Genomic DNA, 72,089 nt, shown 5'->3' on the forward strand with positions numbered 1-72,089 from the left:
CTTAATGACCTGAATCGTCCAACTAACGAGATGGATGACTTCACTTTCTTGTCTGTACCCTGGTCTCCCCCATTCTCGGGAAAATCATCAGAGGCTGGAACAGAGTTGGCAGACCAACATGCAGGCTGCCAGCACCATTTGCTTTCTGATTCAGGACAGGAAAAGCCAATCACAAACAAAAACAGAATTACCTGGAAAAACTCAGCAGGTCTGGCAGCATCAGCGGAGAAGAAAAGAGTTGACGTTTCGAGTCCTCATGACCCTTCAACAGAACTGAACAGAAGGTTCTGCTGAAAGGTCATGAGGACTCGAAACGTCAACTCTTGGTTCTGCTGAAGGGTCATGAGGACTCGAAATGTCAACTCTTTTCTTCTTCGCCGATGCTGCCAGACCTGCTGAGTTTTTCCAGGTAATTCTGTTTTTGTTTTGGATTTCCAGCATCTGCAGTTTTTTGTTTTTATCAGGAAAAGCCAATCCCCTGGCTCAACATCAATTCCTTTATTTACTTTTTCCTCTGTCAAGCACCCTAGAATGTTTAGTTAAGGACATGACATCAATTCATCCTGTTCTTATCACTGATTTGCGCCCCCACAAATATTTCTGTAGTGGGCTCTCCTTGCATACGCTCCAATCTATAAAGTGTCTTCCCCTCTTCCTGTTCCAGAGTTACTGGGTTACAGTTCCATTGGCGCTTTCCACCCTCTTGTGCCTCACCTATTTTTCATGGCTGAGCCAATGGGCTATTCAACTATGGAGAGCTTCACACAATGCCCACAGGCTTGCACTTTACCTACAAGGCAAGCGACTGCATTTGAAAATTCATTCGGAGAACTTTGAGGGATATTTCTGAGATATGTGAATAAGCCTACGATAAATGTCAAGTCTTATATGTATTTTAATCTTTCAGCAGACGGGTATTAGATAGTGACCAGGCTCTGGAACCCAGGTTGATTTTGTTGCTCTATCGCTAGTCCAGGGAAACTCCAGACAACTGTAAGACCCAGCCTCCCCACTCAAATATGTCTTAGTGCCAGAGCATGTAGCATGTTTACTTAGGGGCCATTTCCATTCTTTGAAGCAAATTTTTCTCAGGCAGGAGGGGTACAAGTGGGGAGGAGTAGAGAGAGAAGAAAGGACCAAATATACAGAGGGAAGATTCACCTTGAGCCAGAATTTGCAAAGGGAGAGCTCGAAACAACCAAGGGAGAGTACACACAATTCATTTTGAACGCAGGAACTCACTGTCATAAAAATATACAACTCGGGCACTTTATCTGGGAATTAAGTTGGTGTGACAACTGAAACATGATCCCTGTCAGCAAGATGCTGCTGGAAAACAAGGAAGTAGATTTAGCCTCATCCAAATCAAAGATAATATCAGGAACAGGCAGTATTGCTCAACTCACTCAGAATGATCCATGCTGCTGTCAGAGAGAGCTGGAGTCTCCATGACTAATTTAGGGTTGCCAACCCTCAGGATTGTCCTGGAGTATCCTGGATTTAAAGATTAATCTGCTAGTTGCAAATCAACCCAGGGAAAACATTGCAGAAGTCTTAAAAAATAATTGCATATTTTATTTACATTATTTGAGCACATTTGTTTATTTGTTGTAAAAATGACCGAAAATATGGCAAAAATAAATGTTTGATTGGGTGAGGCAGTTGGAGGCAAGAGTTCATGAAATGAAAGCTCCAGGAATAGGTTCAACTGGAGTTCGCAACTCTATTGAGGATATGGACTAAACATTTACAAAATAAGCAGCAGCTTAGCAGGTATATTGGAAGAGGTTGTCAGTGCTCCTGATGGCTCAGTATATAAGTGCACCACCATACTCAGCCACACAGGTCCGAAAGGTGTGAGTTACCATTACTCAGCCAGGACTCTGGGGCTGAATCATCCCAGATTTGCACTGAGTGCAGTTGCAGAAATGTAAAAAGACATTTTACCCACCGGCAACAACGTCAGGTTTTCGCACCATATCATCCACTTCCTTCCTCATTACTTAGCAGCCTCAGGAAACACGCTGTTTCGCTGGCTGGCAGCCTTTGAATCACCTGCTGATACCTCACTGTTTCCTCATTCCCAGTGCCATATCTAAACTGCAGCCGTGCACCCAGTTCTCGATGTTTGCAGCCCAGACTGCTCCAGTGAAGACATGGCCCCAAAAGTCAAGAAGAGTTCAGTGGCCCATCACTGGAATGCATTTTGGAGGCTCACTGTGATGTCCTCCACCCCCGCTCTGGCCACAGGAGGTCCAGCAATCTCACCACTTTGGCTTGGGAGGCAGTAGCAGTGGTGGTCAGTGTCAATGCTACTAGAAGAGGTTGGCCATCCAGTGCAGAAAGAGGATGAATGATCTCATCTGTGCCACCAGGGTAAGGCAACCATCTCATCACTCTAAGCTTACACACTCAGAAGGCCATCATGCTTTCACTGGCATCTCACTCACTGCCAACTCAAGGAACATCACCACTCACTCTTTCACGCACACTCTCACATCTCCATCTGGCCTCATCTCCAATGGAGACTGGCCTCCTCAGCCCTCACCATCTTGAGGCCACTTGCACAGATCAATCTGCCTCCACCACACACCCTGGGATACCCCTCTGCCGAACACAGCCTTCGCCCTGCAGCCTCTTCTCTTGCCTGAGGCCACTCCTCCCCGTTCCCCAGGCAAGCCTTAAACCTGCAGCCATTGAAAAGCCACCCCTGCCTTACGGATGGTCTGCTAGGTAGAGACCTGCCCGTGAGCCCTTCTAAAAGTGATTTGCTGCAGTCTGCAAAGCCTAGCGCTAATAACCGTGAGTGCTGCTCGAAGCAAGGTAGGCAAACAAACCTTGAAGTCCCAAGCGAAGTGCAGCCCACCATGTGTACGTCGCTTATGTACAGTTGTGAAACACGTTGGTGTGATTATGCCTCTCTGATCCAGCATGGGGTGATGATTCCGGCGAGCAGGGCTTCTAATGAAATGCTAAAGAATTGAAATTAGGTTTCCGACATGCGGCAGTGACATACACATCCCTGTGTATGGAGCGAACAATCTCAAACTGGCTTCACGACAGCGAAAAACCAACTTTTGGCTTCATCGCCATATTGTCAGCTCACGCCCAGCACGATGCCCCCCTCCAACGGGAACAGAAAATTCCGGCCTTGGTCTCAACTCTCTCGGGTTCTCATTTCTGTTCACAATCAGGAGACCCCAGCTGGAAAGTGTGCCTGTGTCAGCTTGACAATGACGGTGACAAAATTGAGCTCTGTTGAGATGCATCTCACAGTTGAATAGCCAACTCTTACATAATAGCCATTCAAATGTGGTTCCAGAAGGCATCTAGCATTTTTTTTATTCTTTTATGGGATATCAGTGTCACTGGTAAGGCCAGTATTTATTGCCCAGCCCTAATTTCAGAGGGCAGTTGAGAGTCAACCACATTGTCTGGAGTCACAGGTAGGCCAGACCAGACAAGGATGGCAGATTTCCTTCCTTAAGAATGTTTGGGGACCCGATAGTTTTTCACAACAACTAAATTCAAATTAACTGAATTCAAATTCCACTATTGAACCGATGTCCCCAGAGCATTTGCCTGGGTTTCTGGATTGTTAATTCAGCAACATTACCACTATGCCACCACTGCAGGAGAGCCTTCAAGTGAGGAATGCAGGATAATGAGGAAAAGGAAGTAGGCTGGGACTTGAGAAGGTAAGAAGAGCTGCTATCGGCAATATGTGAGTGCAAAAGATGCTGGTTGCAGCAAAGTGAAGAACGGAATCTGTGTGGAATATCAAGGTCATTGTTTATGATTGCAGCTGCATTCTGCTCCTTCTAATGTTGCTGGATTCTATAAATGGAACACTGATTGTTGAACGGGAGTGCAGGGAATATTATTTGTCACTGTGCAGAGACTCTGATCGCTGAAGGAGAGGCTATTGAAATGTCACTTTGAGACATAGCTGGTACAGTATGAAATAGCAATTGAATGACCTGTTGAATTTCCCAAAAGTGGATTGGACATCTGACGGGTCAAGTTCTTTGATTTAACAATCAGCAAACAACTGCAAATTTGATGAAGGAGGCCTTCAAACGGAGAAAGCTGACTTCCGTTTTTTGAAAGAAGCTAGTTGGTTCCCACTATAGCTTATTAAGTAAATTCACTGTCTGGGGTGTTAATGACCATAAACGAACACACACTCACAAATAAACATACACAGCATTAACACAAAAACCCAGATATGGACAAAACCCAGATATGTCTGTTTCTGTGTGTGTACATTCTCATACACACATGTACACACACAGAAACAGACACATAAGTAAACACACAAACGTGAACTCAAACACACACACAAACACACATACACATACAAACACACATTAACACACTTACATACACACAAACACTGACAAACACACATGCACGCCAGGTCCCATGCCTAATCTGTTAAATTAACTGATTTTGACCTGTGTGGTATGAGGTGAAATGAGTCTACAACTGGCCTCACTGCCCCTGGGTAAAAGGAAGGGGGAGTTTTGCTTCTGCATGCATGGAAACAGAGCATGGAAACAATCAAGCGTAGTTACAATGCCTCACGCAGTTGAGTAGCCAGCTGACATTCAGCGTCGAAGCTCACACTTGAAAAATAGTCACTAGGGTGAGACACTGAGTCAGCAGCTTAGGGAAAGAAGGCGAGGAAATCATGAATAACTCTGCATAAGATGGTGAAACTTGCCACACATCAATAGACATTCAGTGAGTCAGATGTGTCTCGTGTTATCAGGCAGCTAATGTTATCAGTGAGTATTGTGCATCCTTCTGTTACTCTGTACGTCAGCATTTGTTGCCACATATGCACAGCAGATGGCTACTGTTTCTCTGCCAAAGAACATGCCATCCTCCCATTGGCATTTACATTTGAGCAACCGCAATCCCATAAGGAGGTTTCAGCAGTGTGTTGATATGTTGTTTTCACAATAATCCCATTAACTATCAGTCAACCTTTAATCCTCTCATTCTTAACATTTTTGTTGGGGGTGCTTTTTAATACAGTCCCTCTTTATATTTTCTGCATTTTTTTATCCTGTTTCTATATTCATCTATCCCAACAGTGGAGCTGACAGAGCAGCTGCAGAAGCTGCTTCTAGGGTACAGCCTGCAATCTTAAACACACTGCATCCTCCACTTAGCTCCACTTAGCTCCTCCTTGCTCAGCATAGTTCCCATCAAAAGCTGAGCACAATCGTGTCATGTATGCCTATGCATTTGTCTCTGTGTATATGTGTGTTTCTCTGTCTGCCTTATCTATATATTTGTTTATGTCTCAGCATGAATGAGTACATGTATCTGTCTAGTGTGTACCTATCTATGTGCCCATGTTTAAATGTGTTTGTGTCTGACATGTGCATGTGCTGTGTATATGTTCAAATTGTTGTATGTGTTGTGCTCTTGCATGGTGCGTGTGTGTTTGGGCCTGCTGTTTTTTTGAGTCTGTTGTGCATCAGGCTTGTGTCTTACTCTCTGTGTACGTGTTTGTTTTGTGTGTATGTGTGTACGTGCCTGTGTGTATTTGGGTCTGCAGTGTTCTTGTTCCTGTTTTGTGTGTGCATGTGTGTCTACTATGTGTGTAAGCAAAATTTTATTCCACTGCGGGCGGTTTTGTAGGTGGGGGGCAGTGTGGGGGAAATGATAAATTCCTTGGATGGCATTCCCACTGGGCTCCCACCCACTCTGATCTCTCTGCAATTTTAAGTGGGATGGGGGAGGTCTAGGCTTTACACCAACTGAGACCCTTAAATAGCCAATTAATGACCGCTTAAGGGCCGTTTCCCACTGAGCAACATCTCTGACAAAATAGCACTTCCCTAGTACTGAAGTTTAGATTATAGGGATTATGTGTTAATGTCTTGTCAAATTACATTGTTAAGGTTAAGAGAAACAGGTGATGGGTATTCGTTGAGGGATATAATAAATAAGGGATAGCTGGGAGACTGGATAGAGTGGGAGGTGAGCTGTAAGACTGAAGAAGTCAATAAACTCTTTTAATAAAGAAAAATTCTGTGTCTTGGTTACTGCTTCACTAACTGGCTTGGATCCTATAACACTGCGGGCTCAAATTTGCACTCAGAGAAGAGAGGGTTAACAACTGAAAGCATGTTTATGAAATTTTTTTCTATATTTCTGTGGTCCAGGAATGCCTAAATGTTTTAAAACCTTTATCCAGAAATGTAGATGAGGAAAGGTCTTTTGTAATAATTATTTAATTTGCAAAACATTCTCAAAATAAAGATTTTGATTTCTAACCTGGCCTTCATCAAGTCCTCTAGTCACTACTGTATTACAAGGTCATTCATTCCGGAGGAAGATGGAGAGATGCACATCTGGGAGGAGACTCTGCCACACATGGAGAGGAACAGGGAGGAAGAGAGCCTCCTCAGGGAAGTTAGTGCCATTATGGTCTGGCCCAATTTAGACAGCATCAGTGACTCAAGGTGATTGTGTCACAGCCCATTATACCAACCCCCATAAGTGCCCTGAATGGTCCCTAGCAGTTTCCCTAAGATTTGTGATCCTGAAATATACAGAACAGGAAAGTTCCAACTTGTCCTGAGTTGGCTGATCTCAGCCAGGGGTTTATAGTACACCTTCCTTCCCCTGGTTTAGGGAGGAAAAAATTCCACTCACGATTCCTTCTTGAAAGTCCAAATGTACATGGACTTAGAAGAGAACAGGACTGGACTTGCAAGGGATACCCTGCCCCTCCACAGCTCAAAATTTGGCTGACATGCTGCCTAAGATCATGCATAAAGAATGGCCATTAGGGTGAGGTACTAGAGGCCAGTCAACACCAGACCAGCTGGTACCCCTATGGTTTAGTGTTTTCAGGAGAGAGAAGGAAACTAACAGGAAAAGCTTCTCACTTACAGACAGGGGAAAGGTGTGTGATAATTTTCCCTCTCTCCTCTCGACTGACCATAACAAGGTGTAATTTTAAAAATAAGTGTTTTCACCCCTTGAGTGCTGTGACTTTCAAGGACAGATAAAAGACAGGTTTTCTCATAGGTATAAATTAAACAAAATAATAGATATTTATTTTCTCAATACCTGAAATGTAATCACGACAGCACCCACTCACTCACCCACAAAACACATGCGTACACAAGGAAAGATGATTACAAAATGAGGTAGTATGCACTTAGATTTTCTGGAATCCAAAAAGTCATTTTTGCTCATACTTTTTGAGATGATATCTGGAAACATTGCAAGCCTGGTGATTCTCTTTTGGTTCACTGAAAACAGAGAAAGAAACAGGAGGAAGCACATAAAAGATTCACAAGAATGGTTCTAGGGATGAGGAACTTCAATTATGAAGATAGATTGGAGAAGTTAGGGCTGTTTTCCTGGGAGAAAAGAAAACTGAGAGGAGTTTTGATAGAGGTATTCAAAGTCATAAAGGGTCTGTACAGAGTAGATAGGGAGAAACTGTTCCCGCCCATGGAAGGATTGAGAAAGGAAACATATTTAAAGTAATTGGCAAAAGAAGCCAAAAGCGATACGAGAAAAAACCTTTTTCACACAGCAATTGGTGAAGATCTGGGATGCACTGCCTGAGAGTGTAGTGGAGGCAATTTCAATTAAAACATGAAAAAGGGGATTAGATTGTTATCTGAAAAGGAAGAATATGCAGAGTTATGGTGAGAAGGTGGGAGAATGGCACTAAGTGAATTGCTCATTTGGAGAGTCAGTGCAGACACAATAGGCTAAATGGCCTCCTGTGCTGTAACAATTCTGTGACTTACTCCTGGCAACAGGAATTTGTTTCTGGCTTGGCTCTGTAATTCAATTTTAAAAATGGATACCTGCATGTTCTCAGTCTGAATGGGAATGCTAGGCATGATCCTTTCTTTTTCTGGGTGAGATCTCTTCCCTCTGTGGTCTCTATCTCCCAGGCTGACAGCCCTCGTCTGACAAGGTCTCACTTAATCGGATGTTCCTTGCCATAAGCTAGTTTTTGTCAAGTGACAAAAGTGTTCCCATTATCCACACAAATGATTTGATGGATTAAGCAATTGTCACACAATGGGGAATGTTTAATATACCCATCAACATTCCAATTATGAATAGCCTCCAAATATCTTTGTTTGCATTTCCATTTCCATGAGGGTGACAAGTCTATCAGTTATTGTTACTCTGGGTCTCCTAAATTATTGAAATTAACTGAAATGGAGAGAGGCAGTCATCAACCCCTGGGAATGTATTTTGCATTTTAAGAGACTTCCTTTGACATGCCCAGAAAAGAGTTAGTCCTTGCATCTCTACAGAAAACACAAAGAAGGTCACCTGGCCCCTGGACTCCATCTTGCGTCAAGGTAAATTGTCCTTCTACATTCTGTTTTTTAAAAGTAAAGTGTCCATCTTCTTCAAAACTTCCATATGGGCATAACACTCACAACCTCCACATTATTAAAAAATATTGATCTTTTGGCAGGGATTCAAAATTGTAATTTCATCTTGAGATTCAAAAAATGATTATCAATCTTTTGGTGTTTGTTATCAAACATCAACAGCAAGTATCTATTAGACTCGGCCTTGTAATGAGTCCCAGGTATCCATTACCCATTTACTGGATTTCTAAACTGGCAGTACCTTTGTGCTGTGAATTAACTTGTCACTGCGAATTACCTGCCATACCTCACTTGCCTGAATTCAGTTGATTGCTGGAAACACCCATAGAATAATACAGCCTGGAAGAATACCATTCCACCCATTGTGCCTGTACTGGCTCTTTGATAGAGCTATCCAGTTTGTGTCACAGCCCTGTGCCTTCCCCATAGCCCTGTAAAAATATTTCCTTCAAGAATTTATCCAATTCCATTTTGACAGTTATGATTGAATCTGCTTCCACCACCCATCCAGACAATGCATTCCTGATCACATTTCATTTGGTATAATTTGAGTACACTCAGATGAGCACTGGAAATAATCATGTCACTTTAATAATGTCATTTACATATGAGCATTTCTTTCTTTCCAAATATTCAGTCCCTGAGCTCGTGCAGCATTTCCTGACAGTGCTGATTAGAGGATAGATCCTCTCAAGGGAAAAGTCTTCTGATTCAGTTTTCTTTACATAATCTTCCCTGTCAGAGTGCTCTTAGTTTTAATTGTGTGCTTCAGTTTCTTTTTCCTCACCTCTCCAGACAGGGTTGCCAACCCTCCAGGATTGGTCTTGAGTCTCCAGAAATAGAAGATCAATCTCCAGAACACTGCTGTGTGCAACCCTCAAGAAAAATCATTGGGACATGAAAACCGATTGCTTTTTTTTGTCATTTTTGAACATTTCTTTTTACCAGATATAAAATTATTGAAATAAAAACAAAAAACTGCGGATGCTGGAAATCCAAAACAAAAACAGAATTACCTGGAAAAACTCAGCAGGTCTGGCAGCATCGGCGGAGAATAAAGGAGTTGACGTTTCGAGTCCTCATGACCCTTCAACAGAACTGATCTTTCTTTACAAGGAGAGGGAAATATAAGCTGGTTTAAGGTGGGGGGGGGGAGTGGGTGGGTGGAGGAGAAGTGGGGGGGGGGGTGGTGTTAGGATAGGAGCAGATCATCAAAAGATGTCACAGACAAAAGAACAAAAGAACACAGAGATGTTGAAGTTGGTGATATTATCTAAACGAATGTGCTAATTAAGAATGGATGGTATGAATGGATGATTTTTTCAATAAAATTATTGAAAATGGGAAAAAGGCTCTTTGGCTGACAGTCAAGCATCATTCAATTGGGCAATGAGTCTTTTTGCTTTCTAATTGGTGTAGGAAGGAAGGGGCTTCATAAGGAGGGTGGTGTTGGTGGAATAATGGCTGGGGCATTGGGGCAAATCAGGTGATGAAGCCTCCAGGAAAACATTTAATCACAGTTGGCAACCCTATCTCCTGATGGGGCTAACTCCTTTCTAGGGGACAGTCCTCGGAGTGCTGGCTTCCCTACCCATGTGGCCATTCTTCATTGCTTGAGTCCAGACGACGTGTATTGGCAGGCTATTCCACTGCAAAAAGCATCACAGCTGAGCTTGGTCTCACTTTCACCTTCCCAGCAGGAGCAGTCACTAGTGAAAATAACCTTCTTAACCTGGGCCTCTGACTTCAATTCTACTATTCCTACCCCCACCTGGCCAAGAGGTTGAACCTGCATGGAGCTTCCTGGCCTGTTTCACACTGAGCATCTGAATATTGGATGCTGCAGTTACCCTCAAAACACTTGGCCTAGTGAAGGAAAATATTAGCCAAGGATCTTGGTCCCATTTGCTTTCCTTCCTGCAAAGTATGGGCAGAATCGTCTGCTCCCATTGGCGGCGTGTGTCATGGCTGGTGTGAGCAGACAATATAGCTAGAAGGGCTGGTGTGTCAGTCTCCGGAGGAGATGAGGCTAGATGGAGATGTGAGGGCATGTGTCAGAGAGTGAGCAGTGAGGTCCCTTGAGCTGGCAGTGAGTGAGATGCCAGTGAATGTGTGATGGGCTTGTCAGTGTGTGAGTTTAGAGTGATGAGATGGTTGCCTTACCCTGGCAGCACAGATGAGATCATCCAACCTTTTTCTGCATTGGATGATCAACCTCTTCAGTGCAGTGTTGGCACTGACCACCACTGCCACCACCTCCCAAACTGGAGTGGTGAGATTGCTGAACCTCCTGCAGCCAGAGTGAGGGTGGAGGACATCACGGTGGGCCTCCGAAAGACATTCCAGTGACGGGTTACTAAACTCTTCTTGGCTTTCAGGGCCATGTCTTCACTGGAGCAGTCCTGGGCTGCAAGCGTCAAGGATCGTGTGCGTGGCTGCAGTTTAGATATGACACCTGGAGTGAGGAAACGATGAGGTGATGGTGTGGCGGACGATTCAGAGGCTGCCTGCCAGTGAGACAACGTGTTTCCCGTGGCTGCATAATTAATGAGGCAGGAAGGCAACCATACGGTGCGAAAATATGCCAGTACAGCCTGCAGGTAAAACGTCTTTTTTCACGCCCACGACGACATTTAGTGCAAATCGGGGGTGATCCGCCTTGTGTGTCTGCGTGTTTGTCGATACTGGATTAAATCATGCTCAAGATCAGATGAGACATCCCTGTGGGCGAGCAGCCTTCCAATTGCTCGCTGTCAGAATTTACAAATGAAGAGTTGTCACTTGGGCAAAGTGGAGGTGGAAAAAATGTTATAAGTACATCTATACTCAGACAAAGTTGGTCTGTGACTTAAATGTAAGTTTGATGTCCTCGAATTATGATGAAATGGAAGGTCCAGCACAGAGGAGGCCATTCAGCCCCTTACTGCTGCTGCTATCCATTCCCATGTCGGCTTCAGTAAAGATCCGATTCCCTTTTAGAAATTGTCAGGCTCTCCGACTCAATACTTGCAGTAATGCATCCCTCAACTTAAACCATCCTCTGTGTGAAAGAAACCAATTTCCCAGTTAGTTCTTTTCTTGAAACCTCAATATACTATTTGTTGACAGTCCTGATGTGTATTTTCTGATTTTACTCCAGATTTTCAGGTAAAGACTTCATTAGAAAGCCACCTGGACTGGGCCAACCCCTGATCGCTTCTCTGTACAATCCCATGATGTGTTCTGGGTGTTGTGAAAAGGTGATGTGACTGGAGATTGACGTCAGTTTCCTGTCTGCCCCTGTTTCCTGCAGCTTTTTCTCAGTGAATGACCCAAAGATTTAGACAGAATTGGAGGAGGGGAGGGCAGTTCCGCCCAGCCTGGAATTTGTCAAGTTTGTGCCCATATATAGGTACGTGCTCGCCGAGCGGGTGGGGGGAAGAGAGGAACTCGCAGTGAAATTCACTTTGCTGAAACTGATCAAAGAGCGTAGCCACTTCGCCGTTGCCTGTGTTCAAAGCGACGTTAGAAAGCCTTGAGCAACATGTCTAGTAAGCAGTTTAACATCGGACCCGCTTACGGTCTATCAGCAGAGGTGAAAAATAGAGTAAGTTCAACTTTTTAATTTGGTGTTTAAGAGTCTCAGTTTGTTGCTGGTTTTGTAACCTGCTGTTCTCCGGTAACTTCAAGTGAGGACTCAGCGACCTCTCATTGATAAGATGTTTCTCTGACTTCTCTTTTTTGTAACTCTGGGCGTTGTCCCAGCTGCTGCTGCAAACTGAGATCAAAGTGTTTTTCTGTATCTTCTACAACCATGTGTCTTTCTCAATCAGCTAATTCTCTGTCCGTGCCTGGGCCAATTCATCTCCAGCTCCAGTAGGAAGAATTGGGAAACTTCTTCCTAAGATATGGTGGGCGGTGACTTTTTTTTAAAAAAGTTATAATTTCCTGCAAGTTTTGCTTTAAGCAGTGATGGCGTACCTTAATGCAAAGGGAGAGCTTTGATCTTGCCTTTAAAATCTTTCTTTGGTGTGTGCTTTTATGATGCTTTGTGTCAGGAGTAGATGGTGACATTGGTTGAATCTCTTTGGTTTTTAAAAAAATCTTAGCTTTTTATTCAATATTGTTTCTGGGACCCACGAGGTGTCTGAATAAGTGGGAGGGAATGCTCCCTCTCTCTCTGCCCCTTGTGTGTCCTACCCTGAATAAACCTCCCTATGTCAATGTCCTTGTAATTGATATGGAAAAAGGAGCTAGATTTCTTTTTTCCTTTTTGTTTCAAACATTTGTACTGTCACTTCTCAAGTAATGAGGGAAATCCCAAAAATGCTTTTAAAGTTTGTGCTGGTAACTCTGAGGCTGAATCAGACTGTATGCAGACTTGGCCTGATATTTGACACTTAAATAAGCTTCCAGCCCCCACACATGTATCACCGCTAAGATATTTATTTCCACCTCTACCATCATCTAACTCCTTCCCTGCCTCAGCTCATCTGTCGCTGAAACCCTTATCCGTGCCTTTGTTATGCCTAGGTGTGACTATTCCAGTGCATTTCTGGCTGGATTCCCGTGTTAAACCCTCCATAAACTTGAGATCATTTAAAACTCTGCTGCCTGTGTTCTAGCTCACATTATGTCCTGTTCACCTATCACTATGGTGCCTGCTGACCTAGATTGGCCTCCCAGAGCAGCAAGGCTCTAAGTTTTAAAATTCTCATCTTTGTTTAAAAATCTGTCTTGTGACCTTGCCCCCTCCTGATTTTGGTAATCTCTTTCAGGCCCGCAACCCGAGTAGATATCTGCTCTTCTCCAATTCTGCCCTCTTGAACATCCCAATTCTAATTGCTCCACCCTTACATCGGATCATAAGAGATAGGAGCAGGAGTAGGCCATTTGCCCCCTCAAGTCTACTCTACCACTCAATAAGTCTTCAGTTTCTCAAGCCCTAAACTCTGGAATTCCCTTCCATAAACCTCTCTACCTTTCCTTCTTTAAAACCTACCCCTCTCACCAAGCTTTAGATATTCTGCCCTAATATCGCCTTACTTGGCTCAGTGTCAAATTCTATTTGATTGCGCTCCCCTGAAGCACTTGGGAGGTTCTTGTTGCTGTTGAATTAGCTCAGTATGGGCAATGAGGGGCTATGATTAGCATGTGATCCTTGGGCTATCCTCAATTTGTGCACAGCAAGCTCCCACAAGCAGCACAGAGAGGTGACCAGATGTCCCTCAACCAACAGCACTGAAACAGGTTAAATTTTGGCCAGGGCATTGGGAAGACACCCCTGCTCTTCCCAGAGGCAGGAGACAGGACCTTGATTTAACATCTCAAGTGAAAGACAGCACCCCTAACAATTCAGCGCACCCTCAATACTGCACTGAAGTGTCAAGCCTAGATTATGTGCTGAAGTCTCTGGAGTAGAACTTGATTCTGCAATCCTCTAATTCAGAGGTGAAAGTACAACCACTGACCCAGGGCTAACACTTAAGGACTGCACTGGATTGGGCAGTGGTGTCCCCAACCTGTCAACATGAGTGAAATATGCAAAGGAGGGGGGAGTGGGTAGCGGAGTTAGTGGCTGATGCCTGGGGAACCTGTATCCTAGTAAAAAATCAACATCTCTGGGAGAAGAGAGAAGAAAATTTAGGGTTAGAGATGTTTAAAATGTATGTGGAAAACCAGGAAATGATGGTCAATTGACACTAAGTTCTACTTTAGGAGGGGAGAGTTGTGCCATTTTGAGATTTTGGGGAAAGATTAGAAGAAGGTGCAGTGAGCCTTGGTTTCAGCATGGTGAGGATATGGGGAGAGAGTGGAATGGCGAAAAGCTGTAGAACTTGCAGCATAGGAGAATGAGAAAGGGGAGTTCAGAGGAGTGCCGACAATTGCAGCTTTCACACAGCAAAACTCTCTTTCCCCCATCAACCAATCAGCTTACTTGTTTTCTCTGTAGCCCTTCTAATCTTTCTTTTAATCAAGATCAAAAAGTGACCTTAACATCGTAACTATGTTGGTGTTTCATGCATCAAACCAGTCGGAACATTAAACATTCCACCTTCGTATTTGCGTAAACCTCATAGCCAACAACCCACTCTTTCTCTTTCCAGCCCCGCATAAGCATAGATTGTTTTAACATTTGACACCCAGCACTTTAAAAAAAAATGACGGCCCTGAGGTTGATATTTCTCACTATCCCTGTGTACTGGTAAAACTGATTTTATGAAGTGATACTATGATGTACTGTGGTGTGCTTTGGGATTTGCTCTCCTTTTATGTTGGTGATGGAGAGACAATTTTACATAAGTCAATATGCACGAGAAATTTCTGGGTTTTTTTTTCTGGCTGCAGACCATCCCTGTTGGATCTGTAAGGTCAAATGATTAGAGAAAATATATACTGAACTGAACTTGAATGGTGCTGGGGTTGACTAGGAAGAAGTGGTGTGCAAAGCACCTGACCCGTATGAATAGCTGGGCCTGCCAATAGCCAGAGACACCTGGGAGTGAAATTAGTTATGGGTCAGAGACACAAAGCATGGATCGCCTGAAATAGAGTCTGCCCAATATTCAGTTTTATTTTATTCAGTCACAGGATGTGGCTGTCACTAGCTAGACCAGCATTTATTGCCCATCCTTAATTGCCCTTGAGAAGATGGTGGTGAGCTGCCTTATTGAACCACTGTAGTCCATGTGGTGTAGGTACACCCACAGTGCTGTTGGGGAGGGAGTTCCAGGATTTTGACCCAGTGACAGTGAAGGAACGGCAATATGTTTCCAAGTCAGGATGGCAAGTGACTTGGAGGGGAACTTCAAAGTGGTGGTGTTCTCATGTATCTGCTGCCCTTGTCCTTCTAGATGGTAGTGGTCGTGGGTTCGAAAGATGCTGTCTAAGGAGCCTTGGTGAGTTGCTGCAGTGCATCTTGTAGATGGTACACACTGCTGCCACTATGCGTCAATGGTGGAGGGAGTGAATGTTTGTGGATGGGGTGCCAATCAAGTGGACTGCTTTGTCCTGGATGGTGTCAAGCTTCCTGAGTGTTGTTGGAGTTGCATTCATCCAGCCAAGCAGAGAATATTCCATCAAACTCCTGACTTGTGCCTTGTAAATGGTGAACAGGCTTTGGGGAGTCAGCAGGTGAGTTACTTGCCACAGGATTCTCAACCTCTGGCCTGCCCTTGTAGCCATGCATTTTAATAAGTTGAATATCAGGAGTGATGTATGATGGGCAGTGATTGCAAACCCACCAGTTTTGTGTCCATGCCCATGTCCAATTTCAACTCCAGTAGTTTCTGATGATAATGGCAGGGTTTACATAGTTGCAGATTGCCTTGTGGCAAGGGCTGTGATTGGGGATGCCATTTACTACGGTGTGTAGCTAGGTAAATGCGGCCAAAACGTTTCAACTGTTACAGCTAAGAGCCAGATCCTCATGAGAGGATCAAGTAACATTGCCAAAAATTTGGTCAAAATTTACACTGAAGTTCTCCTAATGCCCTCATATCCATTGTAATTTAACATGTATCCAGTTTACCACCTCCTCCCACTGTTGGAGAGGACATTTCCCCAGAAGTTTTCATTCAACATGGGGAATTTTTGAGGTAGTGAGTTCAGTGTTGTGTTCACTGACAGAATGTTAGGTAGTACACTGTGTAAGCAACACAACAGCATCTTGTATGGACTTGCTTCAGGTACAAGGGGGCTGTGGCACACCAGGGTTGTAGTGAGTGACTGAAGGTTCCTCTTGCCTTAGAAACTGCCCTATCAAATCTACTGAGATAATGCCTTCCAAATCCATGACTGCTACCATCTAGAAGGACAAGGGCAGCAGACACATGGGAACACCATCACCTGGAAGTTCCCTTCAAGCCACTCGCCATCCTGAGTTGGAATTATATCTCTGTTCCTTCACTGTCGCTGGGTCAAAATCCAGGAACTCTCTTCCTAACAGCACTTTGAGTGTACCTACACCACATGGACAGCAGCGGTTCAAGAAGGCAGCTCACCACCACCTTCTCAAGGACAATTAGGGATGGGCAATAAATTCTGGCCTAGCCAGTGACCCCTTCATCCCCTGAATGAATACAAAAAATCTTGCGCCAGATTCCATGGTATAGCGCCAGAAAACAGGCAAATAACCAGCAGTTTGAAAATCTCCACCTGATCACACCTGATCTGGTTGCTTGATCACACCTGGGGATTTGCAGTGGTGAATCTTGAGCTGTGAGCCACACAAGTAGCCTGAACACAACCAGAGACTAAACTGCAGATATGACAGCTTGTTATATAAAAAAAAAGATTGTGGGCATCAAGGTGAGGAATGTTTTTGACCTGAAGGAGCTCTTCCCATTTCTGACACCCATGGTGTCAGTATCAAGCACTCCCTGGACTGTTTATTCAAGATTTTATTTTATTTCTCTAATTAACCTTGGATTTTCAACTAGGATTTTTGTCTCTGTCCCAGAGGATTACATAGCTGCTGAAGGGTAGAGGCTGTCTAATCAGAGTGACTCAGGCATCAGGGGTGGAGCAGCTTTGATAGAGCAGACGATTGTTTTCTACCCGTCATTTTGTTCTATATGCACAACATAGCTGGGCATGAAGTAAAGCTCCTCCTAGCCTAACAATGTGCCTCAGTGCCAAATTCTGAAAACAGACTCTTCTGCACCAGTGTAACATTTTTCCATTTCCCACACCAGCCACCCCATGCCCTTTCATGAGTGAGATTGTTGATTCAGAACCTGGAACAATTGGAGGGATAATTGAAAGAGGCACAACTGCTGGTAGATGGTATAAAATGGAAACAGAAAATGCAAGAAATACTCAGCAGGTCAGGCAGCATCTATGGAAAGCGACAGTAAGAGAACATTTTTCAGGACAATTTTCTTGTGTTACATGGCTGTGTGTCCAGTGGTCATTTTGTTTGGTAGGTGGATTTCTTAAGGGAAAACATAGCTTAGATATGTATATTGGGGATTTGCTTAATTGCCAGCCTGACAGAATTGTCCATCATCCTTATGGTGATGATAAAAATCACGTTGTGTGGTTCTGCCAGGAGATATTACTGTAAGAAAATTATATTACAGATAATGATCTGAAGGCATGAGGAAAATCCTAGGTTTAACGGGAGATAATTAAGGTCAAGCTTTGGACCAAAGCTCCTGATATTTGAGAAGATAGCCTTATAAAAATCCGGAGCGATCATTAAATTCAGAGAATCTGGAGAAGTTCTTGGAGTCTGTGCTAGATTAATACAACATTATAATAGGAGACATATGCAATTACTAACATGCAAGATCTGCATCGCTTGTTGTACAGTCTCTGGTTGGCCTCTTCAGCCATGATGGGCACTGGATTTGCAGCGGATGGACACTCTTGAGAGCAAGGAAAGGGCAGAGGTTCTTGTGGGTGCTTTGTTGGAGAATCAAGTGGTAGCATTCAGTATCTGCAACAATTGAAAGATTTGTGAGGGATATCACGACACATCACATCAGCGATTGTGGAGAATTTGGCTGAATTTCATGCAGACATGTGCAGTGAAGCAACTTTGATCTCTCTCTGATGTGAATAACAAAGAGAATGAAATTAAAGGGTTTGGGATGTGTTGGCCATTCTTCCACAAAAGGAATTTGGATATAAGCCATTTTAATATTTATCCTGGCAGAAGGGAAATCTGTTCACCCTGTGTAAGACTCCACCCACTGTGATACATGTATTCTTTATATTTTTCTAACGATGGGTGAACCGATTACCCTGACGGACTTTCAGTGGTCTGAATGATTTGTCTACAGATTTAAAGTGCTCGGCAAAGAACCAAATGCAACATGAGGAAAAACTTTTTAATGCAGCAAATTCTTAAAATCGAGGATGAACTGATTGAGTGAGCGATGAGGAAAAGGGGAGGGGAATGGCATTGGCTGAATTGCTCTTGCAGAGTGCCAGCACAGGTTTGACAGGCTGAATGGCCTCCTTCTGTGCTATAACCATTCTGTGGTTCTACTGTAGAATAAAGTAATTTACAATTGAATTAAGTGACACCTCGCCCAGTGTCAACTTGGTTTATCTTTGGAAAGATTAACATGGTACAGTTCTAGTCCACATCACAAAACAAATTAATGTTTTAATATCAAAGAACAAAGAAAAGTATAGCACAGGAACAGGCCCTTTGACTCTCCAAGCCTGTGCCGATCATATTGCCCGTCAACTAAAACATTTTGCACTTCCAGGGTCTCTATCCCTCTATTCCCATCCTATTCATATATTTGTCAAGCTGTCTCTTAAACACCACTATTGTACCTGCTTCCACCACCTCCCCTGGCAGCGAATTCCAGACACTCACTACCCTTTGCGTAAATAAAAAACTTGCTCCGCACATCTTCTTTATAGTTTTCTCCTCTCACCTTAAATCTATGTCCCCTAGTAATTGACTCTTCCACCCTGGGAAAAAGCTTCTGACTATCTACTCTGTCCATGCCACTCATAATTTTGTAAACTTCTATCAAGTCACCCCTCAATCTCCTTCGCTCTAGTGAGAACAATCTGAATTTCTCCAACCTCTCCTCATAACTAATAACCTCCAGACAGGCAGCATCCTCTGCACCCTCTCCAATGCCTCCATATCCTTCTGGTAATGTGGCGACCAGAATTGCACTCAATATTCCAAGTGTGGCATAAGCAAGGTTCTATACAGCTGCAGCATGAATGAAGGCAAGCATCCTTATGATTTCTGTCCAGGGCAACTCACAACAGTGTCCAGGCAATTAATCTTTAATTTCTGGGACAATCTGTGAAGGGAGGCAACCCTAGGTGGGAGCTCAAACTAGAAGCAACATGCACTTGCACATTAGTATAAATTCTGTGTCCTTGGAGAGCCTAAACTAGTGATGGTTAAGAGCTAAGATGCCAGACAGGATGTGAGTGATGTCTGCAATGGCTCCTTACCATTGCTGCACTGGTATCTAGTAAAACCCACTCCCCAGGATCACTGCAATGCTTGTGGTGGAAGGCCTGGGTGTTTACTTTGCTAGCTCACATCTGACAGTGAACTTTTGACCAAAGAGAACAATGTACATCATTGGATAATAGCTCCTGTTTGTGATTGTAAGTTATAGTAGATCCCTATCTTTTTTCAGCAGTGTTTAACATTGCTATTCATTTAGTGAGCTCCTGTTTATACTTTAAATGGAATTTTCAGACCAAGGGCTTTCTCCTGGTTTCCATCAGGTTGACTATGTTTCGAGTCTTCTCAGGGAATTGACTGAAGAAGATCAGGTTCCTGGTCTGTGTTGAGTTTGTTAATCTCAAGTAGGTTGGCTGCAGAAGGCATCAGTCACTCTACATTAAGGCAGGGGGAAATCAGCCAGAGTTCCTGCTTCTGATCGTTATCCAGTGACCCCAATGGAAAATGCGTCTTGGGTAAGGACAGGGTCAGCTTCCTCTACAATGCCCATCAAAATTGAACAGCCTGTTCATACCCACTCAAATGACAATTCAGAGTATCAGAAGGCAGTCAATACTTGTTGAATTTACACCCCAACAAAAGACAGCACCCTCAGGAGAGAGAGGGTTGGAGAGATGGTGGTGGGGAGAGACTAAGAGATTCGCTTATACTATACTACAGAATTTTTTCTAATGTCAGTGCTTAGTTTAATTTTATATCACACAAATATTTTGGGGAATTTCCTGCAGAATTCTAAAAATCTTTTTTTAAAAATCTTGTTTCTAGGATTAGTTGAGACTTCTATTTAATACCTGTAATGGATAAAAATAGTAAACCTGTGAATAGGTCTTCTGCTTATTTCCTTCTTCCTCATTTTGACTTTTAAAAGGTAATAGTACTTATCTTGCTCTAAACAAATGGTTTTGTAATTTAAAAAAAACCCACTAGAGCTATACCTTGAGTGCCCTACCATCCATTCTTAATTAGCACATTCGTTTAGATAATATCACCAACTTTAACTTTAACACCTATGTGTTCTATTGTACTATTGTCGTTGACATCTTTTGATGATCTGCTTCTATCACTGCTTGTTTGTCCCTACAACCACACCCCCCCCCTCCACCTCCCTCTCTCTCTATCTCTCCGCCCCCCCCACACACACACCTTAAGCCAGCTTATATTTCAACTCTTTCTTGGACTCGAACTCAAGTTCTGTCGAAGGGTCATGAGGACTTGAAACGTCAACTCTTTTCTTCTCCGCCGATGCTGCCAGACCTGCTGAGTTTTTCCAGGTAATTCTGTTTTTGTTTTGTATTCTAACTCACTTGTTTTTGATCTTAAATCTCATGCATTGACCAAGCTGCCAACTTGAGCAGCCTGAGCTTGCTCCAGGCTCTGGCTTTGGCACTGTAGGCCTGAACAAACTGAGATGTCTTTTTAAAAAAAAACGAGGGTCAGCTGCTTTAGTTCAGTCGCAATTTTTTTTTTGTAAATTGCTGAATTAATTTTTAATCGTCTGAGCGCCTCTTTATGTAAAGATTCTCTAGGCTGTAAATAAAGGATCTCTTTGTACATGAGCAAAAACCTAGCTGGATGTGACATTCATTTTAGAAGAACTTGGTCCCCAGATGGAAGGACATTGGTCTGCTTTCAATGCTTTAATGTCAAGTGCAGCTGCTGCTCAGCTGAGGAAAATTTTCAGCATCTCAGCCAATTGATGTCTATTGTGCCTCCCATTGCATAGAACTCTCCCTAGATTTTTATGCATGTAATTCACTATGCATGACAATCTCTGGCAAGCCTCTGTCGTTTAAAATATTTTATTGAATGATGCAGTGCTCTGATTTTACACCACATCAAGGCTTTTTTTTCAACAGTCACATTTTATGCCTTGCTGAACTTTCCCATTTGAAATACTCCTATTAACAAGGCTGTTTATCACAACTGTAAGAATCATGTATATGATCGTTGCATGTCCTTGCTGTCCTGAGATTTCACCAATGAGCCCCAAAATAGAAACCTCACTAGCAGGACTGCAAGGAAATCCCCTTCATCGCGCACGTTGTTTCTGTTTCAAACCTACATTCTCCAATTGGAGGAGGATGTGAAACTCTGGTTTGTCACGGTTGCAACTGACGAGTTTTTAATATAAGTCCAGTATCTTAGTCATGCCTTACTGTAAAACACAAATCTTTTCGCCCAATAAAGCAGCTCTCTTCTTTACAACTAAAGCACCAGGTTGTAGTGATCTTTTATGGGGTGCATCACTCACTCATAAACTGAGCAAAGGAAAATCTTTAATTCAAAAGTTCTTTACTTTGTTTCTATAACACTCTCTACCAACTTCCCAAAAAGTTGTTTATTGAACAGTGTGTGGTTGCACTGATGTTTTGAGGCTGTGAGTGACTCATGTCCATCTCTGGTCCAGCTAGTGCTGCACAGAAGCTTCCAATCACTCTCCAGTTCTGTAACTGTGTACATGTTTTAGGTATTCCCCTGGGCTGTCACAGCATTGGGTATTTCTTGGGGGCTGTTATTTCACAGGGATATGATTCTGCGGTCACCAGCAGCCTGACACAAGTAGCCTTCTCATGCTAACCTAGATTGTGAATTGTGGTCAACTATTCAATCACAGGGTGAATCATACAGTCTAATTCTGTTCTCTAATGTCCGCACATGTACTTTCTTGCAGGATCCACTGGATAGTGGTTAAGAACAAACATTTTTTTAGAAAAAAATTAAATTAACATTTCACTATTTTAAAAAAAGAACAAGGGAGTTCTCCCTGATGTCCTGGCCAATATTTATCCGTCAAGCAACATCACTTAAAAATAAATTACCTGATCATTATCTCATTGATGTTTGTGGGAGATTGCTGTGCGCATTTTAGATGCCATGTTTCCACTATGCTTCAAAAATAATTCATTGACTGTCAAGTGTTATGGGAAGTCATGAAAGGCGCTATATAAATGCAAGTCCTTTTTTTTGATCAGTGTCCTGAGTGAATGAAAGGAATGTTAAAATTAGCCAGAGTGTTTGCTATTCCCCAACCCAGTTAAATAACCAGTTGACTCTCCACTCTTAAACTCATATGTTAAGAATTGGTATTTGACAGGAACCAGACTTGGTGCATTTTCCCACAGTCACTGTAAAGCTGCACTTTATTTCTGTTTGTTCAGTATGTTGTTTGATTTGGCAGGTATGGAACCTGTTAGCTGATGTAGTTGTTACAATGGTTTATTTGGTTAGCTTTCACTGATCAGCAAATCTCTTAACCACGAGTGTCTGATGGTTCAAATTATAAAGCATTAGTTCCTCAAGAGACAATGTTGCTCTCTGGATCTCAGCAGTAACTCTATGATCCATGTTGTACTGGTATATAATTTGGTAAATGTAAAATATTTGAGTATGTTGAAGCCTGAACATGAATAATAGTTATAGTAATATTTAACTTGCCTGCCTGTGACCATATGGTTGTCCCTATTTTTTTTTCTAGTTTACTCTGCTCCTCTTTTATTGACTTGTGGTGGAACCTCCAGCTTCTCCTGTTTCTGACCTGTAGGACCCAGTGTTCCCCAGATTTTGACCGTGGTGCCTGAGTGACTCTGTGAGCTCACGTGGTAAATGTCAGCAGGCTATTGGGAAATCCTACCCTTACTCAATATGTGCACATATCCATTGTTCCAGGCCCTTTATTCTGCCTGCTGGACCTTGAGGGGCTGTATTCCCTCAAATAATTAAGCAGTTAATGGTGAGCCAAAGTTTTGTCTGTGAGCCATTTCCGCCTGGGGCTTTGTTATTCCCAGTGGAGGGTTTGTGAAATGAGCCATAATTAGCCCTGGTTTGTAGTTGTGGGAACACTACATGCAGCTGGTGGGATAGACTGTTCCCTTCTCCCCTTTTCTGATTTGTTGTGAGGACAGTAAACTTTGCTGCTTCCCTACCCCCATGTTTACCTATTCTGTTGACACTCACTATCTTGGCCAACATGAAGAATGGCCACTGGACATAGGCCTGGTGGGAGTAGCTGTGAAAATGTGCCACAACACAAACCTGAACCTTGACTGGAGAAAACAGATTGACAGCTGATTGCCAGTCAATGCCTTAAAGCCTCTGAATGATTTCCTATGCTGAGTTTTTATGTGTTGTCATTCTCATTGCAGGATTAATTTCTCTCTATTTGATTCCTAAATAAGTGGTCCGGTATTCAATCAATCACAGAGCAGTTTAGGGCAAGTCATAGAGTGTCCACTCTATAAGCCCTAAACCTTGTGGCCTTTTGATTCCCCAGTAATTATTTCTATTGGTAATTTTGAGCTGGCCTTCTAACCCCAAATCATCTTATCACAAACACTGCCCACTTCAGTAATATGACCTCTACCCTTACTTCAGCCACATCTGTCACCTAAACTCCATCCATACCTTTTGACACCTCCAGTCTCAACTGTTCCAATGCTCTCCTAGCTGGCTTCCCATTCACCACTCCCTTTAAACTTGAGCATATCCAGGGTTCTTCTGTCTATATTCTATCCTGTACTAAATCCCACTCTCCCATCACCTCTGTCCTTGCTGATGTACATTGGTTCCCAGACTCAACACTTTGAGTTTAAATTCTCGTTGTTTCATTGCCTCACACCTCCCAATTTCTAACCTCAGCCCTACAAATCACTCCAAATTTACCTGTCTGCTTACTGGCTTCTTGTGCATCCCTACCATTGGTGGCTGCATTAGCCATCCCATTCCCACCTTACAAAATCCCTCGCTAAACTTTTCTGCCTCGCCAACTCTCTCAGATCATGGGCATATTATTAATGTAAGAATGTCCACAGGAAATTCCTCTGCCTGTTATGTAACAGAAGCTGGCATTGTTAAAACAGGAGAGACGGGAGGGACCTTGGAGTATGATTTTCTTGACATAATGTATATATACCTTTAATGGGGGCATATCTTAAACTGCTGTCAATCACTACCACCTTGATGGTATGTGATGTACTAGTCCCATGACTTGTATCCAATCAACAAGCAGCAGCAGCTGAGATCAGGCATGTATACTACTTAGCCCACTAGTTAACTCTACTTGTATATAGCCTCATCTTCAAATAAAGAACTCACATTAAGATAAAAGCAAAAAACTGCAGATGCTGGAAATCCAAAACAAAAACAAAACACACATTGTTGTTTTACCAATCCTTGTATGATTGGTATGTTTATGTTGATGCAAAGAAGAGATTTTGCCATTTAGTACTGTATCACCAGGCTTTCACCATGTAGCATAAGCTAACTCCCAATTACAAAACTCAGCCAGGAACTTGAATTGTGTTCTTTCCAGCATTGGATTAAGGAAATGTGTGCACTGAAGAAAGGAGCAAGGGGAGGAGCTGGGAGACGGAGATGCAGATACACCACCTGTCTCCTGTTGTCATCCATGTACAATATCTTAATTGCTTAATCCTTTTGTAAACTCAACATTTAGGCTGTTTGTCACAGCACATGAAATTACTACTGCCCCATCAACACCTCCTTCAAAGAAGATAATCTGGGGGCTGAAGAGAGAACAATTAGCTGCATCATTTAACAGCCCCAAGGGAGGGGGTGCTTCAATGTTTTATCATCCTTTTCACTTACTCAGTGTTCGGAAGTTCCACAGTTACCGTGTTAAGAGGGGTTTAGTTGGGGGTGGTGAAATTGTTGTTCATTTTAATCATGTTTGCATCTGTTCTCTTAATTCTTCTAATTTTTTTTTGCAGTACAGGCTTTAATCTGCTGCCAGTTTACTTTTGCTTAAATCTCTTCAGAATGCAGCAGCTGGAATTAGTCCAGCTCCCATTACATTCCCTTAACTTTCCTCGTCCCTCCTTTGCACTTGAGGCACAGGTCCCACCTTTTCTGGTGCTTCATGCAAGTGGTCATTCTTCATGTGTGGCCCTCAGTAATCTGTGTGTGTTTACTCAGACCACTGACCACTCCACACTGTCTGGGACAGTCTTTTCATGATTAAACATGGGCACCAAGTGTTGAGAGTTAGGCTCTGATGTTGACCATCAGCACAGTAACTGAAATAGCCAGGGTAACTGGGGCTAGGAGGAAAAAATAGTGAAATTTCATGTCCTCCATGTGTAATAGAGGAGGTGATTTTGTAATAGTTCCCTTTCGCCTCCATCTCGCTCTGTTTTAGCAATGACCCACGCAATCAATTCATTTAATTTATTTTCACAATGCTGGAAAGATCTGCATTCATTGCCTGTCTCTGGTTGGCCTTGAGAAGGAGGTGGCCTTTATGAACTGTGGCAGTCTGTGTCCCAGAGGGTTATTAGTCTGTAGCATTCTCTTCCCCAGAGAACAGTGGGGGCTGGGTCATTGAATTTTTTCCAGGCTGAGTGAATTAGGTTTTTGATCGATAAGGGAGTTGACGGTTATGGGGTGGCAGGCAGGAGAGTGGAGTTGAGACCACAGTGATCTTATTGAATGGCAGAGTGGGCTCAAGGGTCTGAAAGGCCTACTCCTCCTAATTCTTGTGTGGTGTGCACATTTGCACAATGCTCTTAGAGGCGGCGGGGGTGGGGTTCAGGATTTTGACCCAGCCGCCATGAAGGAACTGCAGATAAAGGTCCAAGTGTGTGACTTGGAGATGGTGGTGATCCCATACACTTGTCCTTCTAGGCAGTGAAGGTTGCAGATTTGGGAGGTGTTGTGGAAATATGAAGTGATTTGATGGTTGAAGAGGTGTCTTTTTTCACTAAAAATTGGCTGAAGGGTTGCAGTACGCTCATTCACTATACAGGCCAGAAAAGCAGTTTGCTATAAGCTGGTCTCCCTGTATCTTTCCGAGCCAACTAGAGAACCACTGCTGAGAGTGAACTGCTCAAAGTTTGCAACTTTATAACTGAAGGTAAATCCTTCAAGACTGTAATCCAGGTGTACACTCATTGGGAGTGCTGACTGCAGAGTCAGATGTGGAGGTTATTTAGGATTTGTTATAATCCCTGTAGAGACCGATAGCTTTTCAAAAGAGATGAATTTCAAAGTGAGTGACAAAGTACCAAAGGACAAGGTTTCACCTTTTAAGACTTATGGTGACTTTTGTTACAATAAATCAAGCACTACTGAACAAGCAACAAATACATAAAACTAAAGGTACTTTTGCATTGACTGACTAATGCAATCAAGATACATCTTGCACTCCTTTTTACCGTACACTGCAATTCTGGCAGACATGTAGCATTACAGGGACAGTTCCAAATTAACTCAGCTCTCCAGTGGGGCTTACCTTCTCCCTGTCACGTTAGGTCAAACCTTCCAGTGTCTTCCAAAAGTCGTTCCACTCAGCCTGAGTTTCCTGGATCCAATTTTCACCAGCAAGGCCCACCTTGGTGACTCCATGTTCCTCAAAACTCCAAGAGCCCTGTCTGTCCCTTTTTAGTGCTGACTCCTCCTGGGGGCTAGTTCCGTGGATCCTCAGCATCATCCAATTCCTCTTCGCAAATGGTCATTGCCCACCTGTAAGTTGAAATCCCCACTGTCGGCTGGCTGATTGATCTTGGTGGGGGGCAATCTTGACTGAGCCTAGTTCTGCCCTAGTTCATCCTCCATGCATGTATTTCCCAGCAGGATAATGATCTGAGGCGGCAAACTTGGCTAACCCTGGAATGCTAAGGTCAATTGTAGCACCCTAATCCTGCACTGTGGCTGCAGAGAGATAATTATAGCACCAATCAGGGTCAAAGCTGGTATGTTCCTCTGTTAGTTTGGTGTGTATTTATCTACCAGACAAGGTATGTCCACCTTCTCATTTTAGTTATTTAAAAAACCTTTTGTTACTGTTTTGTTTGCACTTCAGTCCCACAATCCTGATGTATGGACACCCAGTGCGGAAGGGGGTCGGGAAGGAGGAGGACCTCCTCGTGAACCTGCTCCTGGGCCTGGCCAAATTGACCATTAACAGGTCCAGGCAGCAGGTGATCGAGGGGGGAGTCCCGCCCGATTGTTTGTCCCTCTTCCGCGGCTACATTCGCGGCTGGGTGTCCCTGGAGAGGGAGCACGCGGTGTCTGCCGGCATCTCGAGGCCTTCCGTGCCCAGTGGGCACCATGGGGACTGGGGTGTTTTATTGACCCCTTTAATCACATTTTGGTTTAATGTTTTTAAGTTTCCTTTAAACTTTCTCTTTGATTTTACAGCTGACCTGACTTAGGGGCTGTGCTTGATTTATCCCTTATTTTGTTAATTTAGTTTAATTGTTTTAACTCAAAAGTGTTACATGCACACCATGGAGCCTGATGGTGGGCCTCATCAAGTTTAAATGCAGGTCCTGTTACTTTTTTTTCTTCATTCATGGGATGAGTGTGTCACTGGCTAAGCCAACATTTATTGCCCATCCCTCTTCGCCCTTGAGAAGGTGGTGGTGAACCGCCGTCTTGAATTGCTGCAGTCTCTGTGGTATAGGTACATCCACAGTGCTGTTAGGGAGTGAGTTCCAGGATTTTGATCCAACGATAGTGAAAGTATGGTGATATGTTTCCAAGTCAGGATGGTGAGTGGCTTGGAAGGGAACTTGTAGGTGGTGGTGATGTATGTGCTGCCCTTGTCCTTCTTGATGATGGTGGTTGTGGGCTTGGAAGGTGCTGTCGAAGGAGCCTTGGTGAGCTGCTACTGTCCGTCAGTGCAGGAGGGATTGATTGTTTGTGGAAGGGGTGCCAATCATGTGGGCTGCTTTGTCCTAGATGGTGTCAAGCTTCTTGAGTGTTATTGAGCTGTACACATCCAGGCAAGTGGAGAGTATTCCATCACACTCCACTCTTGTGCCTTGTAGTTAGTGGACAGGCTTTGGGGAGTCAGGAGATGAGTTACTCGCCACAGAATTCCTAGCCTCTGACCCGCTCTTGTAGCCACAGTATTTATATATGGCTAGTCCAGTTCAATTTCTGGTCAATGGTAACCCCCAAGATGATAGAAAAATCTCACTGAATTCCCCACTAAGATGCTGAGGTTTGGGGGCGTGGGGGGGAGGGGTTTCCTGTGGCCCACTAGTGACAGTTTGGACAACCCCACACTGGGCCATTAGGGGGTTTTTAATGTCTTGGAGAATGATATTTCTGTACAGTAGTTGCTAATAAACTTCCCAACCACCTTGAAAGTTGTTTTCAAGTCCAACCTACTACTGCCCTACAAGCCTCAAGATGCTTTACTCAAAATGCAGGGCTGTCTACTTCAAAGTTGCATAAGGGGGAAAAAAGAATTGATTAAATCTGTGAATTTTACTTTTATATTTATCCACTGATACTGATACATGAAGTTTGAAATTGGTGTAATTGTACCTGCTAACCTCCCATATGTCACACAAGCAGTATCTTCATGCATGTGTAGTGCCCCATTGCTCACTGATAGTGACCAACCAAAACAGACTGGGGACCAATTCTGGGGCTTTCCTTGTCTACCCAACTCAGTTCCACAACAGGCGGTGTACTTCTTGCTTAACCATGGGAAGGGGGTTGGAGAAATCATTTTGACACTCTTTGATTTAATCAGAGATTTTCCCCGAAAATAATCTTATTTGTTTGTAGCACTTGTAACTGCACGGGCAATTTGAATGTTCCCCTAGCCTTTCTTGATGCCAATCTTACCTCTGAGCTAGAAGGTTGCCAGTTGAAGCCCAAATCCAGGCCTTGAATGTGCAATCTAGGTGGACACTTGAGACCAGTACCGAGGGAGTGCTGCACTATCTAAGGTATCTATTTCAAAACGGGCATTAAGATGATTTACAGGTAGATGCGAAAAGCAGGGTTACGATTCTGCAAGGAACGTTTTAATTCACACAGATCGTGAATTACTTGCAGGGTTGTGATAAACTAGAACCATTACCTATCTCAAGGTTCGTTAATTCCAATGTTGAGAAGAAGGAGGTATTAAGCACTCACTGAATTTCCACAACTTATCACCTAATAAATAATTTATGTAACTGACTTTAGATTGCAAAACTGCAGAATCCAAGCACTTACAGGAATTAACAAATAAAGTCAGCGTGTTTTTTGATGTCAAGGCTTTTTTTTCCTGACTGTTTCTATATTTATAAAAAGTTATACCTTTTTTGTTTAAAACAATTTGTGTTCTCACAGGGCTTCTTAGATGGAGCACCTGACATTGAATGGTTAATATGCTAAACAGAAGTTGTTTTCGGAGAATGAAACTATTCATTAAGTTGTCTGGGTAATTGGAAACCATTTCTCACCAATAGTGATCTTGGAGCTGTTAATGATATCCAGGCCCTTTTACTTCATTTGGATGAAGAGCAGAATCTACATTAGACCTGAAGTTGTAATGATGAATGAGCTTGATATTAATTTCAAAAGTGTATATGAAGAAAGTCTAGTGTGGTGATAGCCTTGTTGGATGTAGTGGCTTGTAGATTGGTCCAGATTTGCAGTGAGTGTTTTCTACATTGCTCAATGCCTGTATGGGGAAAGGGACAGAATGGTCACCGATGTGGCTTTTTATTTAATATCCATGAAAAGAATAAAAGCTTATCTCAATATCCACTCCTCAACTTGGGTCCCTCACTGCACCAGTCTCATGCTTCTGATGTTTTAAGTATGCATTAAAAGTAATGGGAGTAGGAATGATTCACTCCTGTAACCATATGCCATAACAATACTCACTTTGTTTAAGATTTGTTTTACCATTTATTCAGGGCTGTTCCTGAGTTCCTCATGAGTTCTTTCTATTCTGTTTTGGTAATTGACTCTGAGGGAAGCATTTCATTTGTGCTGTTCAGGGTGAGGTTGGGTAACCACATGTAAAAGAACAAATTCATAATTTCATCATAAAGGGAAGCATCAGGTTGATCTGTGTCCTGTTTTCTGCAGATTGCTCAGAAATATGACCCTCAGAAGGAGGAAGAGCTGCGAGTCTGGATTGAGGGGATCACTGGGAAGCAGATTGGGGACAACTTTCAGAAAGGTCTGAAGGATGGTGTAATCCTTTGCGAGTGAGTACTATATCTCCACTCTGATTTGTCAATAAGTTGGCAATTTGACAAAACATTAATTTGCTAAACAATTTGGTCTTATTTTCCCTGCCTCTTGATTTTCTCCTTTTTTTTCCAAAAACCCCCACTCTCTAAGATGCTGGTTTATGTTCAATGGGGTTACATCCACCCTCTAGTACTTCAGTAAAGTTGTTCTTTGTTTAACGCTATATAATCAGAGTCGCTGGGCTGTTCAACCATGGGGTGGGAGTGGGGTAGGGTGCATCACAAGCAAATCTGATATTTGTCTTGAGGCACTGAGGTTAACTGTTGCATCCTGATTGGTGCCCTGGCTGAGGCTATCTGACCCACTCTTTCCCCCCCCCCCCACCCCCCAATCTGAGGCGTCACTAGTAAAGCTCTATCACTTCCTTGTTGCCTCATCAAGTCGACTGATTTCTGACACTCGCATGTTCTAGCACAGGTTCTTCCTGCATGTGGCTCAATTGTTGAGCTGTCATCACATTTGATGATGGCTCATAATACAAAAGCAGAACAAGGTGAGGGCAGCAGAGAAACAACTTTACACATCGCTTTTTGCTGATCAAGGGATGCGAGGACTGAATTTCAAACACTTTCCCATTTGGGACATTCCATTTCAGCAGCTCACACTTCCAGGCCGTGTCCAGCAAGAGTATCAGATGCAGAGTAAAATTTGTTCTACACTATACCAGTAATGTGCTTCAGCTCCAACGTCAACCTCACCGTCTGATGTGTGTCCCCCGATTACAGCACTGACATTTTTCCATTTCCAGCTGTGGCCTCTGCTTTAGATTGTCAAGTTAGGGGCAGCTTTGCACTCTGATATTGCACCCGGTAGAAACTGAAGTCTCCCCAAACTCATTTCTTTTGAGACTCTTACAGTTAGCAGATTTCACTCCAGCTTTGCATGTGTCATCCAACCCTTGGAGAAGGACACTTCTGAACCTTGGTGATATGTTACAGGCATCCTAAAGCATGTATTGGTAGCACCTATGTGCAGGCTAGTAGCTTTTTCTGGTCTTTCTTGTATCAGTTGGATGGTTGATACTCACAATGAAACTGCTTCTCTGGTCTGGTCTATTTGCTCCAGGATTACAAACTGTTAGTGATAACCATGGCCAGACTTCACTAGTCAAAGAAACATTCAAAATGATTCGAAACAAAGAAACAAACAAAGAAAAAGTCGGGTTTCACTGTTGATTGTAGGTTGCACATTTTGCTCAAGACTGCAGAGCATGCTGTGTGTGAAGTTGCTTTGTATTAGAAGGATAAGCCCATGGCTGACACCCAGCGATGTCTGCACTTCCGATACGTCAGAGCTTGTGAAGGAAGCAGCAGTGTTACTGAACCTCTACTAAGCTTAATGTAGCAAGAGTGGAATTTGTAGATCAACATGTTGTTTGTTTTACTTTTTGTCCTGTAATGGAAGTTTGTAGTAGGCATGTTTTGTGTTTAAACCTTATGATGTCAAGCCACATGGTATTTTGATGCCTTCATGGCTGTACAGGGAGCAGTAGGATATAGGCAAGTTCCCTCTAAACTGCACAATCATGTGGCATCCCAAAAGTCATTGTGAAGGCCACACTCACAAGTTGGCCTGTTTTAAGTTATCATGCAGCAGTGCAAAAATAATTTGAAGGCCACAGTAACTTAAAAGAAATTGCAGAGGACATTAGATATGGGTCAGCATCTGCAGCCTTTCTCTTCCAGGCCCTAACCCCACAACATGATCTCCTGGATTTCAGTTATGCTGCTGTGGGCAGAGCCAATTGAAGTCAGGCCCTCCCCATATAAAAAAATACAAAGATTTAGGAACAACTTGAATAGTATAATAGGACTGTTGCACTTACTGGGTGGTAGCCATAGCTCATTGGGAGCAATCTTGTCTGATGAGTCGAAGCTGGTTCTGGTGGGATCTTCAATTTTGGAAGCATTGCAGCTGATCCTGACTCTCTCCTCAACTGGGCTTGATATATGCAGGACAGATGCTTGGAAAGAGGAGTGGGCACTGTGTTTCTTCTTGGGTTTAGGGTCTAGATTGGGTTTTGTTAGGGTTTGCCTGTTACCCTAAGAATGCTGCCATAGACTTATTCATAAAAACCATTCCCGTTTATTTACAATCTATATACATCTCTGTACTCTATCTGAGGTTGTACTTCTACTTCCTACCAGATCTCAGTATCTTAATCATGACATTGCATCACAGTTACATCAGTATCAGGTGCTCCTGATGTTAACCCTTTAGAGGAACCTGGTTGACTTTTTTCCCCCCCTTCCCCTAATCAGGGAGCTGTGTCGTGTAGTAACTCTGCCTCTTTTCTGTCTCAGGTCAGCTAACTGCTTGGGGTGGGATGATCAATGAGTCACTACCCCAGAGGTGTTCCTGTCTGTGGGCAAATAAGAGCAGAGCTGTAGTTTGCTAAATTGAACAGGAATGTGCACACTTGAGCTCAGCAATGTGATGCTGTTATAGCATTTTCTGCTTTAAAGGGCTAATTGTCAAACTAGGTTTTATATTTTTTCAGTTACTTATTACTCTTGCATGTAATTTTGGCTGTGGCTTTTTTCTGAGTGGATACATGCCACCACATGGGTGATTATCCTATGCTGAAGCTGCTTTTACACTGGCCTTAACAGTGGGTACTTCTATTGACAGTCCGCTGACACTGTCTCTATGCAGTGGTCTCCAGTAATAACCTCAATGAACATTCAGACTGGCTGAGGCCTATAGCTGTGGATAGAATTAAATCATATTTCATGTATAAGCTTCATTTATATGTTGATTAAAACACAGCACCACGTGACGTGGGACTGGTGCCACTGCACAGTGATCAGTGTGGTGCATGGTGCAGTAAGATGCAGGATTCATTGCCTCCAGTGCTTCTGTATTGAGCATTTTTTTATAGCTCCCAATAGCATTTCAGGTTAATGGTGAAGAACTGAGGGGGATTCCCTGATGCTTTCTAGATAAAGGGATTTCCTGGTCTACAACCGAACCATTCAAGCCAGAAGGATGCTTAATGCAATAGGCCCTTGCACTTCATAAGTATGGAGGGGTCAGTACTTCTTCCGATGATTTGGCTAATACTTCCCTTTGCCCTTCTTTCACTCGCTTTCTCTTTCCTCCCCACAACCCACACCACAATGCTTTCTCTTTCCTCCCCACCACCCACACCACAACACCCTCCCCCTCCCTTTTTAACAATTTTCATCAAATTTCAGTCTTATTGCAACTAATATCATCATATTGCTGTTGTCTGAGGAATGACTGTTGGTCAGGATTTCATGAAAACTCCTCAGCTGTTCTTCGAATAGTTTTATGTGAACGTTTTAATTCCACTTGAGAGAATAGATGGAGCCTTGCTTTAACAACTCATCTGCACAACAGCACCTCCAGAAATGTCATATTCCTCAGTACTGCACTGAACTGTCAGTGTAGATTATGTATGCAAATCTCTAGGGTAGGATTTGAACCAATGATCTTCAGATTCGAGATGAAAGTGCTGTCACTGAACCAAACCAAAGTATCCCATGGAATAAAACAGACTTTGGCTTATTCAGTCATTGTAAATCAGTGGTACTGATGGTTCTTTATTTTCCTGAATATTAAAATCCTGTGAATATAAATCACAGCTATACCTGTGTAACTAGGTCCTTTTTCCTTTCCTTCTCTCCAACTGATAGACTCATGAACAAAATTATGCCCAACTCTGTGAAGAAAATCAACCGGACAGCTTTAAACTGGCATCAGGTAAAATGTTACATTTGATTGTAATAGTAGGAAGAGAAAGCAATTGAAGATTTTAATGACCTATTTGCTGGAGTTCCAGCTTCTCTGAAATGTGAGTTCCCTTCATTTAATGTTTAGTAAGTACTTTAAAAAAAAATTCTCTTCTTTCATTGGATGTGGGCATCGCTGGCAATGCCAGTGTTTGTTGCCCATCCCCAATTGCCCTTGAATTGAGTGGCTTCCTAGGCCATTTTAAAGGGCAGTTAAAAGTCAACCACATTGCTGTGGGTCTGGAGTCAAATGTAGGCCAGATTAGGTAAGGATGGCAGATTTCCTCCCCTAAAGGACAATATATTGTACAATCCTCAGAGCAGAGGAGAGCAGCCAGAGTGATCTGAGTGTAAAGGGGATGAGCTCTTGAGGCAAGAGCTGGAACTTTCTAATGAGGTGATGGTTAAGGTTGGTGAAGGGTGGGTTGGGGGACGGGGGGGAGGTGGTGGAGAGGAGACCTCTAGGGACAAAAAACATTAAATGGAGTTCAGAAAGGAAATCCAGCTTATGCTGAAAAATAAACAAGGGAAGTCAGAACTGAGGCCAAATATAAATCATAAAAAACGCATTCAATTCTTTGAGGTTGAGAATTAATCCATTTTTGTTTTGAACAGCTCGAGAATTTGTCCAATTTTATCAAAGCGATGCAGAATTATGGTATCAAACCACATGACACGTTTGAGGCCAATGACCTTTTTGAGAATGGGAATCTAACCCAGGTACAGACAGCACTGCTGGCCCTGGCAGGGATGGTAAGTACCAGGCTAGCACCAGCTAAAAATAATTAACTTGACAACATGGATTACTGTTTCCACAGCTATGTTACAGCTTTCAACACCTGATGTACTCCTCACTTCACAGTCTGTGCTCCAAATGATCTAGCAGGGTTACTTTAGTGCTCCCATTGCAGTGCACCTACTTTGGGGGTGAACATTGACTGTTTTTATCTTCAATTAGTCCTTCCCTCTTGCCCTCCCCACCCTCTCCTTCTCTCCCCCCTCTTACTCCAAAAAGCATTGGTGTGTGTAAACACTGACTGTGGGTAAGGATAATTACAATACCCTTGGGGAGTAGAGGGGTAATGAAGGATGTTCAGGAAGTTTATTTTACACTTTTAGTCTGTCTTATGCATATATTCCCCTTGTTTTCACCTTTAGTTTCCTCCACTTGACTAACTCATTGTTGAGGTAATGGTTCCACGAGCATCAGACTCACTTGTCCTCGAGATATAGATTAAGAAGATCACCATTGCCAATCATCAGTATTATCCCTTACTGCTCATTCACTTAATACAGACCAGGGCTAGAACTTTGTACTGTCAGGTTCCATTTGAAACTGGTCTCTACATTTTCCAATTGAGGCATCAGGGAAGAAAATTCAAGAAATATTTATTAAGCATTCATCCCTGGAAAATTTAATGGGTTAGAGTTCAGAGGTGCTGATATGAAGGCCACTTTTGGTTATAGAGCTTTCCTCTTTCAGTTGGCATAGAGATGTATCTATTGCTGGGGGAGCTTGAGCAGAAATTGAGCAGTAAAGTGAGGGGGAGCAGCCATGGTATAATGGTAGGATTGTGCTATGTGTGAGTGTGGAACACAGTTAATTGTAGAATAGGCCAAATGGCTAGTATCTCTAATTGGACTCTGTTGTAGGATGTCGTATGTGCCTGCATGCCATTGTAATGTAATGATACTCAGCAGAACAAGAGTTACTGTGGGACTGGAGAGTAGCACTACCCACGGTATGATGTATAGAGTCACATTGTTCTCTCTAGACTGAGTCTATTACTTTCTGGAAGCTGCCTATCTTTCAGGAACAGCACCATGCATGACAATAACCTGAGATCTTTAAATGGTTTAAGACTACCAATAAATTGTTCATGTTTAAATATACAAGTCTCAAGATCTCATCATTGAGATATTTAAAGAACCCATATTACAACAGAGTCTTTAAATAATATTCAATCCTCTTTCATCCTAGGCGAAAACAAAGGGAGTGAATGCTGGAGTTGATATTGGTGTCAAATATGCCGACAAACAGCAGCGTTCTTTCAATCAGGAGACTTTGAATGCAGGACAATGTGTCATTGGGCTTCAGGTATTAATATTTAATTTTTATGCATGTTAAGCTCCGACTCCTGACGGGAGTGAATAGCTGAACCATAGAGAGCAGGAATGCCTCTGGTTCTGTTGGCAGATCCCAGCCATGATAGCAATAAGCGTGATATTAGCTTTGTATCCCAAGGCAAGAAAGAAGATTGATCACTGTATAGTAATCCATGCTGAAAAATTCATGTGTGCGGACACTGGATGAGGGTAGGATTATGAACTTGGTTGTGATGCTCCTGCAGTTGAATAACTTAATGACATCTGCCATCGAGGGTTGTATGTGGATAATGGCCACCGGCCAAGGAACTGGAGGGAACCTGGTACCTGTAACCCTGTAATCCAGCCAGTGTCAGTGCCTTCAGGAAAGGAGGAGAGAAAGCTAAGCAAGGAAAAAGAAGAGTGTGCTGCAAGTTTTTGTAAATAGTCTCCTTATGGTGGCTGTCTCTCTTGTATCTATGCATTGTGTTTATGGTGGTATATCTCTACCTGTGCTATAGATGGGGACCAATAAATGTGCCAGCCAGACTGGAATGAGCGCCTACGGTACTAGACGACATCTTTATGATCCAAGGTCCCAAATCCCTGCTTCAATGGACCAGTCAACTATTAGTTTACAGATGGGGACCAACAAAGGAGCAAGTCAGGTTTGTGCCAACTTGTTAATTTGGCATTTGAAAAATTGGAAGCAAAAGTTCAATCTTCAACTGTGAATGTGTGGTGTCGGATGTGGCTTGGTAATTGCACTCTCATCTGAATCAGAATATTCTGGGTTCATGCCTCACATACGTAAGAGCATTAAGCACAAAATCCCTCAGTATTGTACCACTTGAGTGCCATCATTCAGATGAGGTGTTAAAATGGGGCCCAATTTTCCCCCTCTGGTCATAAAACATGTCATGTTAGTATTTGAAGCAGAGGTGGGAAGTTACCAGGTTTTCTGGCTAATATTTATCCCTCATATAGCATCGCTGGTTTTGTCCGTAGGAACTTGCTGTGTGCAAAATGGTTGTTACATTTTGAAACAGCACTTCATTGGCTGTAAAGCACTTTGAGACGTCCTGAGGTTGTGACCTGAGCTCAAACGACAAGTCCTTTACTCCTCTTGCATGCCCTAATTTTAAAACAAATGCAGATATTGTCACCCTGTCTCGATTTGAATTAACATAAACTGAATATTTCAGTCTTGAATTTGGTGTTGAATAGTTTAATCTTTAACACAGGAAAACAGTTACAGTAGCTAATGTGATGTAAATTCTCTCTGAAAAACATAAATACAAGCAGAAACAGACCATGTGGCCTCTTGAGTCTGCTCCTCCAGAGTCTGCTCATTCATTCAATAAGATCATGGCTGATCTTCTATATCAACTCCCACCTTGTGCCTAATACCCATAGTCTGAGTCCCTTGATGCTTAAAAATCTTTTGCTCTTAGTCTTGAATAAACTCTTTGACTGAGCATCCACAGCCCACTAGGGTAGAGAATACCAAAGATTCACAACCCCGAGTGAAGAAATTTCTCCAAACATCAGTCCTAAATGCCAGACCCAATATCTTGCATTAGAATGTTGCTGAAAAACTCCCTTTGAACGTGGTAATCCCCCTCCCACTATTTTCATTGAATCCTACCTCCTGCCCACCTTCTCACCATATCCCTCAATCCATTCTCCCTTATGAACGTCTAGTTATTGCTTGATCTCTAAGAAAACAGGGAAGCAGACAATCTGCTTTCATCACCTAGTATCATATTCCAGGATGTGATTATTCTTTAGGTGAAAAAAGTTTTCCATGAATTCTTTTCTCATTCCCAAGTGGAGTGATTTTATGTTTTTCCTCTCCATTAAAAGATAACGTTAATCCTTGTTGGCTGTCCCTCAGCAGACTGTTGCTACTGATATGCTGCCTTTCCCAATTGCAATTTGAACAATAACATTTTTCCACTTGTTTAGGCTGGTATGACTGCACCAGGCACCCGAAGACCCATTTATGATAAGAAGCTAGGCACTGAACAGTGCGACAACAGTACAGCTTCTCTGCAGATGGGCAGCAATCAAGGAGCCAACCAGAGCGGCACCAACTTTGGCCTAGGCCGCCAGATCTACAATCCCAAGTATTGTCCAAATGCTGGGCCTGGACTGAATGGAAGCAATTCGGATTACAGTGCAGAGCACTGCCCAGAAAATGCTGCTATTTATCCTGGACAATATGACTGAATTCATCGCTGCAACATGGTAACGAGGGAAAAAGCAACTCGCTGTCCAGCTTCTACATGTGGCCAACTGCTTGTGGCTAAAATCCCCTATATCACACATGAACTGTTCCTAAATGCGTCTCTATTTCTGATTTTTACTTTGGATGTTGACTATGGGCAGAATCTTTAGCTTGGTGGGCAGGCGCGCTAAGTTTAGTTTGAAATTGCGTGAGGCGACGTTGGGTGAGCGTCCCGATGTCATCTCACGCATGCTATTTCAGTCGGTGGGCGTGCCTGGTGACAATTAAGAGGCCAATTAAGGTCATTAATGGCACAGTTCTCTAATTTTATGTTGCCCGTCCAACCTAGCGATTGGCAGATGGGCGAATGGACCAGGCGGACTTTGTACTTTTCGTGAAACCTCATCGTAGGGCGGGATGAAGTTTCCATTATTAAATGAAAGAATTTTATTTTTCTATGGACAGCATTTTTATCATGTATATGTTCAGGTGACTGATTGTGATGTTTGGGCATTTTTTTTTCTCCTGATTTTTAAAACATTTATTTGATGCTTTTCGGGTCTGCAGCACCCGCCCTCCTCCTGCTCCAACCCCGGTAGTGCTGAGCGTCTCAGTGCACACTTCATGCTGGCTGGTTATTAATTGGCCAGCCAGCATGAAATCGTGGTTGGGGCCGATCACAGTCGGTGGTCCGTTCCCTGGCCGATCATGCCTGTCTGCCAACCTAAAAATTCTGCCCCATAAGTTGGTTTTAAACCTTTATTTTAACTTGCATTTTAATCCTGCAGTGATCAAGCAAAGGAAAATGTTTTTTTTAAAGTCCGTTTCTTTAAAAAAAATTAAAGCAAGGTTTCATTGAAGTCAAGTTGAAGTAACTGACAACTTGAGAGGGAATGTGGGGGAAAAAAAGCTGCAGTAAAGCGTGATGCTGCTGAAACATTGTTTAGAGATTGCCCTTAGACCCACTTCAGTAATTGTGGCTCATTGTCAATGTTGTCTCCATTAACAGTTTAGCACAGCACATTTTGTGATTTTTTTTTTATGTATGGATCCTCTCTTTCCAGAAGAAAGTGACTGTGTTCTGGAATTTCAATGTCTCCAAGGACCAATCACTCATGGGTGGGAAAATGCAGCCACCTGTTTCCAATTTTTCCACCCTGCCAACTCCAATAACGATCCAAGACCATTGTGTTTACATTTTTTTTTGTTGTTGTTGCTTTTAAAAACAAACTGGATTCTTTTCAAATCTGACTAACATTCCAAGGATTAGGAGTGTGGAGATTGCGTATAGGCTAAACCCTCAATATGAAGCTTTGCACAGTGCTTGGGTGTGTGAGCTACAGAGCTTTGGTTTTTCAATACAGCGCAAGACGATTCTTTAACAATGAAACTTTTTTTTTATATTGTTCCCCCCCAATGTCTGGTCTCATGATTTTGACCAATACCTTTCTTACAAAGCTTGGATTATAGTTACTGCTAAGCCTACTGAGTTTCAGTACAATAAATTATGTCTGTTTTGCTTATTGTGCGACACTCTTCATACCATCTTTCTCAACTTGCTGCAAACCCTTAACATGCACTTGTAGCCCTTTTGTAGTATATTCAAGGGCCATAGCTTGAAACACCCAAATTGGAAGCACAGGATTCAGAACTGAACTGGGAATTTTACAGTTCAGTGTGAAATTATCACATACCACTGCACGCCATGTGGTATTGGCAATGTCAGAAAAGAAAGTTCCAGAAGACTGTTTGCTCTTGGGCTTAGAGAGACCCACAGATGGAGAGAATAATTGCCACATCCCCAGTGAGGCATCCTGAAAATAATATCCACACCCAGGGGCAGGAATCTATATCAGCATCATTTTCATTACACACTCTTAGGATAATGATTCTTCCTAACAGCCACAATTTGATATCATATTGCAAATTAAAGGCTTCAACTCTAGGAGAATCCGCTTGATTTACTTTACTCCATTTTCCCATGTATTCTGCTAAACGGGCAATTGAACTGCTCCTATATAATAGAGAATATTGTGCCTGCAGACTTTAGTGCCTCTCCTGTGGATCACTCCTCACCAGTGAAGTGTCCTCTGTACTGTGTGTGCAGATTATTTGTAACTCTTTAGTTATTAAATGGTTTTTGTAATTTTCCTTGTGTAGTTTTATTTGACAGTTTTCATTTTGCTTTGCAGCTTCTAATCTGAGTGGATCTCTGTGGCATTGCTCTGGGTACCCTAGAGACCAGCAATAGTTGAAGTAACTGTTAACCTGACCTGTCCCTTTAAGACTAACTGCTCTGAATAGGCAAATCTGAGTAACTGTGCTCAGCAAGTTTAAAATCGTTACAGTCAGAGGGCAGCTGTAATTGTTTGTAAATATTAGGCTCGTGAAAAATGTAATATTCTTTTGTATCTGTAATGAAGGTTGGAAGTAGAAGATCATGTGTCTAGCCCATTACAGGTGCAAAATAATCTTTTTAGTCAGTCATTGTCCTAGGGCTTCACATTCTGTCCAATTTACCAAGTTCCTCAGTGAAAAGGAAATCAAAACTACTTCTGCATTGTGTTTATTTGATGACAACTAAACTTTATGACTTTATTGACAGAAGGTCAGCCATCTCAGTTCCAGGTCATCAGTGCAGAAGATCCTCAGGGTAGTGTCCTAGGCCCAACCATCTTCAGCTGCTTCATCATTGACCGACCTTCCATCATAAGGTCTGAAGTGAGGATGTTTGCCGATGGTTGCGCAATTTTCACCATTCGTGACTCCTCAGATACTGACGCAGTCCATGTACAAATGCAGCAAGACCTGGACAATATCCAGGGCTGACAGGTAGCAAGTAACATTCATGTCACACAAATGCCAGGCAAAGACCATCTCTAACCAGAGAGAATCTAACCATCACCCCATGACATTCAATGGTATTACCATTGCTGAATCCCCCACTATCAATACCCTGGGGGTTGCCATTGACCAGAAACTGAACTGGACTAGCCATATAAATACTGTGGCTACAGGAGCAGGTCAGAGGCTAGGAATCCTGCAGTGGTTAACTCACCTCCTGACTCCCCAAAGCCTGTCAACCATTTACAAGACACAAGTCAGGATTGTGATGGAATACTCTCCACTTGCCTGGATGAGTGCAGCTCCAACAATGCTCCAGAAGCTTGACACCATCCAGGACAAAGCAGTCCACTTGATTGTTTGTGGAAGGGGTGCCATTCATTCCCTCCACCACCCATGCACAGTAGCAGCAGTGTGTACCATCTACAAGATGCACTACAGAAACTCAGCAAGGATCTATAGGCAGCACCTTTCAAACCCACAACTGCTACCATCTAGAAGGACAAGGGCAGCAGATACATGGGAACATCACTACCTGCAATTTCCCCTCCAAGCCACTCGCCATCCTGACTTGGAAATATCTTGCCGTTCCTTCACCGTCGCTGGGTCAAAATCCTGGAACTCCCTCCCTAACAGCACTATGAGTGTACCTGTTAACAGGGCCATGGATCTCTCACACACAGTTATCTTCAGATGTTGTTAATGGACCTTTTTCAGTTGACATTGTGGTTATGATGTAGGAAAATCCAGGATTTTGACCCAGTGATAATGAAGGAATGGTGGTCCATCTCCATCAGGATGATGCATTTTGGAGACCAGCTTGGAGGTGATGCTGTTGTTCCTGCTGCTCTTACCCTTCTGAGTGGTTTGTTCATGGCGACATTGAAGTATGTTTGGTGAGCTGCTGCGCTGCATCCTGTTGATAGTACATACTGCAGCCAAAGAGTGCCAGTGTTAGATATTCAGTCCAGTGCGTGGGTGTTAATCAAGTGAATTTTTTTTTTTTTTTGAGGATTGTACCAGCTGAGTCATGAATATGGCATACTTCGGCATTCTCCCACATTGTCAGGTTGATGCCAATGCCATAGTGGCAGAGAATTTTTTTTGATCTTGTGATGTGAGCATCACTGGCAAGACCAGCATTTATTGCCCACCGCTAATTGCTCTCAGTGGTGATTGAGCTGCCATCTTGGACCGCTGCACTCCATGTGGTGTAGGTACATCAGCTGTTTTCCCTATAGCAGTTTGCTAGACCAATTCAGAGAGCAGTTAAGAGCCAATCACATTGCTGTGGGTCTGGAGTCACATAGGCCAGACCAGGTAAGGATGGCAGATTTCTTACCCTGAAGGATTAGTGAACCAGATGGTTTTTTATGACAGTCTGATAGTTTTGTGGTCATTACTATTAAAGATTATCCTTTCATTCCAGATTTATTAATTGAATATCAATTCCATCAGCTCCTGTGGTGGGATTTGAACTTGTGTCTCTGGATTACTAGTTCAATAACATTACCACCATGCTATGAGCCCCCTTATCTGAGCCAGAAGGACAGCTAGCTTGGATGTTCAGGTCTTTGGTACAATAGTGGGTGAGACACCTGTCTCGACCCCACCATGAATCCTACTTTCCTCCTGGTTGGGGCTCGTTCTGTTTGTATGGTGGTTTCTGACACAACCTCTGGCATTAAAAGGTGGCTTACAGCTGTGATGGATCAAGAACTCTGTTGTAAAAGTGGCTCTTGAAGCGACAGAAGAGCCTGAGGTTCTTTTTAAAAAAAAATCACAAGGCCTTCCATGAGTTAAATAATCCCCAGCATGAAGTGAGAGGGACAGGAACCCACCACTTTGCCCTCTTCTCTTGCACTTTTCTCAGGATGAGTATGCTACATTTGTCCTGGATTCAACCTCCACCCCTGTCTTGTGGGCCCTGGGGTCAGTAGAGGTGGGAAGCAGTGAAATCCCTAAGCCTGTTACCCCTGGGTGACAGAGTGGTAAAAGGACAGTTCTCTATGATAGAGATAACATTTAGGTAAGTGATGGTAGTGGTGGATATGTGGCAAATAGACCTCCATGCTTCAATGCCCTTGATTTTTGGGTAATGTAGCAAAGGAAATTCCAGGTGTAAGTCAGCAAATTATTTGGCTATGTACAGCATCATAGCTAAGCCCTAATTATATCCCAAAAGACACCTTCCAGGAGAAGTCATTAGGTAATGAATACGTGCATGAACCCTGGCAGATTTCCCTACCCCACTCATCATAGTTCAATGATGCTCAGACCAAATGCAGCACATATGCTCCTGTCCTGTGTGAAATGAACAAAAGCAATGTGTAACATGGAGAATTGCTGAGACCTTCTTGGAATCTTAGTTGTAAACTCTGAATATTATCTACTAGAATAGGTTCTCTGTCTCTCAAATGTTCCAGTTCTCCAACCACCACCTAAAACAAGGCTACAGTTGGGCTCAGCAGCATTGGGTTAAAAGAGCGAAAAATCAGTGTGGGTCTGACTTCCTGATGAGAGCCACTGGTAGGTCTGATGACTCATTCTCTGGGTTTATTTCTAAAGAATGGCCATTTGGATGAGATTGCAACGAGCAGTTGTGGAACAGTTCTCTGGCAAGAATCTGTGCCTTCCACACTAACAGAAAGCAGATGGAAAAAGCAAACTCCGTGCAGTAACCTTCATCTGATGGTTATTTCCAGATCTTGTTTTCACATCCAGTAAGAACACAAGCAAACTGTAACTCGGCTGGGTAATGAATGAAATTGGCCTGGTGCCTTGACATAAGCAGTTTGTGATAATCTGAAGCCAGTGCAAGAACTATAGTAAGTGGACTCTGATATCAAAGGACTTCCAGCACGTGTCCAAAAGTGGGTGACAACCAGCTCGAGCTGCCTGGCTGTAACCTGCAGGAAACCAAGTCACTTGACTTCATTAAAAGGTATTGACCCACAATCAGTCACCTGATAAGAAGTGAGACTTCATTTCACTTGTGCTGCAAATAGCATTCAATTTGCACCAAGTGCTATAGTCTGGAGCCTCAGCATCTCACTGAGATTAGCTTCATCCGCAGTGAGTGCTTTGCTGCTTTTAAAAAGTTTTTTCCTCTCCTTTCCCCCAACTCCCACTCACTCCCCTCAATGGTGCCAAATCCAACTATGCAGTTCCATGGCTGTCAATCGTTTTCGTATATGTCCAGGAGAGGTTAGGACATTTCGTTTTTACACTGTTGTTTGGATAGAGGGTTCTCTATCAGAAACAGATGGAGTTAGAATCCATAATTGTTATTATAAGAGGAGTGGATAAGTATTTGGAAAAGAAGATGAGTATAAAGGCTTTGAATTCAGTGGCTAGCTCTTCCAAAGATCAAAATGTGCTCTCAACTTGTGCTGGAAAAATACCCAGACATATCCCAGCCACTAAAAACAGGACATATCTAAAATGGTTAATAACATCCCATCAAGCACCCCAAAGTGATGGAAGGAGTAATCAATAACATCAAGCCACACCTCATTAATTACTTACTTGGTGACAGTTGGTTTGGTTTCTACCAGACCCACTAGACTCCAGACTGTTTGGGAATCTTAATCCAGGCATGAGCACAAGAGTTGTATAGCACAGAAGTGAAAGTAACCCCCCATCAACATCAAGGCAGCATTGAACCACATGTAGCATCAAGGAGCACTAGCAAAACTGAAGTCAATGGGGATGAAGAGAAACCACTGCAGTGACTAGTGTTATAAGTAGGCACAAAGAAAGATAATTGTAATTGTTAGAGGTGCATTACCACAGAGCAAGGACATTGCTGTAGAAGTTCCCTATAAGCCCAATGGGGTTCTTTGCTGATGATTCTACAATCTTCAGCTCTATTTACAACTCCTCCAATAATGGAACTGGTTAAGGCATCCTGCACAGCAGGATTTGGACAATGATAGGCTTGGACTGACAAGTAGCAAATTATATAAGTACTAGGATCAGTTAACTCAGTGCAGAGCAGAAAATGAACCTTGATCTCGGGTAATTTTGACTCGGGTACCTCTTTTGACAAAGTCAGCAGGGTAATTTTCCCTTGTCACTTATTCCATGACTTTATTCCCCTTTGTGTGAAAACATTCTTCCTGAATTCCCCAACACTTCCTCCTCCTTCTTGAGTTCTCTGCCCAAAGGCAGGTCCAATCCACAGCACCATGACCTCCACCACAGGTAGGACAAGGGGGCAAGTCCCAAATCCATCCCAGCCAGAACAGGGATTGAATCCCAAGCTGATCAGCCATTTGGCCCCCTAAAGAATCTGGGCTGCTGTGGCAACATATACTTTCTACATGCGTGTTGTAGCCTGGAGATACGGATAGTGATGGTAAATGCTCCAATTTCTTTCCATCACATGGCTGAATAGGACTCTCTCCCACCCTTACTGCTTGCCATTGAAGTATGTTGAAAGAATTACAAGTTGATCCTCCACTTGTTTGGCCACATTATGAACCCTCCTTAGCCATCTAGTCCTGATGTAGGACTTGAACCCAGAACCTCTGGCTCAGAGGCAGGGACATAATCATTAACCCATTAACCTACAGTGGGCAATGTTAATAGTTATGTTAATGCCGTCAGAGTGCTATCCCACTCCACCAATGTCGTTGCCTTCAAGGCAAAGATAATGGAATGCATGAGTCCAGCTTGTCTTCCAAGAGAGCTGAGAACACAGTTGGAGATTGAAGCCCCTGGTGACAGTAACTTTGGGAGTGGGTTGTGGGGAGGTACGTGTTGGATAGAAACTGTAAAGTGTACAGGAGGTTTACAGGCATTGGGAATGTAATATAAAAAGTTTAACAAAAACAATTTTGGGATTATACTTGGGTGGGGGGTGGGGGTGGGGGGTGGAGGAGGTATAGATAATGGGTTAAAAGTTAAGCTAATGAGACCATGATGTTAATGATGATGCAAGCATGACATCAAGAGTCAGATGACCAGGAGGCTCCAAGAGACCAGGATGCAGGATAGTCTGCATGCTTGCCCTGAGGTCTTTGTAAATAGTTCTTAATAAATAGTTTCAAGAAAAACTACACACTGACTACCTCTAGGCAATCATAGAATAAGCAAAACCTCATCACCATACAGTGACACTACAAGACATGGTAAAAGATCGAAGCATGGTGGCAGTGAAACATTTCTGAAATACCAACTGCCCCACAAGACCTTCCACCCCAATACTTTCAGCTTCCTTATTTTTAGCAGCGATTGTTTCCTCAAACTGGAGGATTTCTAGAGATGAAGCCTAAATTTAAAATATTTTCATCAAGCCTTCTTGGATGAGATGGAGCTGCTGGAAAATTGGCCTACAATTTCACAAGGAATAATCTACCTTGCTCTCTTAATTTCTAAAGTCCCGGTCCTCTTTCTTGTTTGCTGACTTTGTTGCAATTGTGGCTTATGGTGGATAGTGGTATTGTCACGAGTATTCCAGAGACCCAGAATAATGTTCTGGGGACCTGGGTTTGAATCCCACCATGGCAGATTGTGAAATTTGAATTCAATAAAAATCTGGAATTAAAAGACTAATGATGAACATGAAACCATTGTCGATTGTTGTAAAAACCCACCTGGTTCACTAATGTCCTTTAGGGAAGGAAATCTACCATCCTTACCTGGTCTGACCTATGTATGACTCCAGACCCACAACAATGTGGTTGACTGTTAAATGCCTTCTGTACAAGGGCAATTAGGGATGGGAAAAAAATGCTGGCCTAGCCAGTGAGACCCACATCACATGAATTAAAAAAAAACTCTAATTCATTTTTCCCAGAGCCTCACTTCCCTCAATTTTCTGTTTCTCCTACAATCAGTAGGTTTTTAAAACCCAAGCCTGGCATCACCTAACCTCTAATTGTTGATTTATTTCCTCTTTTCCACAACGTTGTTGCCCTGTACTGCAGGACTAGGTCTGTTGCCTGATATCATACAGTGTGGGCCTCAGCCCTTTATATGCTACCTTTTGCCCTGGGCTTTGGCTCCTCACCTGGTGCCCAGGACTTTAGCTTCTTATTTAGTTTTCTTAATAAATGAAAATCATTCTGCGATGTTAGACTTCCAGTTATGAAGTTGTAACGACCCTCATTTTTCTCCTTTACTCCCACAAGACAAAGAATTAGCCTGGCTGCTGTTAGCCGCCCTAGCTTCAGGTAACATAAATGTAGGGATGGGAAATAGCCACCTGGCGCATCAAACTGCTCAATTATTTTAATAGCTATACCAGTTCTAACCTCTTAATCTCTTTTTTCCTCCACACCCATTAAAGTATTTATTTCCCAAGCAGGTCTCTGCCTTTTTAACAGCTCAGTTCGTGAGCTCTAACATTCAGGCTGAAGCCCACTCCTTCCACAGTCTGTGTGCAACCTACCTATCATGGACTCAAGCTTTCCACTTCCCTCCTGCTTCCTATCTGATTAAATGTTTTCATCAAGCCTGTTGCATTTGGTGGCCCTCTTGTCTCTTGTTGTCCTTCGAGGCAAAGATGACCATGTTCACAGTCTGGGATGTTTGGTATGGTTCCAGTGGGTATTCAGGTGACTGCTAAGGCCAATCTGCACCTGGAAGATCCTGCTGCAAATAGGACACGATACCACAGACAAGTTTTGGAAGAGTTGCTGCCTCAGGATTTCCTCTCCTTTTTCTCTGTGTCTCTGATGTGCGCTTGCTTTCAAAGGATGCAGCACCATTTTTTGTTTGGTTGCGCCAGGTGTGTTGATCCTGGGCGAGTATCTCCCAGGACTTGACGTCAATATCGAAACTCCTAAGTAAAGCCTTCAGTGTCCTAGTAGCACTTCCTTTAACTGTCATTAGAGGGCACCCCAAACTCAAGCTCACCATAGGAGATTCACTTTGGTAAATGAGCGTTAGGCATTCTGGCTACCTGACCAGCCCAACTTAGTTGTGACTGTCTCAAGATGTTGTGGATGCTTGGCACGCCGGCTCGCACATTTTGTCCTGCCATCTGATCTTCAGAGGCTTCTCATGTGGCCCTCTTACCTCAGAGTCAAAAGGCTGCCAAACCAAGTGTACTCCTGGACTTCAGCATGTAGCCAAGGTTGATACTCAGTCCAGCACATAGAGAGCACTGCATTGTTGAAGGGGCTATTCTTTGCATAAGGCATTAAATTAATGTCCTATTTGCCCATCAGGTGAATATTATAGATCCCGTGGCAGATTTAAAGAGAGGTGTCCTGGTGTTCTGGCCACACCTTCACACTCCCCATAACCAAAATAACCTGAGAGCAGACTTGATAGAGGTATTCAAGATCCTGAGGGGTGTGGACAGGATAAATAGTGAGAAACTGTTCCCACTCAAGAGAACATTAAGAACTAGAGGGCACAAATTCAAAATAATTGGCAGAAGGAGTAAATGTGATGTGGGGAATTTTTTTTACGCAGAGGGTTGTTGGAGTTTGGAAAAACTTCCTGAAAGGGTGGTGGAGGCAGATTCGGTCAAGGTATTCAAAAGGGAATTAGATTGCTACCTGAAAAGAGAGAATATTCAACGTTACGGGGAAAAGGCAGTAGAGTGGGACTAGGTGAAATGCCCTTTCAGAGAGCCAGTGCAGACTCGATGGGTTGAAGGCCTCCTTCTGCACTGTAAAGATACTCTGATACTGTGATACAGAACTCCAGGGCTTGATCAAAAACCTCAAGGCTGACAGTCCAGAAAGCTCTGCACTGTTGGAGGTGCCGTCTTGTGGAAGAGGCATTAAGCTGAGGACCCTCTGACTTCTCAGCAGGATGTAAAATGATCCTATGGCACTTTATTGAAGGGAAGCAGGGAAGCTCTCCCCAGTGTCCTGGCCAATATTCATCCCTCAATCAACATCACAAAAACAGATTATCTGGTCATTGTCACATTGCTGTTTGTGTGAGCTGGCTGCATGCAAACTGACGGTCACATTTCTTACACTACACCAGTAACTACACTTCAAAAGTTCTTGATCAGCTGTAAAGCACTTTGAATCATCTGGTGGTCATGAAAAGCGCTATGTAAATGCAAGTCTTTCTCAATTTTTATTAACCAGCCATTTCTTTTGTTTCTGTTTGTTCAAAATGGCTGCCATGCTTGTAAACATAACAATAGCTGCTAATTAGTCAAAGTCATTAGTTATTTGTGAAGAAATTTGGGATATAACAATAAGATGTTATAGAAAGGCAATTTCTGTCATCTCCTTTGCTGGTCCCCAATGCCATTAAGCAAATTCGCAGAACTGCTAACACATCCATTATTAACAACTGAGCTGCTGGGCTCCATACAACATTCCTTCTCCATAACTGGAACCCAGGCACATTCCAGAGAGACTTCATCAGCTTGGACTGTATATTTTGGCTTGTGTGGTTCAGTTCTAGAAGCACTAGGTTGATATGTTTGGCAGTCAGGCCCTACTAATTGGGACTGCTGCAGCTCGAATGTGTCACGAAGGGATTGAACCAACCTTCATTGAATTGCTTTATTTAATTTTCTCCCGACTTGCCAATACTCAGTGTGATGCACTGATTAAGCAACAATCTTCAGCCAGAAGTGCTGAGGATGATCCATCTCGACCTCCTCCTAAGGTGCCCAGAATCTTAAGCTAATTCGAATCACTCCACGGGATATCAGGAAATAGCTGAAGGCACTGGTTACGGCAAAGACTGTGGGCCCTGATAACACTCTGGCCACAGTACTGCAGACTTATGCTCCAGAATGAACCGTGCCCCGAGCCAAGCTGTTCCAGTACAGCTACAACGCTGGCATCTACCCGACAATATGGAAAATTGCCCAGGTATGTCCTGTTCACAAGAAGCAGGAAAAAAACTGGAGTTTACCTGTGAGGGAGCGGAGTCGCTCTATAAAGAATGGAGCGGGGTTTACCTGTGAGGGAGCAGAGCGGCTATATAAAGAACGGAGAGGAGTTTACCTGTGAGGGACCAAAGCACCTGTATAAAGAGTGGAACGGAGTTTACCTGCGAAGGAGCTTGTTCTCACCCAGACTCTCGGTGATGCTGGAATTCGAAATAAGCGATGTCAGGACAAGGGAGAAAGCTGATTGGGTAATGGGTAGTGGGTAAGTTGTTTTTCTGTACTTTAAAGTGACATTACAGAAGGTAAGAATCTCAGCATTTGTTTTTTTAAGAAAAACTAAATAATTTTCTACTTGGCTTAAATTTAAGGAAATAGTCTTTTAATTAAAAACAAATAAAAAAGTGCTGCAAGGGAGCTCAGTCCTGTGTGTTATACGGCCTGCAACATGTGGGAATTCTCAGACTCTCCTTGCAGTCTGAATGGCCACATGTGCAGGAAGTGCCACCGGTTTGACCAGCTGGAGCAACAGGTTTCAGAGCTTTAGCTTCAGCTGGAGATACAGCGGTGCATCTGTGAGGGTTACGTGGAAAGCACATTTATAGATATGGCCACTCTGCAGCTTAAGGAAGTGCAGTCAGAGAGGGAATGGGTGACCACCAGTCAGAAAAAGGGAGGCAGGCAGGTAGCCAGGAAAGCCCCAGAGTGCATCTCACTCAGGAATCATTTTTCTGTGTTGGAGAACGGTGAGGGTAAATGTTCCCCTGGAGAGTGCAGTCAGAGCCAAGTTCATGGCACTGTGGGTGACTCAACTGCACAAGGTGGGGGAGGAGTAAGAGTGCAAGAGCAATAGTGGTAGAAGACTCAATAGTGAGGGGTGCAGACAGGCCCTTCTGCAGCTGTAGACATGACTCCAGGATGGTGTGTTGCCTCCCTAGTACCAGGGTCAAGGATGTCACAGAATGGCTGCAGGGCATTCTAAAGGGAGAGGGTGAACAGTCAGAGGTCGTGGTTCACATTGGTACCAGTGAGATAGGCAGAAAGAGGGATGAGGTCCTGCAACAAGAATTTAGGGAGGTAGGTAGCAGATTAAAAAGTAGGACCTCAAAGGATGTAATCTCTGGATTACTTCCTGTGCCACATGCTAGTGAGTATAGGAATAGGAGGATAGAGAGGATGAATGCATGGCTGAAGAGATGGTGCAGAAGGGAGGGCTTTAGTTTCATGGATCACTGGGTCTGTTTCTGGCAAAGGTGGAGCCTGTACAAATTGGATGGGTTGCACCTGAACCAGAACGGAACCAACATCCTTACAAGAAGGTTTGCTATTTCTGTTGGTAGGGGTTTAAACTAATTTGGAAAAGGGATGGGATACAGAGTGGAGGTATAATAGGGGGTGACGCACAGCCAAATATAGAAGAGAAACTAAGTCCATCTGGAAGGCAGAGCAAACATAGACCTGTTAAAGCACAAGGGAATAATGAAAGGCTGGATTACATCTACTTTAACTCAAGGAGTCTTACAAGTAAGACAGATGAATTGACGGCGTTGATTAACACATGGAAATATGATACTGTTGCTATCAGAGAGACATGGCTGAGGGAAGGGCAGGACTGGCAGCTCAATATTCCACGGTATAGAATCTTCAGTTGCGATGGGGGGGTGGGGGTGTAAAGGACGAGGTGGCGTTGCAATATTGATTAAGGAGTCAATTACTGCAGTAAGGAGGGATGGTACCTTAGAAGGTTCCACAAATGAGGCCACATGAATAGAACTTAAAAACAAACAGGCGGCAATCATTTTGCTGGGAGTGTACGATAGATCTCCAAACAGTCAGGGGTGGATTGAGGAGCAGATATGTAGGCAAATCTCAGAGAAGTGTAAAAACAATAGGGTAATAGTGGTAGGGGATTTCAACTTCACCAATTATAACTGGGATAGCCTTAGTGCGAAAGTCTTAGAGGGGGAGGAATTCTTAATGTGAATCCCAGGAGAGCTTTTTGAGCCAGCACGTAGAAAGTCCTACAAGAGAACCTAATCTTAGGCAATGAAGCCAGGCAAGTGGTAGAAGTGTCAGTGGAGGAGTATATCAGGGATAGTGACCAGAACTCTGTAAGATTTAAGGTAGTTATGGAAAAGGACAAAGGTAGACCAGAAGAAAAGGTCCTGAATTGGGCTGAAATCAGCGGAAGCCCGGGAGGAGTATAGAAAGTGTAGGGGGGTGCTTAAAAAAGTAATTAGGAGAGCAAAGAGAGGGAATGAAAAGGAAGATAAAGGAAAATCCCAAGGCATTTTATTAGTATATTAAGGGCAAGAGGATAATCAGGGAAAGAGTAGGGCCAATTAGGGACCAAAGTGACAATCTGTGTGTGGAGCTGGAGGATGTAGGTGAGTTTTTAAATGATTACTTTTTATCGGTGTTCACTATGGAGAAGGATGATGTGGTTGTAAAGATAAAGGAGGGGCCTGTGATATACATGAACAAATTAGCATTGAAAGGGAGGAAGTATTAACAGTTTTAGCGGGCTTAAAAGTGGATAAATCCCTAGGCCCAGATGTGATGTATCCGAGGCTCCTACGTAAGGCAAGGGAGGAGATTGCAGGGGCTCTGACACTAATTTTCAAATCCTCTCTGGCCATGGGAGAAGTGCCAGAGGACTGGAGGACAGCGAATGTGGTACCACTATTCAAGAAAGGTAGTAGGGATAAACCAGGCAATTACAGGCCAGTGAGTCTAACATCAGTGATAGGGAAACTATTGGAAAAAAATCTGAGGGACAGGATTAATCTCCACTTGGAGAGGCAGGGATTAATCAGGGATAGTCAGCATAGCTTTGTCAGGGGAGATCATGTCTAACAAATTTGATTGAATTTTTCAAGGAGGTGACTTGTGTAGATGAGGGTAATGCAGTTGATGTAGTCTACGTGGACTTCAGTAAGGCATTTGACAAGGTTCCGCATGGGAGAATGGTCAAGAAGGTAAGAGCCTATGGGATCCAGGGCAATTTGGCATATAGGATCCAAAATTGGCTTAGTGGCAAGAGGCAGAGGGTGATGGTCGAAGGTTGTTTTTGCGATTAGAAAACTGTGACAAATGGTGCAGTGTAGGAATCAGTGCTGGGGCCCTTGCTGTTTTTAGTGTACATTAATGATGTAGACTTGAATATAGGAGGTACGTTCACAAAAATTGATGGTGTCGTAAATATTGAGGAGGAAAGCCTTAAGATTATAGGATGATATCGATGGGCTGGTAAGATGGGCAGAGCAGTGGCAAATGGAATTTACTCCTGAGAAGTGGAGGTGATGCATTCTGGGAAGACTAACACAGCAAGGGGATATACAATGAATGGTAGGACCCTAGGAAGTGCAGAGGATCAGAGGGATCTTGGTGTACATGTCCATAGATCCATGAAAGCAGCAGCACAGGTAGATAAGGTGGTTAAGAAGGCATATGGGATACTTGCCTTTATTAGCCGAGGCATAGAATTTAAAAGCAGGGAGGTTATGATGGAGCTGTATAAAATGCTAGTTAGGCTAGCTGAACAAATAGCAAGTTGTTGCAGTCCTGTGAATTAGCTACACCTTGTATGAGTGGAATATATACCAGCCACTTTATTCTGATGCAGTGTACAGGCTGTGTAATGTGCTGGTCGGGCACTTCACATTCTCAGCTTGTAAACAATGTCCCTCCCCCCTTAAAGAAATTAGATTTCATGTTTCATTTCTCTCCTGGAAACAGAAAAATAACCCTGGCACCACAGAAGCTGTAATTTGAACAGACTCACGAGTAAACAACTTTAATGTAACAGTAAGTCAGTCATAACATTCCAGGCACAGACTCAGCACAATGGGCGATGCAATTAAGGAGCCACTGGGGAGGCTGTAGTCACAGATTAACACTGAACTAGCATTATAAACCAATAAAGACTGTCACATTGATAAGCAGAACCCCCACAGCAAATAGTTTGTGGAGGGAGAGGCTGTGACCTGCTCTGATATAAAGTTTCAAGCCCTGTTGATTCCAGCAAGGCTTTACCTCCCTCTTTGCCTCAGGCAGCAGCAATTGTGTGTGTACAGTGAAACTTGCATAGAAACAGGGGTCTGCAAGCTTGCTTTCAGGTGGAGGCTGCTGCTTTCTGTGAATGCAGGGAGCCATGAAGTCTGAGGTTGTGTGTTACATGCCAGAGGATAATGTGCAATGGAGGCTGACACCTGACCTGACTATAAACGAAGAGGTGTGCTGCACACTTGGATCATTCCTTCAAGACAAGAAAACTCAGAAATATAAAACTCTTTTCTTGAAGCTAGGTATGTCCCAGGTTCATTATTAGCCTGGCCTGAGTTAACTGAGCACACCACTGAAGGGTGCTAGGCACCCCCAAAAGTTCCTGCTTCTGACCGCTCCCCACCATCCCTCATATAGTAAACATTTATTCATTGCTGGGACAATCAAGTTCAGCTTTACATTTCCATAGGAAATCATGGTGATGTGGTGGAATGTTACAGCTCGCTCAGGGAGTCCGAGCTGATGTGGCAACATCACTTTACATGCATATTGTAGTCTGGAGCTATGGATAGTGATGGTAGAGGCTCCAGCATTCTTTCTATCACATGGCTGACCAGGAACCTCTTCCTCTTTTGCCACCAGCATGTGTTGTAAGGACTCATAGGAGGATACCCAACCTGTTTGGCTACATTAAGAATGCGTCTTCCTTGGCTATCAAGTCCTGGACTGGGACTTGAACCCAGAACTTCTGGTTTACAGGCAGGGACACTACCCACTGCGCCACAAGATCTCCTCATACTCCAGTTGACGGAAAAATGTTTTAAATTCGCATCCTCAAATCCCCCCCAAGGGCCTCGCTTTTCCTATCTCTGTAATCTCCTCCAGCCCTAGAACCCTCCTCCAACTCTGGCCTCCTGTGCATCCCTCACTTACCTTGTCCCTCCGCTGGCATCTGCTTTCTGCCGTCTTGGCCCTGACTTCAGGAAGTCCCTCCCCGAACCGCTTTGGCTCTCTCTCCCCCTTAAACCAATGTCCCTGAGCAAGCCTTCAGTCATGTTTCTGAATAGTTCCTTCTTTGGCTTAGTGTCCATATTTTTCTGTTTGGGCTTAAGTGCCTCAGGATGTTTTACTGCATTAACAGCGCTATATAAATGTGACTTGTTGTTTTCTAGAGCTGATCTGGTGACCTGAGTGTTAGAAAGAGCCAAGAGATGCACCCTGCAATGGCTCCTTCCATTTCAATGGTGGATTGAAGCTCAGCACGCCTTGCAAACCCCACACTACTTCCTGATCCCAGATGGAACATTGTAGCAGCTATTCCAGGACTGGGATATCTCCTGCCAAACTGGAAGCTCCTGTTGTCTCTGGAGTAGATGATTACACCACATAGCTGACATCAATCGGATTACATTCAGCTAAAAAAGAAAGGTTTCCATTTATGTAGCACCTTTCACAACGTCAGGCCGTCTCACAACGCTTTACTCTTGAAGTTCAGTCACAATATTGGGAAGGCTGAAGTCACCAGGCAGGATTTTCCGTGCCTGTTGGTGGCAGGCATGTTTAGTGGCGTGAGTGCACAATATGGTGAGAAGGCCAAAAATCAGTTTCACTCTAACTGTCGATGGTGGACCGCGTTTCCTGCTGTCGGAAGTCAGCAACTTTAATGTAATACATCAGCATATCGTTATAAGCCCAGCTCGCTGGAACCATCCCCCACACTGGATCATCCAATCACTTTGGCGTGATTGCACGATGATGTGTTTCACAATTGTACATAAGCGATGTGCACGTGATGAGCTGCACTTGGCTTGGGACTTCGAGGTTTGTTTACCTACCTTGCTTCAGGCAGCACTCGCAGTCATCAGCGCCAGGCTTCACAGACAGCACCACATCACTTTTAGGGGGGCTCCACTGGGAAAGGGGGGTACCGGGAAAGGGTTTGTATGGAGGCACAAATTGATCTGTGCAAATGGCCTCAAGATGGTAAGGGCTGAGGAGGCAGACTCTAGAGGAAATGGTTTGGAGCTGTGAGGGTTTGTGTGTGAGAATGAGTGGGGATGTCCCTTGAGCTGGTAGTGAGTAAGATGCCAATGAAAGTGTGATGGGCTTGAGTGTGTGAGTTTAGAGTGATGAGATGGTTGCCAAACCCTAGCGGGACAGATAAGATCATTCATCCTCTTTCTGCATTGGATGGCCAACCTCTTCTGTGCAGCATTGGCACTGATCACCTGTGCCATCACCTAGCAAGCTGGAATGGTGAGAATGCTGGACCTCCTGCGGCCAGATTAGGGGTAGCGAACATCACGCCGGGCCTCCATGGCATCCAAACGGCATTCCAGAGATACGTCTCTGAATCGGGGTCTGCAGTCTTACTTTTTGGGACCAAGTCTTCTGTGCAGCTGTCCTGGGTTGGAAGCACTGAGAGGTGTGCATGTGGCTATACTTTAAGTATGGCACCTGGCGTAAGGAAGTGGCGAGGTGACGGGCAAATGAGAGCTCGCCCTCCATTGAAATAGCATCTTTCCAGGGAATGCATGATTGATGAGGCAGGATTGGGCTGAAATTACATGAAAAGCCGCCATTGCGGACTGAGAGTAAGACATTATTTTTGCTGCCAGCTACTGCAATTAGTCCAAATTTGGGCCAATTCCGCCCATCGTCTTCGATCACCTTCACAAGCTCAGTTCCCTAGCTACCAAGTTGATCTCTCTCCCTAGCAAATGCCTGAGGCTGAGCCAGGCTAATCGAAATCTCAGTGTCATATTTGACTGCAGGATAAGTTTCCATCTACATTTCTGTGCCGTCACTGAGAAGCCAATTTCCATCTCCTTAACACTGCCTGTATCTGCTCCTGCCTCACCTCTTCTGCTGCCGAAACCCTCAACCATGCCTTTGTTACCTCCAAGCTTAACTATTCGAACGTATTCCTGGCCAGCCTCCTACATTCTACCCTCTGTAAATTTGAGGTTACCCAACAGTCTGCTGCCCATATCCTAACTTGCAGCAAACACCATTCACCCATCGCCCGTGCTTGCACTTTGGCTCCCGGCTAAATGATGCTTCAATTTTAAAGCTCTCATCTGTGTTTTCAAATACTTCCAGGCCTTCCTACCTCTGTAATCTCCTCCTTGCAGTGCCACAACCTCCTGAGAAAACTCTACTTCTCTAATTCCAGCCTCTTGAGCGTCCCTGATTTCATTAGTGGCCATGCCTTCAGTTGCCATTGTTCTAACCTCTGGAATTCCCTCCCTACACCTCTCCGCCACTCTGCCTCACTTTCCTCCTTTAAGATGTCCCTTAAAACCTACCTTTTCAACCAAGCTTTTGATCATCTGATCAAATATCTCCGTGTGGCTCGGCATTGTGTTTTGTTTTATAATGCTCATGTGAAGCACCTTGGGATGTTTTATTACATTAAACAGGCTATATAAATACAAGTTCTGTTGAAGAGTCATATGGATTCGAAATGTTAACTGTGTTCCTCTCCGCAGATGCTGTCAGACCTGCTGAGATTTTCCAGGTATTTTTGTTTTTGTTTTGGATTTCCAGCATCCGCAGTTTTTTGCTTTTATATAAATACAAGTTTTTGTTGTTATAACGTGGGAATTGCAGAAATTTTTACATAGCAATATTACAAAAATAGCAGTTTGATAATGGCCAGACTTTTGGATGGTTGAAAAATATTGTCCAGGAACGGAGGGAGAACACCCCCTGCTCTCCTTCAAATAACACCGTGAGAACTTTTACATCCACCCAACTGGGCAGACGGGGCCTCAGTTTGGTATCTCATCTGAAAGATGAAACAGTGTAGCACTCCCTCAGTGTTACACTGGGTTGTCAGCCTAAATTTTGTGCTCAAGTCCCTGAACTGGACCTTCTGAGGAAGAGGCAAGATTGTTATCTTGGTACTTGTTAAGGTTTCCCTCTGTTATCTTCCACCAAGGAATTTTTACAGGAGGTGCACAATGAGTACAGTCAATGTTCACGTTAATTAAAAAGTCAGAACAGATTTTCCTTAAATGAATCCGTAGCGAGCGAGGAGATTAAGATTTATGGAAAGTTGTTCCAGTTCTTAAATGCACTTGGAAAAAAAGAGTTAGCAAAGGAAGCACATTGGGGTGTATACATTTGGAGCTGTTGGCTATGAGCTCTGAGTTTGGTCACTCATGAGCTTAATAGTACTGCTTAGAAATATTTAATTGTTCATTCAAAATTTCATAGAGGCATGTCAACCTGTAGGCTTTTCTTCGGTTCTGGAGACAGTGCCAGCAATGTGACCAACGGGGAGACAGAAGAATCTCGCGAGTAATTGTAATGAAACCAGCTTCATGATGTCGAACTTTCTCAAGGAGGGTGATGTTTTTAGCAGTGGATGGGTCCCAAGTGGCAATGCGTATTCGAAGCATGGTTTAAGCAATGTCTGGTATTGCGTTTCCTTTACTGATGGAAGTTCTGTTTCATGAAACCAAGAATTTTGGATGTCTTGGAGACTTTGTACGTTCCATTTTAAATTATTCTGGATGTGGATTCCTAAGTAACAGCATTCTTTTGTAAATTCATGCAGGGAATCATGCATTGTGTAGTTGGGTACTGAGGTACGTCGGGTATTGTTGATTCACATTATATTGCATTTCTCCAAGTTGAATTTCATTCCCCATATATTGGCCATTTGCTGAGATTATTCAGATTTTCCTGAAAGCTAACCTCATCTGCTGCTTCAGTAATGGCTTTTTCAGTTAGGCAATCATCTGACCTGGCTTGATATTCCATGCTGGATGTCCATTGATAAAGAGGAGAAATAAATATGGGCCCAGGATGGTACCTTGAGGAACGCCTGACTGACAACTAATGTGAGTTTGAGGTTGACAAAAATATGTGAAGGCGGGAAAATAGTTTTTTATAAGGTGCTCCAGACTAAAAGTTGTCCAATCATGTTTACTGGAGCTGGATGCTTGAAGATGGCAGGAACAACCTTTAGTAACAGCACCATCTTGTGGCAATATTAAAATAATCTGAATGAACATATTGGGTTATGTCCTGATCTTTCAGGTGAGCCTCACAGACTGCTGGTATATACATTTCTGCCACTTTTATAAAATCAACCCGTTCACCTAAGGTGAATGTCTCTGCTTGTTCCCAACACACTTGATGTCAAAGATTCGGAATAAAGCCATCTGCTGGTTTTTGCTTCTTGTTCAAGTTTCCTTTATACAGCAATTGCAACTGTCCCCTCGGTCACAGACAGAGTTGATAGTTTTGCAAACGGTGCAGGTTTTCCTGTGGATTTCCTGAATCTCCTCTCAGTTCAGCAACATACAGTGCCTGTAAAACATCCTATTGTCCCTCGTTCAGGAGAAACAGGAATGGGAGCTGAACATCTTCAGGGATAATTAGGAGGCGATCAAACACATGGTCAGAGATGCGGGGGATGAAGGTGAAGTACAGAGGCTGAGAGGTTTGTGGCGGGGTTCCAGACTCTGTGGCTGAGATGGCTAAAGGTCTTTGATGTTGGGTTGAAGGGGTTTCACAGGATGCTAGAGGCATTTGGGGTAGGGGAGAGAATGAGAGACTGGTGGGGGTAAAAATTGGCAAATTGTTTCCCAAAGATTTTAAAAGGTTTGCACAGACTAACCATACACAATGTCCACTCAGTCTGTAGAGGGGACAATCCTCAGTAATGTGCAGCATTGTTTGTGTCTCTCCACAAGTGCATAGGAGGTTTGTACTGAGGCTCCAGTAGTGGGGGGTTGGCTGCACAGGAGCCCTGCCCTGTTCTGAGGCTGTTTAGCAAGGACCATGCTCTCCATCATTGTTCAAAGCCTGCCATTCGACAGATGGGGCAGGATTTTTGGGGTAGTGGGCTGGCCCGGGAGCAGCTGGGAAAGGGCCCACCGCCTGCAATCAGCCCCCAACTGCGATTTCAGGCTAGCTGGCCAATTAACGGCCAACCAGCCTAAAAGGCACACTGCGAACCTTAGCGCTGCCGGGGTGGGGGGTGGGAGGAGGGCGAGTGCCAAAGTCAGCACATGCGCTGGGGAGCGTGCACTGAAAACTCCCTGAAGGCAGGGAGCTGCCTCAGGGAGCTGAACAATTTTAAAGTCAAAATGAAGATTTTTAAAATCTGAAAAAAAAATCCCCGACATGGGACTCGCTCACAGTAACATCAACAGAATAGAAATTCTGCCCAATAATTTAAATTTATTTTTTACTTAATTGTGGAAACCTCATCCTGCCCGTGGGTGAGGTTTGCTATAAAATCAAAAGGCCGCCTGGCCGATTCGTCCATCTACTAACTATAAGGTTGGACTGGCAGCAAACAATATGATTAAATTAATTGATTAAGGGCCTTAGTAGGCCTATTAATTGTCGGCGGGCGCGCTGCCAACTCTCGCAAGCACCCGCTGACCAAAATATCGCACGAGTGCATGATGATGTCGGGACCCTCGCCTGATTCCATCACGCACTATTTTACGCCCAATCGGCTCGGATCTGGGATGTAAAATCCTGCCCATGGGGTTTGTCACAAGGAGCTTGTTTGTGACTTCCATGCTTCCCATTCCCTGATCCATAGGATGTCTGCTGGTAGACATTGCTCAAGAAGCGTTCTCCATATGGGGCACTGAGATGGAGGGCAGGCAGGAGGTGGGTTGAACAGATCATCATGGAGTGGTAAATGAGGTGCAGCATGGATGGTTTCAACCAGCTTGTGGGCTTTTGTCAGTCGGCGGATGTGTGGAGGAGTGATGTTTGCACAGACAGGAAGCCAGGAGAGGGGTGTTGAGCAGAAAGCTCCTGTTATGATGCACATTGTTGCATTCAACTGAGTGTCAACAAGGTGTGTGTGTGATGACCTTTGCCAGACATATGCACAGTTCTTTGCTGCGGATTAGGACAGGGCGAGTGCTGAGGAAGGGAGTGTTGTAACAGCAGCAAGTTTGGTTAGTAGGTCGTTTCTGGTTTTCACCCTTTATGCTCTTTTCTTCAAATTTTCCTGGAACATTTCTTCAAAGTCTGACCTAGAGTCACTCCCAAGTATGTTGGATTGGGATCATGCTTTAGTCTCTGGCCATCCAGGTGGATATGCAATTCTTTTTAGGCACTGGCATTGTGGAGGTGGAATACACTGGATATGGTTTTAGAGGGATTTAACGTGAGACACCATGTGCTGCAGTGGTCCGTCAACTTTGTAATGTCTGCATTAAGCATCTGGTCCAGAATGCAGAAGGATGGAGCTGGGGTTGCACAACATATGTCATCAGCGTAGATGAAATTGCGGGATGTTGTTGTTGGCTGGTCATTTGTATACATGTTGAACAGGGTTGGGGCCAGCATTGAGCCCTGTGGTAGTCTGTTGGCCTTCTCCTTGCACTTCTCACTTGCCCAAGGTGGACTCTGAATCATCTATTGCGAAGGAGAGTTTCAACAGCTATCCCGAACCAGGTTGGGACCATTCTGGACAGCTTTAGGAGCAGGCCACACTATATCATAGGCAGCTGTAAGGTCCAATTGCACTGTCTGTCTTCAGTTCTTTTGGAAGTCAGTTTTGAAGTAGGTGGTGAGTGCTGGAACTTGTCTATCAGTGTCCGAGCGTAACAGCGTGCCTGTCAGTGTCCGATTGCAACAGCGTGTCTGTCAGTGTCTGAGTGTAACAGTGTGCTGTAACTGCCTGAGTGTAACAGTGTGCTGTAACTGCCTGAGTGTAACAGCGTGCTGTAACTGCCCGAGTGTAACAGCGGCTGTAACTGCCCGAGTGTAACAGCATGTCTGTAACTGCTGGAGTGTAACAGCGTGCTGTAATTGCCGGAGTGTAACAGTGTGCTGTAACTGCCCGAGCGTAACAGCGTGTCTGTAACTGCCTGGGTCTAATAGCGTGTCTGTAACTGCCCGAGTGTAACAGTGTGTTCGTAAAACTGCCCGAGCGTAACAGCGTGTCTGTAACTGCCCGAGTGTAACAGCGTGTCGGTAACTGCTGGAGTGTAACAGCGTGCTGTAATTGCCGGAGTGTAACAGTGTGCTGTAACTGCCTGAGCGTAACAGCGTGTCTGTAACTGCCTGGGTCTAATAGCGTGTCTGTAACTGCCCGAGTGTAACAGTGTGTTCGTAAAACTGCCCGAGCGTAACAGCGTGTCTATAACTGCCCGAGTGTAACAGCGTGACTGTAACTGCCCGAGTGTAACAGCGTATCTGTAACTGCCCGAGCGTAACAGCGTGTCTATAACTGCCCGAGTGTAACAGCGTGACTGTAACTGCCCGAGTGTAACAGCGTATCTGTAACTGCCCGAGTGTAACAGCGTGCCTGTAACTGCCCGAGTGTAACAGCGTGCCTGTAACTGCCCGAGTGAAACAGCGTGTCTGTAACTGCCCGAGTGTAACAGCGTGCCTGTAAATGCCCGAGTGTAACAGCGTGTCTGTAACTGCCCGAGTGTAACAGCGTGCCTGTAACTGCCCGAGTGTAACAGCATGCCTGTAACTGCCCGAGTGTAACAGCGTGTCTGTAACTGCCCGAGTGTAACAGCGTGCCTGTAACTGCCCGAGTGTAACAGCCTACCTGTAACTGCCCGAGTGTAACAGCGTGCCTGTAACTGCCCGAGTGTAACAGCGTGTCTGTAACTGCCCGAGTGTAACAGCGTATCTGTAACTGCCCGAGTCTAACAGTGTGCCTGTAACTGCCCGAGTGTAACAGCGTATCTGTCAGTGTCTGAGTGTAACAGTGTGTCTGTAACTGCCCAAATGTAACAGCGTGTCTGTAACTGCCTGGGTCTAATAGCGTGTCTGTAACTGCCCGAGTGTAACAGTGTGTTCGTAACTGCCCGAGCGTAACAGCGTGTCTGTAACTGCCCGAGTGTAACAGCGTATCTGTAACTGCCCGAGTCTAACAGTGTGCCTGTAACTGCCCGAGTGTAACAGCGTGTTTGTAACTGCCCGAGTGTAACAGCGTATCTGTCAGTGTCTGAGTGTAACAGTGTCTGAGTGTAACAGTGTGTCTGTAACTGCCCGAATGTAACAGTGTGTCTGTAACTGCCCAAATGTAACAGCATGTCTGTAACTGCCCGAGCGTAACAGCGTGTCTGTAACTGCCCGAGCGTAACAGCGTGTCTGTAACTGCCCGAGTGTAACAGTGTGTTCGTAACTGCCTGAGCGTAACAGTGTGCCTGTAACTGCCCGAGTGTAACAGTGTGTCTGTAACTGCCTGAGTGTAACAGCGTATCTATCAGTGTCTGAGTGTAACAGTGTCTGAGTGTAACAGTGTGTCTGTAACTGCCCGAATGTAACAGCGTGTCTATAACTGCCCGAGTGTAACAGCGTGTCTGTAACTGCCCACGCGTAAGAGCATGTCTGTAACTGCCCGAGCGTAACAACATGTCTGTAACTGCCCGAGCATAACAGCGTCCCTGTAATTGCCCGAGTGTAACAGCATATCTGTCAGTGTCTGAGTGTAACAGTGTGTCTGTCAGTGTCCGCGTGTAACGGTGCATCTGCATGTATCTTTTATGTTTTTGGTTATCAGGTTTGATTTGCCCAGCGAATGCTAGCTGCACCCTTGATATTAACACATTAGCTGGTGCTTGAAACAATACAGGCAGAGAGATCGATTGACTGAACAAACACTGGTGGTCTATTGAAACTAAGAACAGAGCACTAGCACCATGTGTACTTCTTCAATCACCTCCAGTTCTAGGCTTACAGTTATCAAAGTAGCCCACGCTGTGTAGCAATTGGTCAATACAGTCACATGTCAATTAACTACATTCTCTTAAAGGTGCATAGCACTCCACTTTCCCACAGTGTCCAAGGGTAACAGCATTGTTAGAATCACATTTCTCAACGCTGAAATTTTCTTTTACAGCATGGAAGGATTTGGCATGATCTTCACAGAGGAAGACATTAACAACTTATGGCCTGATAATCTACATCCCACAGTACTAAAGGAGGTGGCCATGGAAACAGTGGATGCATTGGTTGTCATCTTCCAAAACACCATAGATTCTGGAAAAGTCCCGGCTGATTGGAGGGTGGCAAATGTAACCCCACTATTTAAAAAAGAGAGGGCGGAGAAAACAGCGAATTACAGACTGGTTAACGTAACATCAGTAGTAGGAAAAATGCTAGAGTCCATTATAAAGGATGTGATTACAGGACACTTAGAAAATATCAATGGGATTAGACAAAGTCTACATGGATTTATGAAAGGGAAATCATGTTTGACAAACCTACTAAAGTTTTTTGAGGATGTAATGAGCAGGTAACCAGATAAGGGAGAACTAGTGGATGTGGTGTATTTGGATTTTCAGCAAGCTTTTGTTAAAGTCCCATATAAGAGGTTAGTGTGCAAAATTAAAGCACATGGGGTGGGGGGATAATATATTGGCATGGATTGAGAATTAGTTAGCAGACAGGAAACAGAGAGTGGGAATAAACAGGTCTTTTTCATAATGGCAGATAGTGACTTGTGGGGTACCACAGGGATCAATGCTTGGGCCCCAGCTATTAATATATATCAATGATTTGGATGAGGGAACCAAATGTAATATTTCAACAAGTCAGCCTTCAAAACAAGCACGATCACAACTTCAATATTTGTCCTCTCTCTCTTGTTATTGCCTTTTTATCTCCCAGTTTTTTATTAATTAAAGTGTTTTGCGGTTCAACACAAACAAACAACTCCTTCTCAAGTGCCATATAGGTCAGGTGATTTCTTGAAAGAGGCCTGCATGTTGACAGTTCTAAGGTGAACTTATGACCTTCTTTCAAATAAAATCCCAGGTTAGCATCCACATGTCCAGATAGAAACATACAAAATAGGAGCAGGAGTAGGTCATTCATTGTTTGTTTGTGTTGAACTGCAAGGAGCTTTAATTAATAAAAAGCTGGGAGATAAAAAGGTAATAACAAGAGAGAGAGGAAAAAGAATGAAGTTGTGATCCTGCTTGTTTTGAAGGCTGACTTGTTGAAGAACAAGCTGAGATAGGAAGGTTACCTTGACAGGCTCCTTCTCTCTACCTTGCTTAAAATTGTGTATGTCTATCAACCTGTAGCTGGAGAACCCTCATCTGAGTGTATCCAGTCTGCATTTGGACATGCAAGGTTGAGACCGGTTGGTGAGAACTTCCAAGCTTCCACCAGGACTAGTGACCAGAGAACTCCAGGTCAACAATGTTGAGACCCAGTGGACATTATCCTTTATTTTATAATGCCTACCCTCCAAGTACCATCTCTGCAGAGAGATTCTATTGGTTTGACTGTGTCTGTGTGAATCTGTGTCGGCATGCTGCAGAATGCTTTAGGAAGAGATACACAGTTATACTTCCCGGGTTACAATTGCGTGCTAACCAATAGTTGCAACTTGTCAAAGAAGTTTTATCTTAAAATAAATTAATCATTCTGAGTTTTTCAAAGCAGCCTGGTCAGAGTCTCCTTTCTTCTGGCTGCTAGAGATACAGGTAAACAATTAGCCATTTTGTTGAGAAAAGTAAACAGCCTGCGGAGTAATGGGGCTTGATAATTCGCGTACACCTCCCATCCCGGCCCTAACAGCTGTGTACGAGTGGAACAGCACATCTGTGACTGCCAGAGTGTAACAGCATGTCTGTGACTGTCCGAGTATAACAGCATGTCTGTAACAGCCCAAGGCTAACAGCGTGTCTGTGACTGCCCGAGTGTAACAAAGTGTCTGCCAGTGTCCAAGTGTAACAGCCTGTCTGTGACAGTCTGAGTGTAACAGCGTGTCTGTAACTGCCCGAGGCTAACAGCCTGTCTGTGACAGTCCGAGTGTAACAGCATGTCTGTAACTGCCTGAGTGTAACAGCGTGTCTGTAACTGCCCGAGTGTAACAGCGTGTCTGTAACTGCCCAAGTGTAACAGCATGTCTGTAGCTGCCCAAGTGTACTGCGTGTCTGTAACTGCTGGAGTGTATCAGCGTGTCTGTAACTGCCCGAGTGTAACAGTGTGTCTGTAACTTCTCGAGTCTAACAGCGTGTCTGTGACTGTCCAAGTGTAACAGCGTGTCCGTAACTGCCCAAGTGTAACAGCATGTCTGTATTTGCCCGGGTTTGACAGTGTGTCTGTAACTCCCTGAGTCCAACAACGTGTCTGTAACTGCCCGAGTGTAACAGCGTGTCTGTAACTGCCCGAGTGTAACAGCGTGCCTATAACTGCCCGAGTGTAGCAAGATGTCTGTCAATGTCCGAGTGTAACAGCATGTCTGTAAATGTCTGAGTGCAACAGCATGTCTATAACTGCCCAAGTGTAACAGCGTGTTTGTAACCGCTCGAGTATAACAACGTGTCTGTCAGTGTCCGATTGTAATAGCGTGACTGTAACTCCCTGAGTGTAACAGTGTGTCTGTAACTGTCCGAGTGTAACAACCTGTCTGTATTTGCCCGAGTGTAATAGCGTGTCTGTAACTGCCCGAGTGTAACAGCGTGTCTGTAACTGCTCGAGACTAACAGCGTGTCTGTGACTGACCAAGTGTAACAGCGTGTCTGTAACTGACGAGTGTAAAAGCATGTCTGTAACTGCCTGACTGTAACAGCGTGTCTGAAACTGCCCGAGTGTAAAAGCATGTCTGTAACTGCACGAGTGTAACAGCGTGTCTGTAACTGCCCGGGTCTAACAGCATGTCTGTAACTGCCCGAAGGTAACAGCATGTCTGCCAGTGGCTGATTGTAACAGCATGACTGTAACTGCCGGGGTTTAACAGCGTGTCTGTAACTGCCTGAGTGCAACAGTGTGTCTGATGCTGACCGATTGTAACAGCGTGTTTGTAACTACCGGAGTGTAACAGCGTGTCTGTAACTGCCCTAGTGTAAAAGCGTGTCTGTAACTCCATGAGTGTAGCACCGTGTCTGCAACTGCTCGAGTCTAACAGCGTGTCTGTAACTGCCCGAGTGCATAAGTGTGTCTGTAACTGCCCAAGTCTAACAGCATGTCTGTAACTGCCTGAGACTAGCAGAGTGTCTGTAATTGCCCAAGTGTAACAGCGTGTCTGTAACTGCACAAGCGTAACAGCGTGTCTGTAACTGCCCAAGCGTAACAGCGTGTCTGTAACTGCCAGAATCTAACAGTGTGTCTATAACTGCCGGAGCATAACAGCATGTCTGTAACTGCTGGAGTGTAATAGTGTGTTTGTAGCTGCCCAAGTGTAATGGCGTGTCTGCACCTGTCCATGTGTAACTGAATGTCTGTAAAAGTCCGAGTGTAACAGAGTGTCTGTAACTGCTCTTGTCCGACAGCATGACTGTAACTTCCCGAGTGTAACAGCGTGTTCGCATCTGCCCAAATTTGATAGCGTGTATACAACTGCCCGAGTGTGACAGCATGTTTGCATCTGAGCGGGTTTGACAGCATGTCTGTCACTCCCCGAGTACAATAGCAAGTCTGTATCTGCCCGAGTGTAACAGCATGTCTGTAACTACCTGAGTGTAACAGCGTGTCTGCAACTGCCCGAGTGTAACAGCACGTCTGTAACTGCCCGGATCTAACAGCGTGTCTGTAACTGCCCGGGTCTAACAACGTGTCTGTAACTGCCCGAGTGTAACAGCATGTCTGATACTGGCTGAGTGTAACAGCGTGTCTGCAACTGCTCGAGTCTAACATTATGTCTGTAACTGCCCAAGTGTAACAGTGTGTCTGTATCTGCCCCAGTCCAACAACATGTCTGTAACTGCCTGAGACTAGCAGCGTGTCTGTAACTTCCCAAGTATAACAGTGTGCCCAAGTTTGATAGCGTGTATACAACTGCCCGAGTGTGACAGCAGGTTTGCATCTGCCCAGGTTTGACAGCATGTCTCTCACTCCCCGAATCCAATAGCATGTCTGTATCTGCCTGAGTGTAACAGCATGTCTGTCAGTGTCCGAGTGTAACACCATGTCTGTAACTACCGGAGTGTAACAGCATGTCTGCAACTGTCCGAGTGAAACAGCGTGTCTGTAACTGCCCAAGTGTAACAGTGTGTCTGTAGCTGCCCGAGTGTACAGCGTGTCTGTAACTGCCCGAGAGTAATAGCGTGCCTGTAACTGCCGGAGTGTAGCAGTGTGTCTGTAGCTTCCCGAGTGTAACAGTGTGACCGTAACTATCCGAGTGTAACAGCATGTCTGTAGCTGCCCGAGTGTAACAGTGTGACCGTAACTATCCGAGTGTAACAGCATGTCTGTAGCTGCCCGAGTGTACAGCGTGTCTGTAACTGCCCGAGTGTAACAGCATGTCTGTAACTGCCTGAGTGTCACAGCGTGTCTGTAACTGCCTGAGAGTAATGGCGTGTCTGTAACTGCCGGAGTGTAACAGTGTGTCTGTTGCTTCCCGAGTGTAACAGTGTGACCGTAACTATCCGAGTGTAACAGCATGTCTGTAGCTGCCCGAGTGTAACAGTGTGACCGTAACTATCCGAGTGTAACAGCATGTCTGTAGCTGCCCGAGTGTACAGCGTGTCTGTAACTGCCCGAGTGTAACAGCATGTCTGTAACTGCCTGAGTGTCACAGCGTGTCTGTAACTGTCCGAGTGTAACAGCACATCTGTAACTGCCCGGGTCTAACAGCATGTCTGTAGCTGCCCGGGTCTAACAGCGTGTCTGTAACTGCCCGAGTGTAACAGCATGTCTGCTACTGGCTGAGTGTAACAGCGTGTCTGTAACTGCCGGGGTCTAACAGCATGTCTGTAGCTGCCCGAGGCTAATAGCATATCTGTAACTGCTGGAGTGTAACAGCGTGTCTGTAACTGCCCGAGTGTAACAGCATGTCTGCTACTGGCTGAGTGTAACAGCGTGTCTGTAACTGCCGGGGTCTAACAGCATGTCTGTAGCTGCCCGAGGCTAATAGCATATCTGTAACTGCTGGAGTGTAACAGCGTGTCTGTAACTGCCTGCGTGTAACAACATGTCTGTAGCTGCCTGAGTGTAACAGTGCGTCTGCAACTGCCCAAGAGTACAGCACGTCTGTAACTGCCCGGGTCCAACAGCGTGTCTGTAGCTAATCGAATCTGACAGCATGTCTGCAACTGCCTGAAAGTAACAGCAAGTCTGCCAATGGTTGAGTGTAACAGCGTATCTGCAACTGCCGGGGTTTAACAGCGTGTCTGTAGCTGCCCGAGGGTAATATCGTATCTGTAACTGACGGAGTGTAACAGCATGTCTGTAGCTGCCGGAGTGTAACAGCGTGTCTGTAACTGCCCGAGTCTAACAACATGTCTGCAACTGCCCTAGTGTGACAGCGTGTCAGTATCTGCCCGAGTTTGACAGCGTGTCTGTAACTCCCCGAGTCCAACAGCGTGTCTGTAACTGCCCAAGTGTAACAGCATGTCTGTAACTGCCTGAGGTCAACAGCTTTTCTGTGACTGTCCTAGTGTTACAGCGTGTCTGTAACTGCCCGAGTGTAGCAAGATGTCTGTCAGTGTCCGAGTGTAGCAGCCTGTCTGTAAATGTCTGAGTGTAACAGCGCATCTGTACCTGCCCGGGTCTAACAGCGTGTCTGTAGCTGCCCGAAGGTAACAGCGTGTTTGTAACTGCCCAAGCATAAGAGCGTGTCTGTAACCGCCTGAGTGTAGCAGCGTGTCTGCAACTGCTCGAGTCTAATAGCATGTCTGTAACTGCCCGAGTGTAATAGTGTGTCTGTGACTGCCGGAGTCTAACAGCATGTCTGTAACTGCCCGAGGTCAACAGCGTTTCTGTGACTGTCCTAGTGTTACTGCGTGTCTGTAACTGCCCGAGTCCAACAACGTGTCTGTAACTGCCCGAGTGTAACAGCGTGCCTGTAACTGCTCGAGTGTAGCAAGATGTCTGTCAGTGTCCGAGTGTAACAGCATATCTGTAAATGTCTGAGTGTAACAGCGCATCTGTACCTGCCCGGGTCTAACAGCGTGTCTGTGGCTACCCAAAGGTAACAGCGTGTTTGTAACTGCCCAAGCATAAGAGCATGTCTGTAACTGCCTGAGTGCAACACTGTGTCTGTTGCTGCCCGATTGTAACAGCGTGTTTGTAACTACCGGAGTGTAGCAGCGTGTCTGTAACTGCCCTAGTGTAAGAATGTGTCTGTAACTGCCTGAGTGTAACAGCGTGTCTGCAACTGCTCGAGTCTAACAGTATGTCTGTAACTGCCCAAGTGTAACAGTGTGTCTGTATCTGCCCCAGTCCAACAACGTGTCTGTAACTGCCTGAGACTAGCAGCGTGACTGTACCTTCCCGATTGTAACAGGGTGTTCGCATCTGCCCAAGTTTGATAGCGTGTATAGAACTGCACGAGTGTGACAGCAGGTTTGCATCTGCCCGGGTTTGACAGCATGTCTGTCACTCCCCGAGTCCAATAGCATGTCTGTATCTGCCCGAGTGTAACAGCATGTCTGTCAGTGTCCGAGTGTAACACCATGTCTGTAAATATCTGAGAGTTACAGCATGTCTGCAACTGTCCGAGTGAAACAGCGTATTTGTAACTGCCCGAGTGTAACAGCGTGTTTGTAGCTGCCCGAGGGTAATGGCATGTCTGTAACTGCCTGAGTGTAACAGCGCGTCTGTAACTGCCCAGGCCTAACAGCGTGTCTGTAACTGCCCGGGTCTAACAGCGTGTCTGTAACTGCCCGAGTGTAATAGCATGTCTGTCGCTGCCCGAGGCTAATAGCGTATCTGTAACTGCTGGAGTGTAACAGCGTGTCTGTAACTGCCTGCGTGTAACAACATGTCTGTAGCTGCCTGAGTGTAACAGTGCATCTGCAACTGCCCGAGAGTACAGCACGTCTGTAACTGTCGGGTCCAACAGCGTGTCTGTAGCTAATCGAATCTGACAGCATGTCTGCAACTGCCTGAAAGTAACAGCATGTCTGCCAGTGGCTGAGTGTAACAGCGTGTCTGTAACTGCCGGGGTTTAACAGCTTGTCTGTAGCTGCCCGAGGGTAATATCGTATCTGTAACTGACGGAGTGTAACAGCATGTCTGTAGCTGCCGGAGCGTAACAGCGTGTCTGTAACTGCCCGAGTCTAACAACATGTCTGCAACTGCCCTAGTGTGACAGCATGTCAGCATCTGCCCTAGTTTGGCAGCGTGTCTGTAATTCCCCGAGTCCAACAGCGTGTCTGTAACTGCCCAAGTGTAACAGCATGTCTGTAACTGCCCGAGGTCAACAGCTTTTCTGTGACTGTCCTAGTGTTACAGCGTGTCTGTAACTACCCGAGTGTAGCAAGATGTCTGTCAGTGTCCGAGTGTAGCAGTATGTCTGTAAATGTCTGAGTGTAACAGCGCATCTGTACCTGCCCGGGTCTAACAGCGTGTCTGTAGCTGCCCGAAGGTAACAGCGTGTTTGTAACTGCCCAAGCATAAGAGCGTGTCTGTAATTGCCCTAGTGTAAGAGCGTGTCTGTAACTGCCTGAGCGTAGCAGCGTGTCTGCAACTGCTCGAGTCTAATAGCATGTCTGTAACTGCCCGAGTGTAATAGTGTGTCTGTAACTGCCGGAGTCTAACAGCGTGTCTGTACCTGCCCGAGTTTGACAGCGTTTCTGTAACTTTCCGAGTCTAACAGCGTGTCTGTAACTGCCCGAGTCTAACAGTGTGTCTGTAACTGCCGGAGTGTAATAGTGTGTTTGTACCTGCACAGGTGTAACACCGTGTCTGCACCTGTCCGTGTGTAACTGAGTGTCTGTAAAAGTCCGAGTGTAACAGAGTGTCTGTAACTGCTCTTGGCCAACAGCGTGACTGTAACTTCCCAAGCGTAACAGCGTGTTTGCATCTGCCCAAGTTTGATAGCGTGTATATAACTGCCTGAGTGTGACAGCTTGTTTGCATCTGCCCGGGTTTGATAGCATGCCTGTCACTGCCCAAGTGTAACAGCGTGTCTACAACTGTCCGAGCGTAACAGCGTGCCTGTAACTGCCCGAGTGTAGCAAGATGTCTGTCAGTGTCTGAGTGTAACAGCATGTCTGTAAATGTTTGAGTGTAACAGCGCATCTGTACCTGTCTGGGTCTAACAGTGTGTCTGTAGCTGACCGAAGGTAACAGCATGTCTGTAACTGCCCAAGCATAAGAGCGTGTCTGTAAC

At 44.3% G+C, this 72,089-nt stretch overlaps 1 protein-coding gene across 4 annotated transcripts; it reads left to right on the forward strand.

The window, feature by feature from the left end:
• Nucleotides 1-10,928: 10,928 nt before the first annotated feature.
• LOC121287094 (calponin-2-like) lies at nucleotides 10,929-40,556 on the forward strand. Of its 4 annotated transcripts, none has more exons than XM_041204615.1 (8): nucleotides 10,929-10,996; nucleotides 11,536-11,635; nucleotides 30,169-30,290; nucleotides 33,996-34,062; nucleotides 34,707-34,844; nucleotides 36,073-36,189; nucleotides 36,698-36,844; nucleotides 38,145-40,556. In XM_041204615.1, the coding sequence occupies exons 1-8, from the start codon at nucleotides 10,944-10,946 to the stop codon at nucleotides 38,406-38,408; spliced, it is 1,008 nt and encodes a 335-aa protein (XP_041060549.1). In that variant the 5' UTR covers nucleotides 10,929-10,943; the 3' UTR covers nucleotides 38,409-40,556. The 4 variants fall into 4 exon arrangements, with proteins under 4 accessions (XP_041060549.1, XP_041060551.1, XP_041060552.1 ...); XM_041204617.1 differs by having other exon boundaries at nucleotides 10,963-10,996; nucleotides 11,536-11,543; XM_041204618.1 differs by lacking the exons at nucleotides 10,929-10,996; nucleotides 11,536-11,635 and adding an exon at nucleotides 11,663-11,787.
• Nucleotides 40,557-72,089: the final 31,533 nt, after the last annotated feature.

Source organism: Carcharodon carcharias, chromosome 14 (genome assembly GCF_017639515.1).
Source record: "Carcharodon carcharias isolate sCarCar2 chromosome 14, sCarCar2.pri, whole genome shotgun sequence".
NCBI lineage: Eukaryota > Metazoa > Chordata > Chondrichthyes > Lamniformes > Lamnidae > Carcharodon > Carcharodon carcharias.

Bases quoted from the DNA above. Each gene is read 5' to 3' on its own strand.
- LOC121287094 (XM_041204615.1), top strand. From the start codon at position 10,944: ATGAGGCAGGAAGGCAACCATACGGTGCGAAAATATGCCAGTACAGCC. The intron at 10,997-11,535 runs GTAAAACGTCTT...ATTTTACTCCAG, and splicing joins TATGCCAGTACAGCCTGCAG to ATTTTCAGGTAAAGACTTCA. The intron at 34,063-34,706 runs GTAAAATGTTAC...TGTTTTGAACAG, and splicing joins CAGCTTTAAACTGGCATCAG to CTCGAGAATTTGTCCAATTT.